Source organism: Phalangium opilio, unplaced genomic scaffold, assembly GCF_054372755.1.
Source record: "Phalangium opilio isolate 3A_F unplaced genomic scaffold, DU_Popi_V2 ptg000077l_1, whole genome shotgun sequence".
Classification (NCBI taxonomy): Eukaryota; Metazoa; Arthropoda; class Arachnida; order Opiliones; family Phalangiidae; genus Phalangium; species Phalangium opilio.
In genome coordinates, this window is record NW_028324185.1 from 11,770,049 (window position 1) to 11,840,622 (window position 70,574).

General features: G+C 38.9%; 5 protein-coding genes and 3 long non-coding RNA genes across 10 annotated transcripts; 6 read left to right on the forward strand and 2 right to left on the reverse strand.

The window, feature by feature from the left end:
* Positions 1-6,556: 6,556 nt before the first annotated feature.
* On the reverse strand, positions 6,557-20,083 carry LOC149658534 (uncharacterized). Its single transcript, XM_089844761.1, has 4 exons — positions 19,185-20,083; positions 18,581-19,107; positions 17,148-18,250; positions 6,557-6,808 (listed from the first exon to the last, which is right to left on the reverse strand). The coding sequence occupies exons 1-4, from the start codon at positions 20,081-20,083 to the stop codon at positions 6,557-6,559; spliced, it is 2,781 nt and encodes a 926-aa protein (XP_089700887.1).
* Positions 20,084-25,020: 4,937 nt separating this feature from the next.
* On the forward strand, positions 25,021-27,233 carry LOC149658535 (uncharacterized). The gene is made up of 3 exons (XR_016370004.1): positions 25,021-25,474; positions 26,769-26,835; positions 27,218-27,233. It is a non-coding gene; the product is annotated as an uncharacterized LOC149658535 (long non-coding RNA).
* Positions 27,234-29,292: 2,059 nt separating this feature from the next.
* Positions 29,293-38,758, forward strand: LOC149658536 (uncharacterized). Its single transcript, XM_089844763.1, has 6 exons — positions 29,293-29,509; positions 32,829-32,973; positions 34,216-34,328; positions 35,047-35,132; positions 38,159-38,225; positions 38,609-38,758. The coding sequence occupies exons 2-6, from the start codon at positions 32,970-32,972 to the stop codon at positions 38,756-38,758; spliced, it is 420 nt and encodes a 139-aa protein (XP_089700889.1). The 5' UTR covers positions 29,293-29,509; positions 32,829-32,969.
* Positions 38,759-40,895: 2,137 nt separating this feature from the next.
* LOC149658537 (uncharacterized) lies at positions 40,896-50,176 on the forward strand. 3 transcript variants are annotated; one of them, XM_089844597.1, is made up of 5 exons: positions 40,896-41,081; positions 44,222-44,366; positions 45,608-45,720; positions 48,116-49,641; positions 49,711-50,176. In XM_089844597.1, exons 4-5 carry the CDS (start codon positions 49,398-49,400, stop codon positions 49,779-49,781), a joined length of 315 nt encoding a protein of 104 aa, XP_089700723.1. In that variant the 5' UTR covers positions 40,896-41,081; positions 44,222-44,366; positions 45,608-45,720; positions 48,116-49,397; the 3' UTR covers positions 49,782-50,176. The 3 variants fall into 3 exon arrangements, with proteins under 3 accessions (XP_089700723.1, XP_089700722.1, XP_089700724.1); XM_089844596.1 differs by having other exon boundaries at positions 49,971-50,176; XM_089844598.1 differs by lacking the exons at positions 48,116-49,641; positions 49,711-50,176 and adding an exon at positions 46,439-47,462.
* Positions 50,177-56,585: 6,409 nt separating this feature from the next.
* LOC149658538 (uncharacterized) lies at positions 56,586-57,654 on the forward strand. The gene is made up of 3 exons (XR_016370080.1): positions 56,586-56,702; positions 56,771-57,258; positions 57,338-57,654. It is a non-coding gene; the product is annotated as an uncharacterized LOC149658538 (long non-coding RNA).
* Positions 57,655-57,724: 70 nt separating this feature from the next.
* Positions 57,725-58,967, reverse strand: LOC149658539 (uncharacterized). The gene is made up of 3 exons (XR_016370081.1): positions 58,892-58,967; positions 58,764-58,819; positions 57,725-58,615 (listed from the first exon to the last, which is right to left on the reverse strand). It is a non-coding gene; the product is annotated as an uncharacterized LOC149658539 (long non-coding RNA).
* A 786-nt stretch (positions 58,968-59,753) lies between these two features.
* On the forward strand, positions 59,754-62,687 carry LOC149658540 (uncharacterized). The gene is made up of 6 exons (XM_089844764.1): positions 59,754-59,804; positions 60,756-61,431; positions 61,484-61,491; positions 61,607-61,756; positions 61,976-62,503; positions 62,622-62,687. The coding sequence occupies exons 1-6, from the start codon at positions 59,754-59,756 to the stop codon at positions 62,685-62,687; spliced, it is 1,479 nt and encodes a 492-aa protein (XP_089700890.1).
* On the forward strand, positions 62,020-65,018 carry LOC149658541 (uncharacterized). The gene is made up of 7 exons (XM_089844817.1): positions 62,020-63,369; positions 63,441-63,649; positions 63,856-63,949; positions 64,033-64,196; positions 64,263-64,460; positions 64,527-64,688; positions 64,742-65,018. Exons 1-2 carry the CDS (start codon positions 63,143-63,145, stop codon positions 63,610-63,612), a joined length of 399 nt encoding a protein of 132 aa, XP_089700943.1. The 5' UTR covers positions 62,020-63,142; the 3' UTR covers positions 63,613-63,649; positions 63,856-63,949; positions 64,033-64,196; positions 64,263-64,460; positions 64,527-64,688; positions 64,742-65,018.
* Positions 65,019-70,574: the final 5,556 nt, after the last annotated feature.

Consider the following 70,574-nt stretch of genomic DNA (forward strand, 5'->3'; position numbering starts at 1 on the left):
CTACCTATGCGCCTATCTGCGAATAGATCCGTTGTACGGACCTCAGACTCTACCACAACTCGTATTACATGGTGGCTTAAACGCTATTCAAGCTTGCCTCGACTTACTCGAGTATATGAAAACAGTTGCTCGAACACCAGAGGACTGTAATACCTTAGAAGAATTGGAAAACCTAAGGGATCTAATACCTAGTCCCTTAAGAACTCAATATGTAGATCGCCTGGCGAAACGACAAGAAGAAATTGAACGGGGTATACACGAAGAAGCACTAATCACCGACTTCAACAACTCACAATATGACAAAGAGATAGCCGAGTTTTTAGACCGAACGGATCCAGGACCACCCGTAGAGGAGATACTATTGAACGATTCCTTACCTAGGGAGAACGGTTCTACAGAGGCGATTTCTGACGATGATATCGACGTACAATGGGGAGGAGGAGAAACGGACCAGCCCGCACCTATTGACAACGTACCCTCTTGCGAGATACTAGGACAAAGCAGGGTTGTTTGATTTAAATCAGTTTGATTGTTTACGGAAATTCTTAGGCGATGACTGCTATCAAAGTCACTTCGAAACTTCTAGTAATAAAAAGTCGCTATGTGAACGCCTTTTTCACTGTAAAGACTGTTAAAATATTATCGATTTTTCCCGAAGAACTGAGACGCATATGTGTGGGGAGATATATTGTCAGATCTGTAAGAAATACCAACCGAGCAATCACTTATGTTATATCCAGGTTATCAAAGATAAACCCCTGAAAGTGTCCTCTGTTAAGAAGCCTAGACCCAATCAGCCTAACCTTATGTATATTTTCTTTGACGTAGAATGTATACAAACGAAGGTGTGTCAGGAAAAGTCAGGTGGCTGAGCTATTCCCCCTTGTTTATAACTGTTATGTCGATTAAACTAAAATAAACGGAATGATCCGTGCTGTTACAGGGGGAACTCGGGTTTGAACCAAGGACCTCTCTCTCGGTCTGCAGTCGAATGCTCTACCACTGAGCTATTCCCCCTTGTTTATAACTGTTATGTCAATTTAACTAAAATAAACGGAATGATCCGTGCTGTTGCAGGGGGATTTCGGGTTTGAACCAAGGACCTCTCGATCTGAAGTCGAATGCGAGCTATCCCTCCTTGTTCCCAGCCGTAATGTCGATTTATCTAAAATAAACGGAATGATCCGTGTTGTACCAGGGGGAACTCGGGTTTGAACCAAGGACCTCCGGTTCTGCAGTCCAATGCTCTACCACTGAGCTATTCCCCCTTCTTCAAGGCCGTAATGTCGATTTAACTAAAATAAACGGAATGATCCGTGCTGTTCCAATCCTCCTTTCGAGGTAAAGAAACCAGAATCCAAAAACTTAAAGTAGACGGTTTTTGCGAAATCAACCAGGAAATATTCGAATACTGGGGGTGTTTCTATCATGGGTGCAAAATACACTTTCCTTTAAACAGAAACAAGGCTTTGCATGGAGACCCTGCTCAGACTTTGAACTCTAGATATTTTAGTAGCATTCATTTGTTAGCTAAATTAGAATCCCTCAATTATAAAGTAAATATCAAATGGGAGTGCGAATGGCAGAATGAAAAAGCAAATAAACCAGAAATAATAGAGTTTTTAAAATGTCATGACATTAAGCCTAAAATAGTAAAAAGATTGGACCCTCGCGAGGCATTCTTCGGAGGAAGATGTTGCGCTACAAAATTATACCATAAAACAACAGGATCAGAGCGTATTCATTACGTCGATTTCACGAGTTTATACCCTTTCATTAACAAAACCACCAAGATACCTATAGGACATCCCGAAATCATACTAGACAATTTTCCTGATGTATTTTCGTTTGATGGACTTCTTAAATGTGACGTCTTACCGGCGCCAAACCTAATTCATCCTGTCTTGCCTGCTCGTATTAATGGAAAATTAACATTTCCATTATGCTACACCTGTTGTAAAACCCAGTTTCAAGGTGATTGCGAACATACTCCTGAAAAAAGAGAATTACGAGGCACATGGGTAGTCGACGAGTTACGTCATGCAGTAGAGAATGGTTACACAATCACACGAATGTACGAGGCTTGGTCATACAAAGTCACACAGTACGATCCCAAAACAAAACAGGGAGGACTGTTTAAAGATTACGTTAATACCTTTTTAGAGTATAAAACCCAAGCTAGCGGCTTCCCGCCGGATTGTCAGACTCAAGAAGATAAGGAGAACTATGTCAAAAGTTTCAAAGACGAAGAGGGCGTCGAACTAGATATCACTAAAGTAGAGAAAAATGAAGGCCTGAGATGCCTTAGCAAACTTATGCTCAACTCTTTTTGGGGTAAATTCGGCCAAAAAACAAGACACACCTCTACCGAAATAATCAAAGATGCTTGCCGATTATACGGATTAATACTAAATCCGGATATAGAGGTTAAAAGTCTACTAACAATCAACGAAAACACAGTACTACTAAAATACGAACACATTCTCGAAAATGAGATCGTACACAAACACACAAACGTAGTTATCGCTTGTTTCACAACAGCTATGGCACGATTACATTTATTATTATTATTATTGTTGATGAGGCGGGGCTCACGCCCTAGCACCGATGCCAAAGGCATATTGTGCAACCTCAAAATCAGGCCTTGAATAGGCCCGTAGCCGCAGCGTAGCGAAGAATTCGCTCCACCGTAAAAGAGGAGACCGCGAGGGCTCCACAGTGTGTGAATCAAAATGTTCTAGTCTAAGCGAGGCGAAGAAGTCGCACTCGCAAAGTACGTGAGCGGATGTTTCTTCCTTCTCCTGGCACGACCTGCAGAGGGGGTCGTCAGCAAGACCCATCAGATGGAGGTGCCTATTTAGCCGACAGTGTCCGGTCAGAAGACCGGTGGCCAGCCTAATATCCCATCTGCTGAGCGAAATTAGGTCTCTAGCACGAGACCTGCAGGGACCATTGACTAACTGTTTTGTCTGTCTCTGGCCATCCATGTCATGCCAGAGCTGGTTTTGTATGACATTACGATTACATTTACTAAAACATCTTGAAAAGGTCGGTGACCTTTGTTTTTATTATGACACGGATAGTTTAGTGTACCTCTCACCAGATGGCACTCATTTGCTACCCACTGGCGATTATTTAGGGGAGCTCAAAAATGAATTAGAATCTTATGGACAGGATGCCTATATTTGTGAATGGGGGAGTGCTGGACCCAAGAACTATTCTATGGACATTCTCGACCCTAAAACGGGCAAAAAAACTAACATTATCAAAGTTAAAGGCTTTTATTTAAACGCCTCTACTGAAAATTATATAAATTTTGAAACTATGAAGAAACTACTGGGAGTAAACAATGAAGGTGAACCTCTACTGAACTCGGTTCAAGTGCCTATTGGCCCACAAATCAGACGTCTGCAAGATCACACTCTGATCACTATCGATCAGAGCAAAACATATCAGGTCGTAGTGGATAAAGTTAGAATAATATCTGACTATAAAACTACCCCCTACGGTTATATTAACTAGAATCTTTGACATTTTCCACATAAGTTACTTGTGTATATTTCGATAGCTGCTTTTAATTAGTATCTCAAGTATTATTTATAGTAATATTAACGTATTTCAACTATTAACATGTAACAATATTTTAAAGAATACGCATCATTTTTGGTAATATTTTTGCATTTAGTAAGTTTTTTTTAATTAGTATATGTTAGCACTTTAGTTTAAAAATTAGTATACTTATTGTATAAGTGTAATTTTTATTTTTTGATGATAATTATAGTAACGTTTTTTAGTAATATTTCCATATTTTTATCCTTAATCGTATATCAGTAATTAATCGTGTATGAAAAAATATATTTCTTCGTCAATCCTGTGAACATTTTAGTTTAATAACTAGCCTAATATTTGTACTAAAATCATATAATAACCATTGTAGTTTTTTACGAGTATTGTAGGTACATGTTTATGTCAATACATTTGCTTAATCATCGTGAAATGTAGTATTTCTATATTTTCTATGAAGGTACATGGGTATATATGTACTTAATAATCTCTCGTGTAGTAATATTGTTCTATTTTCTATGAAGGTATATGTCAATATTTTTTGTTGTTTTTTTAGTAGTGATTGCGCATTTTAACTGTATATCAATATTTTAGCGCGTATGAAAAAAGATATCGTTCAGTCAATCCTATGAGAATTTTTAATTTAATAACTAGTATTGTGTTTATTTACCATGTCTTCTATGTAATCCTTATGTTCTGAGATTTTTAGTAAATTTCGCATTTTAACTCAAGTAATTGTACTTATTTTCCAAATTCGTATTAAAACTAGTGTAATTTTATTTATGATGTTTTAGCAGTACTGATTCATTTTAGCTTCTAATCAACTACTGAACTGTGCAAAAACTCCCGTAATACCACGTTTATGGTATTAAAATGTACTATTGTTCTAACCCTGTATTTCGTTTACGAACTATAACACCCTACTGTAGTACCGCGTCGTAGCTAAATCTGTAAATGTATTTTGCAATGTAAACATATTTCAATTAAAACTAGTTCTTTAGTATGACATAAGCATACATGGAGGGACCTCGAAATCATACAAAGAATAACAGTACTAGAAGGGTATGTGTAGAAAGGGCCTACTGAACCTATATAAATCATGCCCTAAATGAACACAATACCCTAAAGATACACCAAATAATAACAATACAAAACATGAGCACCGTAGAACCGAGCCGTAGCTTAATTTTCACTAAACTACGTAAACCTTATCTCAATCAAAACTAGTTCTTTAGGATAACATAAGCATAAGCATACATGCAGAGACCTCAAAATCAAACAAAGAATAACATTACGGGAAGGTTGGGTGTAGCAAGGGCCTAATGAACCTATAGAATTACCCGTAAGTTATATCTTAAATAGACACAATATCCTAAAAATACACCGAAATAATATCACTATGGACACTGTGCGCCTTCAACACCAATAAATTACGTGACGTCATACCAATACACTATAAAATAAGTTCAAAATTCCCACCAACACCATCACGTGATACGTGACGTTATCAATTTCACCCCCCCCCATAGCAATGCGCCCCTCCCCTGCCTGCAGACTGCCACCGCCTAGGGGGAATAATGAACCCCCCTCCCATTCGCCACACCCACTGCCGTACACGCCAGTGAATATACGTCAGCGAACTGGCGTATATTTACTGGCGTATACGGCAGTATATACTCTCTGACGTAGGTTATGCTTTAATAACAGCGTTTTCTTTCAAAACATCCAAGCCCGCCATCTATAGCTCAGTTTTACAAGTATAGTTTGCCTGTTAACCCGGATCTGGAGTTACGTTAACCTACGGAAGTTCCGGTTTATAGTAATGGCTGTCAGACCGCCATCAGTGTCGTGATTAGTGTGAAGCTTGAAATCGCGATATAGTTTTTATTTAGTATGGCTTATGTTTCTTTGCTAATTAGGAAAAACGCTTAGGATCAATGTAACTAAATACAGTCGTCGCACGCCCAAATGAAACACACATCTGAACACGATTTATGTGATACTAAAAGCACTTAACCGTAAACGACTAAAACGTTTTGTAAAACTGAAAAATATTGACCAGCATCTTATACAAAAGGAAAACGTTAAAGTAATGAAAAAAAGGAAAACAAATTTCTAACTAGTAATAAATCGGTCCAACTATCCCCGCTAAAACCTTTAAATCGTTGGAAACTAAGTGCTGTATCAGGAATGCCTTAAAAATTTCCTAGCATGATGAAGGCTATTTTGATCCTTTGAATTCATAATAGTTTCCTTTTCAACTCAAGCGTTTAAAAATTGCACGAAATACCTATAGACCACCAGTTTTTTTAAATCGGACAAATAAAGTGGATTTCTATTATTATATCAACCCAACACTATGTATGGTACAACTTGTTTCCTTCCGCGCTCACTCTCTCAAACCTTTCCTCATTGGGTACCACTTCTGTTTGCTTGCCCCGCTTTTTAAAAATTTCTTTCGCACCAAAGTCAGTCCTTTGGTTTAGTTCGCTTATACCCTTTTCCCTTCAGTGCTGGGAAACAATGCTGATGCACAGCGATGTTATACGTCCAGTACTTCTAGGGTGCTGTGATATGATCCGTTTATGATACAGTATACCGGTTTCCGCCCTCTGATACCACTACTTACGGGCCGAAATAATCAACTCCAATTCGTTGAAACGGTGCGTACAGCAGTGGAATTGATTTGAGGACTCCCCTCGGTTTTTTAAGACTGCCTATTTGGCTTTGAGAGTCGGCGCTGGAAAATACATATTTAGATACTCGGGCCCAAAGAATCTTCTCATAAATTCCTCCCAAGTTCATTTTAAACCCAAATGGCCCGCTATAAGATCATCTTAGCTTGAAAACAGTATAAATTTGGGCCGAAGTAGCGAAATGCTTTTTCTCCACTTTTACGCGTTGACACTTAACGAGTTGCTCGTAAATCTCGATTATCCTTCTTTTGCTATTTCTGTCTTTTCATCAAACTAGTTACCTTGTTCAAATGTCTTTAGACAACCGGTACGCGACAATTTGGTCTCGCCGATTTGGTCTTGGGACAAATGGGTTCCGATACAAATTGGTCTAGGGACACAATGTTCTCAGGACAATTGGGTCTCGAGACAATTGGGTCTTGGGGGGAAAAGGGTATCGAGACAATTGGGTCTTGGAGCAAATGGGTCTCGGGACACTTTGGTTTTGGGGAAATGGGTCTCGGGACACTTTGTTCTCGAGACAAATTGGTCCCGAAACAATTGGGTCTCTGGGCACGAAAGTGTCAATTTAAAAAATATCATCACTTCAGTATTTTTTAACCAGCCAAATTTAACCAAACCATACCTTACTTAACCAAACCTAACCTAGCCCAACCCATTCAAAACAAACCTAAACTAACCAAACCTAACCTAACCCAACCAAATCTTGTTTGGAGGTAAGAAGATTATTCTAGGAGAGCGGTAGCTCTCTTAGATAAGACTTCATACTGCCTCTAATGTATAAGGAAGGTTATTTGATTGGCTCTAACTTTCTTTGTGTTCTGTAAACTGTTTTGAAAAATTTCCACAGAACTAAAATCCGGGTCCTGAATATGTGGTTAAAATTTCAAAGAGATTCATTTAATAGTTTATTTTATAAAAAATAAAGTTGCTAAGGGTGGTTTTCATTTACATAAAATTAATCAGCCTTTTTGGCAAAAAACTGGAAAATTCCCATAGAAATAACATGGGATTTTTTTAAAAATAAGGCCAAATTGTGGTACGTATACTACAAAAACTATACATTTCTTAGGATTGAAAATGCTTTTAAATGAACGTATGATCTTTATATTAGGCCCTTTTCTACTTTTTATTCACAAAAATTAAGCTTAAGTATGTTGTGTTTAAATTTTTCAAAAATACCTCGATTTGCGATTTTTTCAATGATACACTGTTTTATTACAAATTGACAACACATTCGAAACTCGCCTTTATTAGCGTTTAGTGGTTGAATATAAGATTTGGTGTGATTCTATTTCAAGTTTAATGGATGAAATGCTCTATTGAAGTTAAAATATTATGAATAGTTAGCGAGTCCATAAGCTCGTTTCAAATCTAATTTATTTAAGAAAAAGCTTTGCCCAAGTCTATGAATCTCTGAATTCTGTTAGTGCAAAAGTCTATGACTAATTAAGCTAGATTAACGATTACAGGTAATTAAGCTAGATTAGCGATTACACCTAATTTAGCTAGATTAGCGATAGCAGCTAATTAAGCTAGATTAGCGATAACAGCTAATTAAGCTAGTTTAGCGATTACAGCTAGTTAAGCGAGATTAGCGATTACAGCGAATTAGGCCAGATAAGCGATTACAGCTAATTAAGCCAGATTAGCGATTACAGCTAATTAAGCTAGATAAGCGATTACAGCTAATTAAGCTAGATAAGCGATTACAGCTAATTAAGCTAGCTTAGCTATTACAGCTAATTAAGGTAGATTACCGAACACTGGTAATTAAGGTAGATTACCGAACACTGGTAATTAAGGTAGATTACCGAACACTGGTAATTAAGCTATATTACCCATCGGTGCACAACTCTACACGTGTCGGTGCACAACTCTACACGTGTCGGTGCACAACTCTACACGTGTCGGTTCACAACTCTACACGTGTCGGTGCACAACTCTACACGTGTCGGTGCACAACTCTACACGTGTCGGTGCACAACTCTACACGTGTCGGTGCACAACTCTACACGTGTCGGTGCACAACTCTACACGTGTCGGTGCACAATTATATGACATGTGTCGGTGCACAATTATATGATATGAGTTGGTGCACAACTAAATGACATGAGTTGATGCATAACTATATGACATGAGTTGGTGCACAACTCTATGACATGAGGTTTTGCACAACTCTATGACATGCGTTGGTGCACAACTCTATGACATGCGTTGGTACACAACTCTATGAAATGCGTTGGTGCACAACTCTATGACATGCGTTGGTGCACAACTCTATGACATGTGTTTGTGCACAACTCTATGACATGTGTTGGTGCACAACTCTATGACATGTGTATGTACAACTTTGGCATGTGTTGGTGCACATGTCTTCGGTATTTCTTAAGTTAAAGGAATCTGTAAACACGTCTGCGGAATCTTTTTGGGCACAGGTCTAAAAAATATTTTTGTGCACAGGTCTAAAAATTGGTTTGCCCAAGCCTTAAAAACAAAACGATAAGAGTTTTTCCAGTTGTCTGAAGCGCGGATATTATTTTATTTCTATTGAATTATAAAGCCAATCCATATTTTACTACTCTTTAGAATTTAATTCAATCACCTGATTTTACTGCTAATGGATTAGTTTCCTATAAATTAATTGAAATAAAAAATTACTTATCTTAGATTTTTCAACAACAATTCCATTTTCCTTAAACATTTTATCATGCATTTATTATTTTGAGGGATATCGTGTAAATTTAATCAAATGACTCTTTCTTTTTTAATTTCCGAGAATTATCCTTTCAAAAGGTTTCAAACACATCAAGTTTTCATAATGTTGTCAACTAAATAGCAACTCAACCAACACTTCTAAAATCTTCCCCACAAGTACTGATATACACAGTTCAATAATTGTGACTGTGCTTAAAGAGGAAACGAACCCCTTTATCAAATATAAGAAAGGGGATAACAGCCCCCTTTTGTATTCGAAAAGACCGCATATAATACATTATTAATGAGAGTATTATTTGAAAATTAAAGTACGTTCTTCATTGAAAAGAAAAAAATTCATGATAAAATGTTTGAGAAAATCACTAGAAAATATTGTATGCAATTGTCTTAAGAGATAAGTCCTTAAGGTTCTTAAGAATATCATTAGAAATTAATGTATGTAATTGACTTCGGAAATTCCCTTCAATTCTTGCGGGTATTCCTTTTAGCTCCCTTGGATACTCCCTTCAACTCCCTCGGATATTCCCTTCAACTCTCTGGTATATTCCCTTCAACTCTCTGGTATATTCCCTTCAACTCCCTCAGTTATTCCCTTCAACTCCCTCGGTTATTCCCTTCAACTCCCTCGGTTATTCCCTTCAACTCCCTCGGTTATTCCCTTCAACGCCCTCGGTTATTCCCATCAACTCCCTCGGTTATTCCCTTCAACTCCCTCGGATATTCCCTTCAACTCCCTCGGTTATTCCCTTCAACTCCCTCGGATATTCCCTTCAACTCCCTCGGATATTCCCTTCAACTCCCTTGGATATTCCCTTCAACTCCCTCGGATATTCCCTTCAACTCCCTCGGATATTCCCTTCAACTCCCTCGGATATTCCCTTCAACTCCCTCGGTTATTCCCTTCAACTCCCTCGGTTATTCCCATCAACTCCCTCGGATATTCCCTTCAACTCCCTCGGTTATTCCCTTCAACTCCCTCGGATATTCCCTTCAACTCCCTCGGATATTCCCTTCAACTCCCTCGGATATTCCCTTCAACTCCCTCGGATATTCCCTTCAACTCCCTCGGATATTCCCTTCAACTCCCTCGGTTATTCCCTTCAACTCCCTCGGTTATTCCCTTCAACTCCCTCGGTTATTCCCTTCAACTCCCTCGGTTATTCCCTTCAACTCCCTCGGTTATTCCCTTCAACTCCCTCGGTTATTCCCTTCAACTCCCTCGGTTATTCCCTTCAATTCCCTCGGATATTCCCTTCAACTCCCTCGGTTATTCCCTTCAACTCCCTCGGATATTACCCCCAACTTCCTCGGATATTCCAGTCAACTAATTTACCCGCTCGGAATTTAACTTTAACCCGAGGATTTTGAATACCATATTCATTTAAATAACCACTCCAACTTCCAAAACTCCCAACAGGAGCAACGTACTACAGAATTAAGTGCAATTCTATTCAGTAAACTATCTAAACGAATTAACGATAAATTAAACTAGTGGTACTATGAAGTAAATGCCTTCCCAATTTTTTATTAACTACTTTCCATTAGTTGCCCTCTGAAGATACCCAGCAGTTTTTTGTTTATTTTATTTTTGCGATTTTTCTGATTTGCTAGTATAATCCGATTTTTTAATTATCGCCGATTTTATATTTTTTCTATTTATTTTGTACTCTTGGGAGAGACTTTAATTCTTAGTAGATCGCCCGACTGAAAAAGCTTACTACTTATTTTTCTATCTTTTATTTCTTTTAGTTTAGGTGGAATGACATTATTTCCGCTGATATTTTAAGTTTTTAACATTTTCTTTATTTTTGGATGACCCTTCCCTTTCGAGTCAGGAGAGAGAGTCTCAAGCCAAAGATTTTCTTTCGAAAACCAGTGGTTTTGAACAGTTTATTTTTTGTGATAGAAAAGGTGAGATAAGGGGTTTCTTTAACCTCCACCACTCTCTGGCTTCGGTTTTACAAATTTTTTCTTAGGGGTGGTCTTAGCAGAGAGGTCTTAGTGCATACAAATAAAAAAGAAGGGGGTAAATTTTGGCCTGAGCCACGGAAATTTTTGTTGAAACCCAGTGACGTAGGTATACCTGTTTTTTATTTCTTTTTTAACGATTTTGTCCAAGAGGGTACCAGTTTTGGGGTCTTATATATATATTTTTTTTAACAAAAGGGGGGGGGATTTTACGCTTTTATTTGAGTATTTTTATTTGTAATTTTAATTTTAATAGTGGGAATTTGATATAAATTTAATGGAAGTATTTACACTCCCCCGGGTAATACGTATGTATTACAATACAGATTCAAATTTTTTTTTTTTTACAATGATTACATGATATTGAACATTCAAAATTTTAAAGTTACAGAAATTTTTAATTATTTTTCTATTATTTTTTTTTAATCAAACCTATTTATTTCTAAGGCGTACAGCAGCTGAATGGGCCTTCTAATGATATTGTTTCCTACTTTAACCCAACAAGCTCTTATTTCCCCATCTCTTCCTAACATGACTTCCGTCACTACTCCTAATTTCCACATATGTTTGGGAATTTTTTCTTCATGCACAAGCATGACGTCGCCTATTTTGACTTTTTCTTTGTTTTTAGCTAGATAGATGTGGTGAGCGTTTCTGAGTTCCAAAAGATATTCCTGTCGCCATCTTTTCCATAGCCTTTCCATTAACGCGTTTCTGTGCTTTAATCTTCTAGCAAAGTCCGTTTGACTTGAGGGGAGCTGCGCTGTAGGTGGTAGTTGTGGTGGCAGGCAACTTATTCTTTTTCCAATAAGAAATTGTGAGGGCGACAGAGGCTCGGGCTCGTTTGCGTCATTATAAAGGTATTATTATTATTATTGTTGATGAGGAGGGTACGCGCCCTAGCACCGATGCCAAAGGCATATTGTGCATCCTCGTAATCAGGCCTTGAATAGGCCTGTAGCTGCAGCGTAGCGAAGAATTCGCTCCACCGTGAGAGAGGAGACCCTCGAGGGTTCCAGGGTGTGTGAATCAAAATATTCTAATCTAAGCGAGGCGAAGTAGTCGCACTCGCAAAGTACGTGGGCGGATGTTTCTTCCATCTCCTGACACGACCTACAGAGAGGGTCGTCGGCAAAACCCATCAGATGGAGGTGCCTATTAAGCCGGCAATGCCCGGTCAAAAGACCGGTGGCCAGCCTAATATCCCATCTGCCGAGCGAAATTAGGTCCCTAGCACGAGACCTGCAGGGACCATCGACAAACAACTTTGTCTGTCTCTGGCCCTCCATGCTGTGCCAGAGCTGATTTTGTATGACAGTCAACCTGTCATGCAGACACCGTTTGACGTGCCTGTAGGGGATGGGGACGGCCGGCTCCGGCCCCAAGAGCTTGGCCTCCGCACCCCTTTTCGCAAATCTATCGGCTTGCTCATTGCCATAATAACCGCTATGCCCTGGCACCCAGTACAGCAGAACCCTGTTGCAGGATGCCAGTCGCGCTAGCAGGTCGAGGCAGCTACGCACCAGTTGAGAAGAAATCTGACACTGGTTCAGAGCGTTCAGGGCAGCCTGACTGTCAGAATAAATTCTCACAGTCCGTCCGGTATACCCTTTGTTAATACAGTAATCTGCGCAATAACAGATCGCGGCAATTTCAGCCTGGAACACACTAGCGAAGGTGCCCAGGCAAGCAGAAAAGCCGACCCTTGTGGTTTGACAGTAATAGCCGGCGCCAGCGCCGGAATCAGTCTTGGAGCCATCGGTGAACCAAATGGTTTCACCCCCAGTGCCAAGAGGCAGCAGGTTAGTCCACTCTGCCCGACTGGGGAAGTGGATACTGAATGGCTTAGTGAAATCAAAACTGGTAACGGTTTTGTCAGAGCACATCGTAAGCGACGGCTCAAGTGCGGCGTACTCCCGAAAGAGCTTCGTATGGCTGTAATCCCAAAGTCTTGGAACCCAACAGCCACTAATGTTGAGCCTGTAGGCTCCCATGACAGCCTCCTCCTCAATGAAGAGATGAAGAGGAAGCATGTCAAGGAGCACCTCCAGGGAAGCAGTTGGGGTCGATCTCATGGCCCCCGTAACACCAATGCAGGCAAGCCTTTGAAGCTTGCGCAGGGCAGCCTGCACCGTCTTAAGCCGGACCCTTGTCCACCAGACAAGTGCCCCGTAAGATAGTATGGGTCTGATGATCCCAGTATAGAGCCAGTGTACAGCCTTGGGGTTGAGGCCCCAAGTCTGGCCGACAGAGCTCCTGGTCCTCCAGAAGAGCATCTTGGCCTTCTTAATACACCGATCAAGATGCGGCTTCCATGTGAGTCTACAATCAAAAGTCACCCCCAGGTATTTCACCTCGGAGGACTTTGTCAGGACCTGGCCAAAGAAAGAGATATCATTGAACAGATCCTTAGTATTCTTCCTCGTAAAAGGAACAAGGACAGTTTTATCAGGATTAACGGTGAGGTTAACCGCCTGACACCATTGCTCCACGCTAGAGAGAGCAGATCTCATAAGCGCGGTAACAGTATCCGGGAACTTCCCCGTAAAGACTATCGCTACATCGTCCGCATACCCGAAGCAGCAACAGCCCCCAGCACCCCCGAGCCTCCCCAGGAGCTCGTCCACCACCAGGCACCACAACAGGGGGGAGAGCACTCCACCCTGAGGGCAGCCCCTGCTGGTAGTCACCCCTAGAGAGTCCCCAAGGAGGGACGCCGACACCTCGCGGTCGGTAAGCATGGACTTGATCCAGCGGCCAAGAGTGGCGCTGATGCCAAATCTCTCAACAGCTTCAGTAATAACCGAGCTAGAGACTTTGTCAAAGGCCCCCTCGATATCGAGGAAGACAGCCAGTGAAATTTCCTGAAACTCGAATGCCCTATCCAGGCAATTCGTAAGGCCGTGAAGGGCCGTCTCAGTGGATTTGCCTTTTTGGTAGGCAAATTGTGAAGAAGAGAGAGGAGTTATCGAAAGTACCTCGTCTCTGATGTACCTGTCCACCAACTTCTCCAGAATTTTGAGGAAGAAGGAGGTCAGGCATATGGGTCTAAATGCTTTCGCCTCGAGATAGGAAGCCTTCCCGGGCTTGGGAATAAAGATGACCCTAGAGCGTTTCCAGTCACGAGGTATGTGACCGAGAGCAATGCAAAGTCTGTAGATCTTGCATAGCGGAGAGGCGATGTGGTCTAAGCCCTCCTGCAAAAGCAGAGGGAAGACCCCATCGGGTCCCGGAGACTTGTAGGGCTCAAAACAGTTGACAGCCCACCGAAGCTTGGGAATCGTGACAACCTGTCTGGCTACAAGCCAGTCTTCCCTCTTAGCCCTGTGCAGGACAGGGTAGAGAGAGTCAGGGTTTGTTGGATTAATAAAAGTAGAATCAGGAAAATGGACCTCCAGCATATGCTTGAGAGTCTCAGCCCCAGATTTAGTGTACACACCCTCCCGTAGCTTAATAGCATTAAGTCGATGTGTGCTGTCGTGCGCTAGAATCTTCATGACCCTAGCCGTGGCAGGGACATTGGAGATTTGCTCACAGAAGGTCCGCCAGGAGTCCTTCTTAGCAGCTCTAATGGCCCTGTTGTAGGCGTTAAGGGACTGCCTGTATCCAGCCCAGTCACCCGTGCGCTTGGCTTTGTTAAAGAGCCTGCGCGTGTATTTACGAAGCCGGCTGAGATCCGCGTTCCACCAAGGGACAAGCCTCGAGCGGTTGACGGTCTTAAGTGGGCAGTTCCGGTGGAACGACTCCATGATGGAGCACTGTAAATCACCAGCAGCCCGATCAAGATCCTTAGGTGAAGTAAGTTTAAGAGTGTGACCCCCTCCGTAGCGTAGGATTAGGTCTTCCCTATAGCCGGCCCAATTAGTCCGTTTTGGGTTGCGTATCTCCGTCCCCGCCGGGACAGAAGTAATCGCGACAGTAAAGCAGATGTGCCTATGATCCGACAGAGACGGTTCATTTGACACATGCCAGTTAGACACGGAAGACACGAGGTTTTCTGTGGCTAGCGTGAGGTCAATGACCTCCCTTCTATTAGAAGTAACAAAAGTAGGTTCATTGTTTTGATTAAGAATATAGAGTTTACAACCAACTAAATATTCTAGTAAATCATCACCCCTCTTGTTGCAGTCAGAGCTGCCCCACGTGATGTGATGAGCATTGGCATCGCAGCCAATGATTAGTTTGTCCCCTCTCTTTTCACATTGATTGACCAAATTGATCACCTCAATTGTCGGGAGAGAGTCCGCGTCGTGGGCAAAGTATGCGGAGGCAGCCGTGATAGTCAACTTGGCATGCCCAGTGGCCAGGACTAGATTCACGGCCGCCGTGTCCTGGGATGTGTACAGCGGTAGAGAGATACAACAAAGATCCCTCCGAACCAAAATACACGCCCTAGGTCTAGCAGCAGTTTGGTCATAGAATAATGACCCCGCCGCGTCAAGACCGAGGATTTTGCCATGGCAAATCCACGGTTCTTGTATGAGGGCCAGATCAAGACCCTCTATAGCAAACCTCCTGCAGAGTACCGCAGAGGCCGCCTTACTATGGTGCAAGTTGATTTGAATTGCACGTAGCGTCCCCATGGTCCCTAAGAGAGGGGTTCAGAAGGGACCTAGCTACACCTCATCGGTCCCGAGAGGGCTAATGGCACCTCCCCCCCCGACAGGCGAGCTCCCAGTCCCAAGATCCTCCCCCTCACCAGGACCACTAGAACGCTCATCGGCTGAACCCCGAAGGGTCCCATCCGATTCTTCCAGTAGGGTGGACTCATCCATGGAAGAACAGACTTCCGAATGAGCCACCCCCCCTCCCCCTCTGTGCCTAGAGCGACACCAGAGAGCTCCTCCGCGAGATCCCCCATCTCGCTAGTCCCACCCCCCGCCGCAGACTCGGCTACAGTGGTTTTAGTGGTTTCCGTGTTCTGAAGGAGTTTGAAGGAACCCTTGTCCACTCCAGTATAGCCCACGAAACCATCATTCTTAATGGCTTCCAATGAGGAGCCATCAATTAGCAGTACCCAGTACCGTACGGCCCTGTCCACGTACGTCCGGATACATTTCCAGCGTTCAGTGGCAAAACCTGCATTAAGGACCTTTAGGCGCCGAAACAGCACCGCCGGCTCCTTGGTGATCTGGTCCTTGGTGCGGAACATTACCTTAAACGGCTTGGGGAGTTCGCTAGCTCTCATTACTGAGAGCACCGCATCCCCCACCACCGAGTAGGCTAAGTTGTCCTTCAACCATTGCCCAGTGAACGAATCCTCACAGGAGTATACTAGGGCCCCGGTCGTCAGGCTAAAGTTCGCAAGGCGCGGTAGAGGGCTCCCCGAAGGTATCCCATCCAGCGCCCTTAGAATCGCCTTCTGAATTGGGCCCACGTCTTCCTCCGTGATGACCGCCGTCGGATAGCCTTTTTTGACAATGGCCATCTTTTCTGAGCTGGCGGCGTCACTATAGGACTTAGCCTTTTTCGACGCCGCCTGCGAGGTACTTGGTGAGGGAGTCGAATCCTCCGCTCTGGGCCTCTTCATTGGGTTGTCACGAGCCATCGCACCCCCAGCGGCGGTGGAGGCCGTTTCAGACCCCGATTTGACCTTTTGCCGAGCAATCCGTCGTTTGAGACGACGACGCAAGGTACTTTTCGAGGGCTTGCCAGACACACGCAACGATAAATCGTCACGAGTTTCGCTGGATACAAGCCCTTGTGAAGTGGTATCAGTGTGGGTTCTGCCTTGAGCAGACCCCTGCACCGTAGGTTTGGTAGTGTTAGAGTTGTTTTGATTTAGTTTATCCATGGGAATCCCACGAGTAAGGGGGCAAGTAAAAGGTCACCACCCGGTAGTCCCCCACCCGGGTGGAAGGCTAGATACAACGGGGTGTCGCCCGGTGCCCCGAGGGGATCGTTAGCGATACCGAAGTTTTACTTCCCCAGTACCATGCAGCCCTCGGCACGATGCCTCAACACCTTGGCTTGGGAAGGGCGCGTATCCGCTTAGCCCACACAACGTAGTGGTAAACCAGCTCTCACCACCGAGGAGGTGTGATACTCCGCATCGATGAGGACCCAAGCTAGCGTGTGTGAAGTTAAAAACGCGAGCGGGAAGCCAAAGCAAGGGGGGGAAAAAGATACACCCCATCTAGCTTGCGTCCCCAACTTCGAGAGCCCATTATAAAGGTATGTCACGGGCCTCGAGTTTATTACGCCTTCGGTTTCAAGAAGTACGGTTTCCGTCTCTTGGTACGTAAGGGCTGCCTTTCCCAGTACTTTTCTCAGTATAAGCTTCGTCGTTTTTACCATTCTTTCGTAAAATCCACCAGCCCAAGGGGCTTTTTCCACTATTGACTTCCACTGAATTCTTTTGTTCGCAAAAAATTGCTTAAGTTGATCGTCATTAATTTTGTCCCACATGATATCTAAATCTGATTTTGCGCGTTTAAAGGTCTTGGCATTATCAGAATAGATAATGGATGGTACACCTCGTCTAGAAATAGCTCTTCTCAATGCCATCAGGAATTCGTAGGTACTTAGGGATGGAACTAATTCCAGGTGTAACGCTCTTGTTGTAGCGCAGGTGTACAGGCAGATATATGCCTTCTCTGTGGTATTTCCCATTTTTACTAGAAGTGGGCCCGCGAAGTCTACTCCAACAACAGCGAAAGGTTCCGATTGCGTAATTCGGTCTTTTGGTAGTAGTCCAGTAGGGGCAGTGGCTGGCTTAGCCGCGTACCTTTTGCATTTGGTGCAATTTCTGACAATAGTTCTGGCTAATTGACGTCCGGCAATCACCCAGTATTTTTCTCTTGCTTGTGAAGCGGTAGCTTGTATACCAGAGTGAAGAAATTCCTCGTGAGATCTTTGCATTAATTTTCGTGAAAGCTCTTGGTTTTTATTTAAAATAACTGGATGCTTTGATTCAAAACTGAAGTCCGACTCTTCTAGGCGGCCGCCAACGCACAAAAGGCCATCTTGATTTAGCATTGGTTTAAGTGTTAGAATGGGAGATGTTTTCGGAATGTCTCGTTTTTCTTTTAGCTCGTTAATTTCGTTACAATAGTCTTCTTTTTGGACGTCTTTAATCAATTTATTTTCGGCGTTGAGTAATTCTTCGGTTGAAATTGGGCCCGTCATCATTTCTTTATTTTTAGCTTTCTTAGCCATGCGGTATAGGTAGGCTATTATTCTCAGCGCTTTGTTGAGATTGCTGTATTTATTTAAGTCTACGACTCGTTGAATTCCAACAGGTTCTTCAATTTTCACAGCTAGAACCACTTTCCTTCTTTCCTCATCTACTTCTTGGTAATTTACTTCTGGGAATGGTACAGTGGGCCATTCAGATTTTTATTTTGAAAGCCAAGACGGTCCCTCGAACCACACCTTGTTTTCCGTCAATTCCCGTGGAGTGGACCCTCTAGTAGGTAGGTCAGCGGGGTTTTGTTTTCCCGGACAGTAGTTCCAACTTTCTGGTCTAATTAATTTTTGAATGTCCACAATGCGATTTTGCACAAATGGTTTCCATATTTTTGTGGATCCTTTAATCCAGGCCTTTGCGATGGTGGAATCCGTCCACATATTTATTTTTATTTCTTCTTTAAAGATAGTTTTTACGTTGTTTACTAGTTTGACGCCTAGCAAACATCCCATAAGTTCCAATCGCGCTATCGATAACTCCTTTTCCGCCTTCTTTGTTAATGGAACGACCGTCGTTTTCGCCGTGACGAAGGACACGCTAATTTTCCCGTCTTTGTGTACGGTTCTCAAGTATAGTACAGCCGCGTAAGCTTTTTTGCTAGCGTCGGTAAAGCAATGTATTTCTTTTTCCAAGCTTTCTTCTTTGCTAACTTCGTAGTAGCATCTGGGAATTTTTATTTCTTCGAGTTCATGTATTTCTTTTAGCCATTGTTGAAATTCAATGCCCAAGTCTTCTGGTAAGAGTTCGTCCAATGATATCTTTTTCTTCCATAGTTCTTGAAAAACGAACTTGGATACTATGCTTAACACGTATCGCTTGGTATTTTGATTAGCTTTGATTGCTATTAGAATTTCTTTTAATTCTATAGAGAGTTGGTCCGATTTCGGATCCCAGATTAGGCCTAATATTTTTTGTGTTTTAGGTTCTAAACTGTCCTCGAATTTAACGGTGGAATTAGCGTCTTCCTTTTCTCTTTTCCAAATTTTTCTTAGGTGTTAGTATTCCATTTTCTTAGTGTCATGTTTGCATCTTTAAGAATTTCTGATGACTGCTTAACTAGGTTCCAAGCGCCTTGTACGTCATCTTTACCACTAGTTAGGTCGTCTACATAAAGATCCTGGCTCAGAGCTTCACACGTGTCGGGATATTTTTCGACATAGTTTTGTACGTGAGTCTTTATAGTCGCAGCCAAAAGAAAAGGACTGGAAGTGATTCCAAAGGAAACCCGAGTCATTCGTAGAACCCTGAACTTTTTTTCATTTACTTTTCCGCTCTCCTCTTCTATTGTCCATAGGAAACGAACGGAATCGCGATCTTCTTTAGCTAAACCGACCTGGAGAAAGGCCTTTTCTATATCTCCAGTGACGGCAATTCTATAGCTACGAAACTTGAGAATTAAGAGTAGTAAATCCGGATTCAGATTAGGGCCGCTATGCAAGCAATCGTTTAGAGAGGGAGCTCCTTGTATATGGGAGGAACCGTCCATCACTACTCTAAACTTGGTGGTCGTGCTATCTGGCCTGGTTACACCCTGGTGCGGGAGGTAACACGTTCCCTCTGGTTTATCTTCGGGTTTATCTACTTCTTCGACAATTCCCAAGTTAAGCTGGTTTTCCACGACCTCTTTGTTTCTTTCGTAAAACTGGGGGTCTCGGTTGAACTTTTTGACGAGGTACTCCATTCTTTTGGTCGCCACGCCTAGATTATCCGGCAGGCTGCTTTTACTAGTGATCCAGGGGAAATTAACCTGGTATCGCTGATCTTCAAACTTTATTTCCTTCTGGAAATTTTCGAAGATCTCCGTCCCGGTGGGATCAATTTCTTCATTTTCTTTCACACCCATTATATCCAACGACCAAAATGATTCCATTCTTTTTGATATTTCTTTTTCGGTTATGCTGACATTCATAACTCGGACAGCGTAGCTTCCCACTGCTAGATTTCCCATGTTCGCGGGACCTCCAATAGCCCAACCAAGCGTGGTTTCCACGGCAACCAAAGATTTTTAAAATCTCTCAATTTTGCCGGTTACAAACTCCCAATAGGTGTCTCCTCCAATTAGAATACCTAGTGCCGCGAGTGGCAGATTCTTGATTCTCATTTGTTCTTTGATATTTTCGCATCTGGATAACTGGAAGTCTTCACAGATGTATGGTACTTCCAAGGCAAGAATTTCCACAGCGTCGCCGGTTTTGTAAGCATTTTCCAAGGTTAGCTTAACGATATTTCTCGTGGCCGTAGTGGGCTCTTGATTGCCAAAGTTGTTAATTTCCACGGTAGATTCGCCAACTACCGGCAGGTTTAATTTTTTAGCGATATCTTCAGTGACAAAGCTGGCTTGACTACCTTGATCCATCAAACACCTGACCACGGTTTCCGTTTGGGTTTGAGGGTTTTTTGTTAGCGCTTGCGCTGTTTGGAGCAAGACCATTTTTCCTTTTTCGCATGTTACCGAGTTTACCGTAACTTCTGTTTTATCTGCTTCTCTTTTTTCATTTTTCTTGATAGTTTTCTTGTTAACTTCATTTCTTTCGCAGAGGGCGGCATTGTGTTTTCCCGCGCAAATTCGGCAGCTATTATAGTGTGAGGGACATTCGCTCGTTTGGTGCCCGAATCGCGTGCATATATCGGTTATCATCCTTTTCTTTTGGTCCAGCGTGAAATTAGCGCAGTTGGTAGTAGGATGGCACGTGGATTTGCAGAAAATACAAAAAACGTTACGTGTTCTAACTGAGGTATTTAACACGGCCGCGGAGGAATTTCGAAATTGGTTTTTGTTTTCAAAACGACGGTTTTGGACATTTTGGCGATTTTGGTCAATGCGACGATTGAACTCATGACGTGGGGGTTTAAATTTAAATCTTTCTTCCGTATTATTTTCACTTTTTTGATAACCACTTTGATTATGCATATCGCCAAATTGGTCACACGTTTCCCTACTCTGTACTTCCCCTTTTAAGAAATCAATTAAAGCGTGTAGGTCCCATTCAGCGGAGCTGCCGCGCTTTTTAGTGTATTCTAATCTTATATCTCGGGGTAAACACCCAATTAATTTTGGGCATAAAAATGCTCCATTTTCCATTGTATCATAGCCTAGAGCTCCTAAACATCTAACATTAATTTCGCATGCATTGTAAAATTCTCGTTAAGCACGTAAATCGTTTGAACTACGTACAGGATTTAAATTATTTAATTTTTGCATATGGATATTCGAGATTACGTCTTCCTTGCCATATCTATTACGTAATAATACTACAGCCGAATCATAGTTCTTTTCCGAAGAGTTTAACCCTTTAATCGTTTGTAGGGCTTCGCCTACTAGATAAGACTTCAATAGCAAAATTTTTGTACCTTTGAGAGACCTGCCTTGCTATCCACGGTGGTTGAGAACTGGCTCCAGAACCCGGTCCATTCGGTGAAATCACCGGAGAATTTGTTGATGATGAGCGGCGGCAGCCTGGAGTCGTTGGCCACTTGCTGAAGTAGATTAGCGGCGAATTCTTGATTTTAGGCCGTTGAGCTGGCTGACGAGGCTTCGTGTCCATTGTTGACATCCAAAGTGATTCCCGCCCGTTTTAATTTTCTTTTTTACTTGCGTTTTGATGAGTTGAATCGCGGTTTTGTATTCTTCCACCTTATCATTTTCCTTTTTTAAGTCATGTTTTTCCGGATCTAGACACTCCGCGATTTTGTCGTTTAAGGAATTTAAACTGTTTTCTTTTAAGTCCAATATCGCACATTGGTCCTCGATGTCATCCGCGTCTAATAGTTAGGCGGCATAGCAATAAAATCATGCGTTTTATGATTGAAGTATTAAACTTTCAGGGTAGCTTATACACATGGCGAAGGGTTATTTTTTTAAAGGAGGCGTTTTAAATTGTTGTTAAGACGGCGGCCATCTTGAAAAAATGGCGATGAATGTGCGTATAGTTTAAATTGGCTATATCTCTGAAAGTTATCGTTAGATATTCTTCATTTTTAAAGCAAACGAAAGTATTTAATGTAATCTAACTTAATATACCCATATCAACTTAATCAAATTTATATATTTAATTTTTTTAAATTTTACACCGATATTTAAATTATTACAATGACCGTTTAAGATATAAAACGTACTTATGAGGCATTAGAAAGCTCGGTTTCTTCGGTTTCGAATGATAATTTAAATTATGAAAATTAGCAAATCAAAATTTAATATAGTGTATTATTTTCCCTTATTCTATTCTCAGGCCCACTTCGAAATCGTTGAGAGACAAAATTATGATAATGAAATTGGATCAAAAATTGTTTCAGTTAATTAAGCTTTAATTCGATAGTAATTAATTAATGGAAAGTGTGTTTTACAAAATGAATTTTAATTTCCATCACATTTTCCATCACACTCGCAAGAGGCTGTACATGATAAGTCAGAAGCTCTGCACTTACATCTGAGAGTGCCACATCCTTTTTTACAGCCACAGTGAATTAATTCATGGCAGATTTTTGATGCTTCTGGTAATGATGTCCAATAAGGTTCGTATGAGCTATCAAGTAATCGCCATCCCCAATCTTCCGGACGTGGCAGATCCATTATTGGGTTGAGCGTCTGTCCCCAGCAAATAGCACCCTGGTAAATTGCTCTCTTGACGTGCTGTTCCAAAGCCGCTTTCGTAGGTGGGATATTTTCTAGTGAATTGCAGTGCCTTGAAAATATTACCCTTCTGGCTTCGTTAATGTTGGTGCATGTACTCGTTCTGTCATACATTAGGATAACAAACCTTTCTATTATTGACATTTGCAAGTCTGTGATATTGGTATTCGTTGGTGATATGTTTATTAGCGCTTCCGTTAATTCTGGAAATGAACGCCAGATTTTCCACGCAGTTTTCTTTCCATGATTTGCAAATGATGAGACTGTGTCGCATCCAGTCAACGCGTGAAACAGTGGCAAAGCCAACGACTTTTGCGGTCCTATAGATATCGATATTTCGTGGACAGGAAGGTATCGAAATCCCTTTCCAGTTCCAAATGCAATCCATAGCTCGTCTAGCTTTAGCTTTGTGAATGCCATAATTGAGAGAACTACAACATCAGTATCAACTGTTCGGATTTGAATATTGAGATGACCCTTTTCACAAGCATCAGCTGCATGAATCAAAACACGTGTATCTGCCTCTTCGTGGTTGCAAGGCTCTAGTGAGAGTTTATCTTCTCTAAAAGGAACAGAGAAGATGTCTGAACCATTGGTAACCACAAATTCTTTATCATCCATTTTAAATGCTTCTAAAGCAGAATTAGACAAATATTTAAAAAGTTCTGATTTGTTTTCATCGACCCGAAGAAATGTTTGCCAGTTTCGTGGTATTGGGGAAGAATCTGCAACTCGTGCTCTTACTCCAGAGCCACGTTTTCCTCTAGTTGAAGCTTTTAGACTTTTAGGTAAATATATGTCAAATACAATATCCAAACGACAAGCATTCTGAACTTGCTCTTTCAGGTATGGTATAAAAACAGAATTAGCATACTCTTTAAATGTTTTTGCAGCGCCTGGTTGAAGCATCTGAACAATCACTGGCCCGTCTAATATTGAGCATGTGCTTAATGGACGACCTGCTCCAGAAGTATAGTAGTCCTCCATGCATAATAAAAGATCCGACTTTGTTCCATGCCGCAAGCTCCCGTTTTCCGATATTGACGGTGGATATGATTGGTTTTCGTGGGCGAAGAACTCTTCAATATCTCCTTGTCGAGATTGGCAAGCAACGTATAATCGCGAGAATAGTCCTAAATCACTTTTGATCGATGCTAGTTTTGACTTGACTTTTCCCTGACCTTTAGCAATAGGGGTCGAAAACAGAGTGAGCTTGTTTCGAGGCAAAACATCGTCAGTAGGTTTGACTCTATCAACAAGTCGATCTTTAATAAAAGATTTAAATTGTTCTTGTCCTATTCGTTCAGCATTGCGAATGGTTTCCGCTACTGAATCCGGTGCAATTACTTTAGTATCTAGTACAAGCAAATCTTTACTGTCTTCTTCAAATGGGTTTCCGAATTCTTCAAAGGCGTCAGTTAGAGATCTTACGTCCGTTTCAAATGAATCTTGAATGCTGAAAGTTTGTTCATGATGTTTAAAGTTTTGAAATGTGCTCGACGCTTCTTGAGAATCTTCAAACTCGTTTATCAAGCGAGAGATTTCGGGACCAGCTATCATCCATCTGCGTAGTGCTGATGGGTTTTCGGTTAAGCCGACAGCGCCACCGTCTCCTTTTATACATGCATTCATCTGTTCGTGAGCATGGTCAATTGAAATGGTAGAAAATGAGCGTTTTGATTTCTTTACTGTAAACTTTCCATTCTTGAAAGCCAATGCCACATCTGGATGGTTTATTGAAAGATCTGACATATCTCTAAGTCTCTCAGTAGCATTACGAAGTATAGGTAGTGTCATACCAGAAGTAAGATAAGGGACTAGAAGTTAATTGCTAAAGTAGCATTGGTAATAGCACTAATGAACAAATTTGAGGATTTTATGCCGCTTTCATAGCGCCTACATTAGAGAGAAAAGAAATACACCTAAAAATAAATTCATTCAAAATTTACAACGGCCATACGAGTTTCCAAACCGGGCTTTCACGAATGAGGGGTGATCTTATTGGTTCGCTTAGAAATGCGCAGAGGCAGAATTTTAGTGTCAGAATGTTTTCATCCAATGAAAAAATGTCACCTTTGAGTTTGTACTTCTGTTCACTAGATGGCGCTTGCTTCATTTTCAATTTGCCCCTTAACGGGCGTATATATATGGCCAGCTTGTTTATTTTATTTTTAGGTCTATTGGGTCGAGTTTCAACAAAATTTCCTACCCCCTTCCCCTCAACCTTAAGCCGCGGAACACGAACACGGACACGGACACGGACGCGGACGCGGGTGCTTGAATCTAGTTCGGCCGTCTTCCGCCGCGCGAGCGTCTCACGTTTTGGAGAGGGAAAATTCCGAAACCGCTACCAGAGGGCCAACTTGGTGTGTTATCAAGAATATTCACTTTCGCCGAGTGAACCATTTGGTCACCTCGATACTTCTAGTCCCTTATCTTACTTCTGGTCATACTTATGGAACATATCTTATGGTATTACTATTACCACGTGACAGTTTAAACTTTTCACTTACTCTACTACAACAAGTTTTGTGGTACTTTGTTCATATCGCGGGCTTTGCCGATAAAAAGTGAATTCTTTCAAACAAGTTTAACATTGCTGGAAAAAACAATTGGCGTCAGGAATGCTGAGATTAAGGAAGCTCGTTTGTTTTTCTGTAAATATTTCCTTGAAAATAACGAGTTAAGGAATGGAATTGATGAAAAAGTGTGAGTATAACTTAAAGTATATATGATTAACTATGAAATGTGCTGGCCATTTTTGCTATTACTATTTAAATGGAACAGCTAGTAGATTAGTAATACAAAATATTTAATTTATTTGCAAGATTGTTAACTTATTAAAAGTTCCTTAGTCCCAATCACATCATGCTGACGTCAGGATGCTCTCATATGGCTATATAGAATTCTTTTTCACCACTAATGTGGCAAATCTAGTTTCCCTTTAGCCTTTATTGTAAATGACCCAAAACATAAGATAAATTTATTCTTTATAAAGACAGGGTTCGTACGGAGCCTGGGAAAGTTTAAAATGTTTTCCTAAAAAGTCAGGGATTTCATTCGGTATATCAAACCATGCTTCGAGCAATATGAGGCAGGTGTGATGAAGTGGGCTCTGGTAAACACATACTTAAAATGGTCAGGGATAAGCTGGAAAAATCAGGGATTTTCAATGTCAAAATTTCGTACGAACCCTGAAAGAGAATTCTACAGAACTCTCAACTCCTTGTAATCAATAATGCGCGTTAGGCTTTAAGCAAATGTCCCCTCCTTTGGCGCCCGTAACCCAGGACCATTAAGCACAGATGTCCTGGAAAAATTATAAGGTAAAACCCAGGTTCTTCTAATGGCATCGCCTGTCGTCGCCCCTAGCGGCAGAGGCCCGAAACTATTCCACTCATAAGCCTTATATTATGGCTATGCTTTGAGTTGAAAAAGTTTCAATATGAAACAAACAAGGGGAAGGTTTCAATTTTTTTATTTAAACACATAGGGGGGTTTTTGACTTTTGGGGGGGGGGTTTAAGGTAAATTTTGTATATTGCATAGGTTTTCGAATGTTTTATAGCTAACAAGCTCAAAGAAGTATCATATAAGCTTAATAAGAGTGTTCTCCATTGTAGTCCATCTCTGTTTATTGTTAAATAGTCTTAACCGTAACACGTTAACTAATCTTCTACATGCCAAAGGCAGGAACCAATCAAAACTCGTTAATGTCGAGGGCGGAGCTAAAACTATCCTTTCCTAACCATAGCGAGCCAGTTAACTCCACCCCTTGACTATGGTAGCATCTAGTCGCATTTGTTTAAACTAAACCACAGCCAAAATTTGCTTTAACACGTCTTAAACTTAATAAATTTTATACATAATTAACGGATGCATTTTTCAAGTTTTCTTGTGTGATTTTAATAGTTTAAATCAATTACGAAAATGGTTGTCTGGCCATTTCGTCAAATTCCCCTTAAAAGCCTGGTTAATGCTAATTACAAATTTGAATTTTATAGTTTCTCATTGGATAAAATATTCAGTTTAACAGCGAAGCTCGATGAATCAGATTGCAATGCAACTGCTGTAAGTTAATTACAGAATGCTAAAGGGAGGGTGTTCAACAGTAAGTTTATAAGATATGTTCCCAAAGTATTACACTTCCTATACAAAACAAGTTCGTAATGCTACAGAGACACTCACAGCTGGAGCTAATTCGAGAGAATTGATTAACTACACTCGGTGGTTAATTTATTTATTATTTTGTCTGTGCTAAGCATTTGACAGCCCGTCACTAGGCGTCGCTTTACCCTGAATCTATCACCTACGTCATTTCATGACAAGCTCCAGTTTGTAGCCAGTTACAAACTTATGGAATGAACATAACTTATGAACTTATGTTGTTAATAATTGGTACCCTAGAAGGAGCAATTTAGGAAATACTGTTGTATTTCTAATTATTTTGCAGACACGCGAGTTCCTTCTGTGCATCTTAAATAAAAAAAAGTCGTACGTTTTTGGAACAATTTTTGGAACAATTTTTAAATGTTACTTATCGAGACGCCAACTTCAAAGTCTTAAAAACGTGGCTGCTAAAAGGTTTAACGGAAGCCTTTGATGACAAGTTGCCACTCCTCGCTATTCAAGTTTTTAATGAAGTCATTAAGGTATTTATAACATACAGAATAACATTCTCAAATTAAAAAAATAAATAAATAGCCCAAATGGCATTTATAAGGGTTTCAGGAGGGGTTTTTACCCAGATTAACTTGAAACTAATTTAGTAAACGCGAAATTGGATTTTCTTCAATTTTTGGATTACTTGAATTTATTTCGCTTTTAAAATTTCCCGAAATGTGTCAAATTACTCATTAACTTTAGATATATTTTTCACTTTTAAACACTTAGAAATAAGTTTAGAATTCAATTCATTATTTGAACAACTTATAAGGCCATCTTTCAATATAAGTTTTTTTTAAAATACTATTTGTAAAAATCTATCAGCTGACATTTCGTAAGTTTTATGATACCCTAATTTAAATGTTCGCAAGTTGATATTGCTTCTTTTTTTAGAGAATTCACGCATTGGAGAACACTAACGAGGAAAGGGATTTTGCATTTCCCTAGCATAACTTGTATTACTATGGGTTTTTTTAGGCAGAATAATTAGTATGTGATTTTCAGAATATTAAAAAATAAAAACCATAAATCCATCAAAACTACTTAGTAATTTATTTATACTTATTTCTTTTCAAAATAAACTTCAAAACAAAGTGGCGTAGTGAAATAAAATGATTTTTTTTGATATTTATATATATATTTATTTATATATGTGTATGCATTGCTTTGTTTGGTTAACCACCTTTTATAGGCCTCTGTGGTTGTCAGTAACTTTGGATACGAGATAATTATTAAATACGTATAGTTTACTCACACATCTTTGAAAACAGTTGTAAATTTTTCTAACAGCCCAAACTTGCCTTCGTAAGGATACCAATATCTCTTAAAATACTACTAATTAAATCAGTATAAACACAACAAAACCGCCTCGTAATAACCCTTACCAAAATTTAGGTCACAAATAGTTCCTCAAACGTTACCTAATTGTTGCCCATTTTATGCTATACTTTTTCGAAGGTCATGTTCGCTAAACTGCTGCGTAACACGTACCGAACCGTTAGCTAACATTTTTTCGCCATGTTGACTGAGAGTTACCGAACTTTTTAAATGAGAGTTACCTACACGTTCCCTATTAGGTAAGATTTGTTTAAAACTTGTTTTCAAGATGTTACCCACTAGTTATCTTTCGGGTAACTAGGCCTACCTCGTCTGCGTAATTAGCCTTAGAACACGGTGCAATGCATTAGTTTGCATGTTAGGTGAAAGGGTTCGGCAATTTTTTATTAAATAAGATACGGAAATATGTTTAATTTTGATTTTGTCTTTCGGTTCCCTCAAAAAGTAGACGAGTCAGCTAGCTCAAAAGTTTACTGATAGTTTTTAAAATAAATTAAGTAAACAAATTGTGACCACAGAGTTCTCGGTTTTTTGACCAATGAAAAGTAGTAAACAACTTGTGTCCTCATAGTTTGCTGTTTTCGGCCCATGAAAATTACAAAACATATTGTGACTTAATAGTTTCCTCATTTCGACCTTCGGTATGAAGGTCAACAAGTTGTTGCCTAAAAGTGGCTCTCTTTTACCCATAGTAACATTTGGTTTCCTGTTTGTTATCTCATAGTTACCCGAAAAATGGGTAAAAATTTGTGTTGACTTCAGTTACCTAAAAGTTTCTACAAAAATCCACGGTTACCTAATTGTTACCTATTTGTTACCAGAAAGTTACCTAAATTCCTTAAACTTTTTTGTAAGGGCGCTTTGCTTTAATCTATGACCTACCTCAATCACTTCATGACAAGCTCCAGTTCCTAAGTTAGCAGACTTTACAAACTTATGGAACATATCTTATGAATTAACTTATGGTGATACTAACTCTCTAAGGTTAATTCTTTGCAACAGAAAACTGAAGATGGAGTCAAAAAACTCGTAACCCCAATGAAACGCAAAGCACCACCGACTTCTGATAAAAATACACCAGCCAGCGCTGTCAAAGCACCGCGTTTACAACCAAAAGGTTAATTCTAATGCTCCGCCTTCTCCCGCCATTGTTTTGTTTCCCGGTGTAAGTGCTACGGCCGTTCAAAGTTCGCCACGGAAACTTCTACTTAAATCCTCTCCACGAAAATACGCCAATTCGACGGTAAATTATTTTATTTTTCTTTTATCTCTGGTAGTTGGTTAAGATTCACTTAATTTCCTTTTGGTTTCCTTCGAAATGATAACTATAGAAACGTATTGCGCAAAATCAATGTGTGATTGCTAAACCTCGCACCATTTAATGCGAAATTCAAGAAGATCAACCTTCATTGAACATGCCCAGGTCAATATGAAAATATCGTCCGAACCCTGAATTCTAGAAAGTTAATTTTTTATTTTTATTGTGTCTCGATGGTTCCATAAGTGTTGTTTCTGACCTTGCATAATAACAAAAATAAATTAATTCCAGAGGAACCTCATTTCAACTGCAATTAAGATTAAAGCGAGTCTTGGCTATGGTTTAGTTTGAACAAAGGCCACTAGATGGTCCCATAATCGGGGGGGGGTGGAGTTGATTTACCCGCGAAACTTTGCAAACGCTTTTTTAGCTCCGCCCTGATGAGGGTTCTGATTGGTTCCCGCCTTTTGCAAGGTAAAATAGGGACTTGGCAGTACTACGTCACGCTACCTTCCACTAGGGCTTAAAACATACCAGAAGGAGAGCAGGGTTCATACAAACCTGGAAAACCGGGAAATATCAGGGAAATTGATTTTCCAGATTTTGTATGAACCCTGGAGAGGCTTATATAGCTTTCATTCTGTAGAAGAAAAATGCATACCATAATGGCGTTGGGGGCGGAGTTAAGCCCGAATTGCCAAGTCCCTATTTGTAGGTAGAAGAGTATCCAGATTGTTTGGGATGCCACAGGAGCCAAGAGAAATTGAAATGGCTAGACTTAGACAAACACTTTTTTATTTATTTATTTTTTAGCCATATCGTAGTATACGATAGGCTCTTAGTTTGACCCGAGCCGTCCGTAGTAGTAGTAGTAGTGGCCGGGGTTGTCGCTTCGTTATCGTCAGATTTTAGCTTAAAAGGAACTTTATATTACCACAACCCACCCATAGGGGTTACAGGGCTCGGTTTGAGATTTAATTTTAATTAAAATTTTTTCAGGTCAGACCCGGGAATCGAACCCGGGTCGCTGGCGTAGTAAACATCCACTCTACCAACGAACCATAGAGACTTTATAGAAACTCCGAGTTTTTTTATTATTTATTCTTATCTCTAAAATGTCGGGGTGATGTGGGGTGGGGTACCTCTTAATCTGTGGGGTCGGAAACTTTTGAATTTTTATCTGTGGAGTCGGATACTTATGAATTTTTATGTTTGGGGTTTTTATATTTATTTTCTTTCTATGTATGTGCTAATTAAATAGATAACGATTTTCCCCGTTCTTCGTTCTCGTTCGGTAGCTATCGTCATCTATGTTATGTTTGACTGGAACGTTTTGGCGGTTAATTCAAAAATGGGTTTAGATAGAGCTAACATAGTGTTAAATGAGCGTTATGCGTTTGATCATTTTAGCATTGCTAAAGGTAATTCGAGGGGATAATCACTAAAATGCGTAATCACTAGAACCAGGGGTCCTATTCTGAGACGTTCGTTAGCGCTACCGAAAATTTCCTAACGATCGGGCTAACGAAAAGCCCGTAACGAATATTTTCTGCCACCCGAAAAAGGAGCAATTCTAAACACATTTTTTATCGCTTTCGTTACCTCGTCCTTCGGTGATAGAAGCAACGCGGTTTTCGGTATAGGATGATAGAAGCTTTTTTTTCCTCCTACACAAGTACCAATCATATTAAAGAAACTTTGTAGTAGACGACGTTTCCTCTTTATCTACGCAGTAGCGGCAGTACGCAGTGATCTACGAGACTACGCTGCAGCGCCGCGGCTGCATTCGTAAGAGAACGTAAGAAAAGAGCTGCGTTTAATAACAATCAACATTTTTAGATTTTGAAATTGAGCTATTTTGCTAAATCTTTCGATACGAAACATTTAATTAACAAAAATGAAAATTAGGAAATGTGGAATTAATCGATACACTATTTTTATTAGTCTTAATTTTATCATCAGAGACTGGAAATCTTATATTCTCCGGGGCTAAAATATCAACAATAGCCTTGCTGAAAAACCTAATGGCCGTTAAAATCTAAATGACATTAAAATGGTTAAACAGTATTTGTTAGACTAAATAAGAGAAATCTTTACCTTAACCTTAATATTTGGAGGAATGGCCAAAACGTTTTGCCCCGTAAGTATCTCGCCAAGAATATCACAAATATGAAAACTATCTCTTTCCTAATTCTAAATAACCTTCGAAACCTATAATCATTTAGTTCAAAAGCTTGAAGCCTATCTCTAAATATTCTTTGACGTCTTAAATCACGTCGAGGCAATTATTGCTAACCTTAAAACTTCACGTCGCAAAATATCCGCCATTTTAAAATTGTCTTTTCCAAGAAAACATCTTCGGTACAAGCCCTAACGAAAGGAAATCCCTATCGTTATCGTACCGATCATTTCACGCGATTCCTACCGAACAAAATCTCTACCGAACGCCTCAGAATCGCTTTTTTGCCCTCTAACGAAATTTTCGGCCGCTAACGACAAATTTCGTTCGGTAGACGTCCTACCGAACGTCTCAGAATAGGACCCCAGAAGTGGTATGAGACTAGAAGTGAAGGGCTCTAGCATTGGTAATAGATCCTGGCACTAGTGAACAAATTTGAGGATTTTATGCCGCTTCCCACGCGCTAAAACTAGAGAGAGAAAAATTGGTCGAGTTCCAAAAACATTTCTTACCCCCTTCCCCTCAACCTAAAGCCGCCGAACACGGACCCGGCTCCTTGAATCTAGTTCGGCCGTCTTCCACCGCGAGCGTCTCACGTTTTGGAGGGAAAAATTCTGAAACCGCCACTATAGGGCCAACCGTTTGTGTTTTATCAAGTCTTTTCACTAATGCCGAGTGAAGAATTTGGTTAGCTCAATACTTCTAGTATCATACCACTTCTGCTAGAACTAAACTTTCTCTTTCAAAGGTTTCTGGGCATAAGTAGTTGTTAGAAATTTATAAGATGCGATAAGTGTGCATCGGCATAAGTCTATGTTGTAAACTCATCGAGGGGATTATCACTAAAAACTATCTGTTCTTCGATTCGCCGGAATATTAGAATTACAGCATAAGTAAATTTATACGGTTATAATTTAATCACTGTTTAGAGTAGGGAATCGAGGGGCTATTCACTCTGATTTTATGCACGGTAAATCATTTAAGCATTGAAAAAGATAGCGCTATTCACTCATTAGGGTAACGTATAGAGGGGTTATCCACTCATTAGGGTAGGGTATAGAGGGGCTATTCACTCGTACGATATGGCTACTATTACGAGCCCTTGGGCCGTCTTGTTATTTTCAGGTCTAACTCGCGCAACCGAAATTTGCAAACGAAAATAATTTGACTGAGGACTTGGTGATATCATTTGTGGATTTGCTCTCATTAAGCGAAGAGGATGGCGGTGCTTTTGCGGCCCAGAAATCTATTTTCGTACTTTACAAAATGGGTATAAAGGATTTTAATTCTTAATATGCTGAATAAATAATATTCAGCCCAAGACCTTTCAGGATATTTTAATATAGGAAATGTTTGGTATTGTAAAGAAGTCAGCGAATTGTTTGAATCTTTTGGAAAAAGGCAAACGATTTCCCCAATCTCAACAATCATTGATGTAAAACATGTCAAACAGGAATGATTTTGTGATTGTAAAGGGGTTCCTCACATCCGGCTAATCTCTCTCGCGATTGGTTGTGGGCTCCGGCGTTTTCCCAGTCCCTCCCCACTCCCGAGAGTCCGAGACCCCGCTGCGGTTCCTATAACCGGCGTTGGTAGCAATATCATAGGCCCAATTGTCAGGGTTCATACAAACCTGGAAAAATCAGGGAAATAAATAGTTGACAAAAACCTCAGGGAAATTTCCAATTTTTGGAAAAATTCAGGGAAATCAGGGAAATTTGCGTCAAACAGGAGCCGAATAATAAATGTTCCATAGGATTAACATTACACTCATTTTTGGAGGCTCATAACTCTGGTTATATAAGAGATACGGGAATGTCCTTTGATTATGTAATAGTCCTATTTCCCCCCCCCCTCCTTCGTTAACATTTGCTCCATGGGATACTTCATATACTGGAAAATTCAGGGAAATTTGTTTTCCAAAAGTTGTATGAACCCTGGAGTAATTAAGCAAATTGTCCGTGAACATTTCCTCCATAGGATTAACATTACACTATACTTTGGAGGCTCATAACTCCGGTTCTACTAGAGATACGGGGATGTCCTTTGACTGTGTAATAGTCCAATTTGCCCCCTCCCCTCCTTCGTTAACATTTGCTCCATAGGATACTCCATATACGGGAAAAACCTGGAAATTTCAGGGAAGTATATGGGGAAAAACCTGGAAATCTCAGGGAAATTTGTTTTCCAAAGGTTGTATGAACCCTGAATTGTATCACCTGCCGGATAAGGTTGAATAACACCAAAATAGGAAAATGCCTTAAGGGCTTTCGTTTTTCTTAGCCCCTGGGGTTGTGACGTCAATAACGACTTTAAAAAATATGCAATGGTCCGCCGTCTAGTTTACTGACCCTTAAGAGTCCCAGATTTGACTATCTCTTAGTATGAGGCTTTCAGGTTGCAATTTTTTCTTCTGCTATTTTAGACAGACTCTTAATATCCGATTATTTTCAAATTGTTTGCAAACTATATCTTAAGACAATTTGTGATATGATCGAATGTTTCATTTCAGCACAAAACCCGTTTTTACTGGAAGATTTGACTGAAACGTATAAAATTCTTCTACCAATCTGCGCCTACTTCAATGCCAATGTTAAAAAGGAGGATTCCTTGGTGAAAGTGCCTGTTAGTTTTGACATCTTTCTATATATAGTTCCTAACTTCCTAAGTCAATGTTTACTGTTTTCTCTGTAATCGAGAATATTGTATGTAACATAAGTTTATAAGATATGTTCCATCCATAAGTCTCTTAATGCTAGAGACTTTCGGCTCGAGCTAGTTCGAGAACGACAAGCGAGAATTGCAGACTACACTCGGTTAATTTTGCAGTCCATCTTACCACTACCAGCGAAATATACAAGGCCCATGCACGCTCACTTCGAAGGGGGAGTCACTCACCCATATATATTTGACTCGTGCGGTTGATAGATGGCGCTTCTTAATCTCTTTAATACACTTACTAATTAGGCTCAATTCACATGAAATCCCGCCGCACGCTCCTTCGCTCGAGGTTCGAAACTTAGAGCAGACAGATGGTCATGTGAGGTTTACGTAATTTTTCTAGACTTAAACGCGCCTCTAGAGGAAAATCGTGGCGATTTAGAAGGTCCAGAAAAAAAAATTGGGGCCCGCATGGGCCTTGTGTATCTCGTTGGTAGTGATCTTACTATTATTTAGTCTGTATTACTAAGCCTTTGATAGTGCCTCACCAGGCGTCGCTTAACCCTGAATCTATAACCTACCTCGCTCACTTTATGACAAGCTCCAGTTTGTAACCAGTGACAAACTTATGGAATGAACATATCTTATAAACTTATGATATAATCCTATTCATTTCTTACAGGTCCTAGAACTTCTATTTCTGTTAAGCAAATCGAAGGGGGACTCCGTGACAGTTAAAAAAACTATTATGAATTTACTACCCCTATTGTAAGTATATGTGAAGATTGGGTCTTAGGGATTCTTGGGGGTTCTGATACCAAGAAATGATATCTAGTTTATTAGGGAGAAGGTATAAGATGCCTAAGTATTCGCGCGTCATAGTCCCAGTTCCACTTTCAAAATACCAAGGGGGGGCTATACGTAAAAGGAGGCCGGGCTATTTCGCCAACCTCTCCTCAGTCGGAAAATACGTAATATTCGTCATCGCGTCGCACTAATAAAATAGATATCACTTCTTGCTGATACTAATTATGCCTAAAAGTTGAAAATGTGAAAATGAAATAATCATTAAAAAATTTAATTTTGGCATCAGTCGCTAAATATATAATTAAAGCAAGTCGCGGTTGAGGTTTAGTTTAAAGAAATGCCACTAGGTGGCTCTCACTCTTTTATAGTCGAGGATTGGAGGTCAGTTAGCTCGCGCGGGTAGCGTAGCGGTCCTATAATTCCTATAAAATTCTATATTTTTGAACCTGTCGTCTATTATTCTGTAATTTTATGAAAGGTCCTATAATTTTTACTTAATTATAGTAAAATTTTAAAATCCTATAAGGAATTTAAATTTAGATAAAAAATTTTGTAGGAAAAATAATACGTTTGATGAAATTGGAGCTTGTCATGAAGTGAGTGACGTAGGTCATAGATTTAGGGTAGAGCGCCACCTGGCGAGGCGCTGTCAAAGGCTTAGTACAGACTCAATAATAATAAGATAGGCTGCAAAATTAAGCACCGAGTGTAGTTAATCAATTCTCGAACTAGCTCGAGCTGTAAGTCTCTCAGTAGCATTACGAAGTATAGGTAGTGTCATACCAGAAGTAAGATAAGGGACTAGAAGTAAATTGCTAAAGTAGCATTGGTAATAGCACTAATGAACAAATTTGAGGATTTTATGCCGCTTTCATAGCGCCTACATTAGAGAGAAAAGAAATACACCTAAAAATAAATTCATTCAAAATTTACAACGGCCATACAGGTTTCCAAACCGGGCTTTCACGAATGAGGGGTGATCTTATTGGTTCGCTTAGAAATGCGCAGAGGCAGAATTTTAGTGTCAGAAGGTTTTCATCCAATGAAAAAATGTCACCTTTGAGTTTGTACTTCTGTTCACTAGATGGCGCTTGCTTCATTTTCAATTTGCCCCTTAACGGGCGTATATATATGGCCAGCTTGTTTATTTTATTTTTAGGTATATTGGGTCGAGTTTCAACAAAATTTCCTACCCCCTTCCCCACAACCTTAAGCCGCGGAACACGAACACGGACACGGACACGGACGCGGACGCGGGTGCTTGAATCTAGTTCGGCCGTCTTCCGCCGCGCGAGCGTCTCACGTTTTGGAGAGGGAAAATTCCGCAACCGCTACCAGAGGGCCAACTTGGTGTGTTATCAAGAATATTCACTTTCGCCGAGTGAACCATTTGGTCACCTCGATACTTCTAGTCCCTTATCTTACTTCTGGTCATACTTATGGAACATATCTTATGGTATTACTATTACCACGTGACAGTTTAAACTTTTCACTTACTCTACTACAACAAGTTTTGTGGTATTTTGTTCATATCGCGGGCTTTGCCGATAAAAAGTGAATTCTTTCAAACAAGTTTAACTTTGCTGGAAAAAACAATTGGCGTCAAGAATGCTGAGATTAAGGAAGCTCGTTTGTTTTTCTGTAAATATTTCCTTGAAAATAACGAGTTAAGGAATGGAATTGATGAAAAAGTGTGAGTATAACTTAAAGTATATATGATTAACTATGAAATGTGCTGGCCATTTTTGCTATTACTATTTAAATGGAACAGCTAGTAGATTAGTAATACAAAATATTTAATTTATTTGCAAGATTGTTAACTTATTAAAAGTTCCTTAGTCCCAATCACATCATGCTGACGTCAGGATGCTCTCATATGGCTATATAGAATTCTTTTTCACCACTAATGTGGCAAATCTAGTTTCCCTTTAGCCTTTATTGTAAATGACCCAAAACATAAGATAAATTTATTCTTTATAAAGACAGGATTCGTACGGAGCCTGGGAAAGTTTAAAATGTTTTCCTAAAAAGTCAGGGATTTCATTCGGTATATCAAACCATGCTTCGAGCAATATGAGGCAGGTGTGATGAAGTGGGCTCTGGTAAACACATACTTAAAATGGTCAGGGATAAGCTGGAAAAATCAGGGATTTTCAATGTCAAAATTTCGTACGAACCCTGAAAGAGAATTCTACAGAACTCTCAACTACTTGTAATCAATAATGCGCGTTAGGCTTTAAGCAAATGTCCCCTCCTTTGGCGCCCGTAACCCAGGACCATTAAGCACAGATGTCCTGGAAAAATTATAAGGTAAAACCCAGGTTCTTCTAATGGCATCGCCTGTCGTCGCCCCTAGCGGCAGAGCCCCGAAACTATTCCACTCATAAGCCTTATATTATGGCTATGCTTTGAGTCGAAAAAGTTTCAATATGAAACAAACAAGGGGAAGGTTTCAATTTTTTTATTTAAACACATAGGGGGGTTTTTGACTTTTGGGGGGGGGGTTTAAGGTAAATTTTGTATATTGCATAGGTTTTCGAATGTTTTATAGCTAACAAGCTCAAAGAAGTATCATATAAGCTTAATAAGAGTGTTCTCCATTGTAGTCCATCTCTGTTTATTGTTAAATAGTCTTAACCGTAACACGTTAACTAATCTTCTACATGCCAAAGGCAGGAACCAATCAAAACTCGTTAATGTCGAGGGCGGAGCTAAAACTATCCTTTCCTAACCATAGCGAGCCAGTTAACTCCACCCCTTGACTATGGTAGCATCTAGTCGCATTTGTTTAAACTAAACCACAGCCAAAATTTGCTTTAACACGTCTTAAACTTAATAAATTTTATACATAATTAACGGATGCATTTTTCAAGTTTTCTTGTGTGATTTTAATAGTTTAAATCAATTACGAAAATGGTTGTCTGGCCATTTCGTCAAATTCCCCTTAAAAGCCTGGTTAATGCTAATTACAAATTTGAATTTTATAGTTTCTCATTGGATAAAATATTCAGTTTAACAGCGAAGCTCGATGAATCAGATTGCAATGCAACTGCTGTAAGTTTAATTACAGAATGCTAAAGGGAGGGTGTTCAACAGTAAGTTTATAAGATATGTTCCCAAAGTATTACACTTCCTATACAAAACAAGTTCGTAATGCTACAGAGACACTCACAGCTGGAGCTAATTCGAGAGAATTGATTAACTACACTCGGTGGTTAATTTATTTATTATTTTGTCTGTGCTAAGCATTTGACAGCCCGTCACTAGGCGTCGCTTTACCCTGAATCTATCACCTACGTCATTTCATGACAAGCTCCAGTTTGTAGCCAGTTACAAACTTATGGAATGAACATAACTTATGAACTTATGTTGTTAATAATTGGTACCCTAGAAGGAGCAATTTAGGAAATACTGTTGTATTTCTAATTATTTTGCAGACACGCGAGTTCCTTCTGTGCATCTTAAATAAAAAAAAGTCGTACGTTTTTGGAACAATTTTTGGAACAATTTTTAAATGTTACTTATCGAGACGCCAACTTCAAAGTCTTAAAAACGTGGCTGCTAAAAGGTTTAACGGAAGCCTTTGATGACAAGTTGCCACTCCTCGCTATTCAAGTTTTTAATGAAGTCATTAAGGTATTTATAACATACAGAATAACATTCTCAAATTAAAAAAATAAATAAATAGCCCAAATGGCATTTATAAGGGTTTCAGGAGGGGTTTTTACCCAGATTAACTTGAAACTAATTTAGTAAACGCGAAATTGGATTTTCTTCAATTTTTGGATTACTTGAATTTATTTCGCTTTTAAAATTTCCCGAAATGTGTCAAATTACTCATTAACTTTAGATATATTTTTCACTTTTAAACACTTAGAAATAAGTTTAGAATTCAATTCATTATTTGAACAACTTATAAGGCCATCTTTCAATATAAGTTTTTTTTAAAATACTATTTGTAAAAATCTATCAGCTGACATTTCGTAAGTTTTATGATACCCTAATTTAAATGTTCGCAAGTTGATATTGCTTCTTTTTTTAGAGAATTCACGCATTGGAGAACACTAACGAGGAAAGGGATTTTGCATTTCCCTAGCATAACTTGTATTACTATGGGTTTTTTTAGGCAGAATAATTAGTATGTGATTTTCAGAATATTAAAAAATAAAAACCATAAATCCATCAAAACTACTTAGTAATTTATTTATACTTATTTCTTTTCAAAATAAACTTCAAAACAAAGTGGCGTAGTGAAATAAAATGATTTTTTTTGATATTTATATATATATTTATTTATATATGTGTATGCATTGCTTTGTTTGGTTAACCACCTTTTATAGGCCTCTGTGGTTGTCAGTAACTTTGGATACGAGATAATTATTAAATACGTATAGTTTACTCACACATCTTTGAAAACAGTTGTAAATTTTTCTAACAGCCCAAACTTGCCTTCGTAAGGATACCAATATCTCTTAAAATACTACTAATTAAATCAGTATAAACACAACAAAACCGCCTCGTAATAACCCTTACCAAAATTTAGGTCACAAATAGTTCCTCAAACGTTACCTAATTGTTGCCCATTTTATGCTATACTTTTTCGAAGGTCATGTTCGCTAAACTGCTGCGTAACACGTACCGAACCGTTAGCTAACATTTTTTCGCCATGTTGACTGAGAGTTACCGAACTTTTTAAATGAGAGTTACCTACACGTTCCCTATTAGGTAAGATTTGTTTAAAACTTGTTTTCAAGATGTTACCCACTAGTTATCTTTCGGGTAACTAGGCCTACCTCGTCTGCGTAATTAGCCTTAGAACACGGTGCAATGCATTAGTTTGCATGTTAGGTGAAAGGGTTCGGCAATTTTTTTATTAAATAAGATACGGAAATATGTTTAATTTTGATTTTGTCTTTCGGTTCCCTCAAAAAGTAGACGAGTCAGCTAGCTCAAAAGTTTACTGATAGTTTTTAAAATAAATTAAGTAAACAAATTGTGACCACAGAGTTCTCGGTTTTTTGACCAATGAAAAGTAGTAAACAACTTGTGTCCTCATAGTTTGCTGTTTTCGGCCCATGAAAATTACAAAACATATTGTGACTTAATAGTTTCCTCATTTCGACCTTCGGTATGAAGGTCAACAAGTTGTTGCCTAAAAGTGGCTCTCTTTTACCCATAGTAACATTTGGTTTCCTGTTTGTTATCTCATAGTTACCCGAAAAATGGGTAAAAATTTGTGTTGACTTCAGTTACCTAAAAGTTTCTACAAAAATCCACGGTTACCTAATTGTTACCTATTTGTTACCAGAAAGTTACCTAAATTCCTTAAACTTTTTTGTAAGGGCGCTTTGCTTTAATCTATGACCTACCTCAATCACTTCATGACAAGCTCCAGTTCCTAAGTTAGCAGACTTTACAAACTTATGGAACATATCTTATGAATTAACTTATGGTGATACTAACTCTCTAAGGTTAATTCTTTGCAACAGAAAACTGAAGATGGAGTCAAAAAACTCGTAACCCCAATGAAACGCAAAGCACCACCGACTTCTGATAAAAATACACCAGCCAGCGCTGTCAAAACACCGCGTTTACAACCAAAAGGTTAATTCTAATGCTCCGCCTTCTCCCGCCATTGTTTTGTTTCCCGGTGTAAGTGCTACGGCCGTTCAAAGTTCGCCACGGAAACTTCTACTTAAATCCTCTCCACGAAAATAAGCCAATTCGACGGTAAATTATTTTATTTTTCTTTTATCTCTGGTAGTTGGTTAAGATTCACTTAATTTCCTTTTGGTTTCCTTCGAAATGATAACTATAGAAACGTATTGCGCAAAATCAATGTGTGATTGCTAAACCTCGCACCATTTAATGCGAAATTCAAGAAGATCAACCTTCATTGAACATGCCCAGGTCAATATGAAAATATCGTCCGAACCCTGAATTCTAGAAAGTTAATTTTTTATTTTTATTGTGTCTCGATGGTTCCATAAGTGTTGTTTCTGACCTTGCATAATAACAAAAATAAATTAATTCCAGAGGAACCTCATTTCAACTGCAATTAAGATTAAAGCGAGTCTTGGCTATGGTTTAGTTTGAACAAAGGCCACTAGATGGTCCCATAATCGGGGGGGGGGTGGAGTTGATTTACCCGCGAAACTTTGCAAACGCTTTTTTAGCTCCGCCCTGATGAGGGTTCTGATTGGTTCCCGCCTTTTGCAAGGTAAAATAGGGACTTGGCAGTACTACGTCACGCTACCTTCCACTAGGGCTTAAAACATACCAGAAGGAGAGCAGGGTTCATACAAACCTGGAAAACCGGGAAATATCAGGGAAATTGATTTTCCAGATTTTGTATGAACCCTGGAGAGGCTTATATAGCTTTCATTCTGTAGAAGAAAAATGCATACCATAATGGCGTTGGGGGCGGAGTTAAGCCCGAATTGCCAAGTCCCTATTTGTAGGTAGAAGAGTATCCAGATTGTTTGGGATGCCACAGGAGCCAAGAGAAATTGAAATGGCTAGACTTAGACAAACACTTTTTTATTTATTTATTTTTTAGCCATATCGTAGTATACGATAGGCTCTTAGTTTGACCCGAGCCGTCCGTAGTAGTAGTAGTAGTGGCCGGGGTTGTCGCTTCGTTATCGTCAGATTTTAGCTTAAAAGGAACTTTATATTACCACAACCCACCCATAGGGGTTACAGGGCTCGGTTTGAGATTTAATTTTAATTAAAATTTTTTCAGGTCAGACCCGGGAATCGAACCCGGGTCGCTGGCGTAGTAAACATCCACTCTACCAACGAACCATAGAGACTTTATAGAAACTCCGAGTTTTTTTATTATTTATTCTTATCTCTAAAATGTCGGGGTGATGTGGGGTGGGGTACCTCTTAATCTGTGGGGTCGGAAACTTTTGAATTTTTATCTGTGGAGTCGGATACTTATGAATTTTTATGTTTGGGGTTTTTATATTTATTTTCTTTCTATGTATGTGCTAATTAAATAGATAACGATTTTCCCCGTTCTTCGTTCTCGTTCGGTAGCTATCGTCATCTATGTTATGTTTGACTGGAACGTTTTGGCGGTTAATTCAAAAATGGGTTTAGATAGAGCTAACATAGTGTTAAATGAGCGTTATGCGTTTGATCATTTTAGCATTGCTAAAGGTAATTCGAGGGGATAATCACTAAAATGCGTAATCACTAGAACCAGGGGTCCTATTCTGAGACGTTCGTTAGCGCTACCGAAAATTTCCTAACGATCGGGCTAACGAAAAGCCCGTAACGAATATTTTCTGCCACCCGAAAAAGGAGCAATTCTAAACACATTTTTTATCGCTTTCGTTACCTCGTCCTTCGGTGATAGAAGCAACGCGGTTTTCGGTATAGGATGATAGAAGGTTTTTTTTCCTCCTACACAAGTACCAATCATATTAAAGAAACTTTGTAGTAGACGACGTTTCCTCTTTATCTACGCAGTAGCGGCAGTACGCAGTGATCTACGAGACTACGCTGCAGCGCCGCGGCTGCATTCGTAAGAGAACGTAAGAAAAGAGCTGCGTTTAATAACAATCAACATTTTTAGATTTTGAAATTGAGCTATTTTGCTAAATCTTTCGATACGAAACATTTAATTAACAAAAATGAAAATTAGGAAATGTGGAATTAATCGATACACTATTTTTATTAGTCTTAATTTTATCATCAGAGACTGGAAATCTTATATTCTCCGGGGCTAAAATATCAACAATAGCCTTGCTGAAAAACCTAATGGCCGTTAAAATCTAAATGACATTAAAATGGTTAAACAGTATTTGTTAGACTAAATAAGAGAAATCTTTACCTTAACCTTAATATTTGGAGGAATGGCCAAAACGTTTTGCCCCGTAAGTATCTCGCCAAGAATATCACAAATATGAAAACTATCTCTTTCCTAATTCTAAATAACCTTCGAAACCTATAATCATTTAGTTCAAAAGCTTGAAGCCTATCTCTAAATATTCTTTGACGTCTTAAATCACGTCGAGGCAATTATTGCTAACCTTAAAACTTCACGTCGCAAAATATCCGCCATTTTAAAATTGTCTTTTCCAAGAAAACATCTTCGGTACAAGCCCTAACGAAAGGAAATCCCTATCGTTATCGTACCGATCATTTCACGCGATTCCTACCGAACAAAATCTCTACCGAACGCCTCAGAATCGCTTTTTTGCCCTCTAACGAAATTTTCGGCCGCTAACGACAAATTTCGTTCGGTAGACGTCCTACCGAACGTCTCAGAATAGGACCCCAGAAGTGGTATGAGACTAGAAGTGAAGGGCTCTAGCATTGGTAATAGATCCTGGCACTAGTGAACAAATTTGAGGATTTTATGCCGCTTCCCACGCGCTAAAACTAGAGAGAGAAAAATTGGTCGAGTTCCAAAAACATTTCTTACCCCCTTCCCCTCAACCTAAAGCCGCCGAACACGGACCCGGCTCCTTGAATCTAGTTCGGCCGTCTTCCACCGCGAGCGTCTCACGTTTTGGAGGGAAAAATTCTGAAACCGCCACTATAGGGCCAACCGTTTGTGTTTTATCAAGTCTTTTCACTAATGCCGAGTGAAGAATTTGGTTAGCTCAATACTTCTAGTATCATACCACTTCTGCTAGAACTAAACTTTCTCTTTCAAAGGTTTCTGGGCATAAGTAGTTGTTAGAAATTTATAAGATGCGATAAGTGTGCATCGGCATAAGTCTATGTTGTAAACTCATCGAGGGGATTATCACTAAAAACTATCTGTTCTTCGATTCGCCGGAATATTAGAATTACAGCATAAGTAAATTTATACGGTTATAATTTAATCACTGTTTAGAGTAGGGAATCGAGGGGCTATTCACTCTGATTTTATGCACGGTAAATCATTTAAGCATTGAAAAAGATAGCGCTATTCACTCATTAGGGTAACGTATAGAGGGGTTATCCACTCATTAGGGTAGGGTATAGAGGGGCTATTCACTCGTACGATATGGCTACTATTACGAGCCCTTGGGCCGTCTTGTTATTTTCAGGTCTAACTCGCGCAACCGAAATTTGCAAACGAAAATAATTTGACTGAGGACTTGGTGTTATCATTTGTGGATTTGCTCTCATTAAGCGAAGAGGATGGCGGTGCTTTTGCGGCCCAGAAATCTATTTCCGTACTTTACAAAATGGGTATAAAGGATTTTAATTCTTAATATGCTGAATAAATAATATTCAGCCCAAGACCTGTCAGGATATTTTAATATAGGAAATGTTTGGTATTGTAAAGAAGTCAGCGAATTGTTTGAATCTTTTGGAAAAAGGCAAACGATTTCCCCAATCTCAACAATCATTGATGTAAAACATGTCAAACAGGAATGATTTTGTGATTGTAAAGGGGTTCCTCACATCCGGCTAATCTCTCTCGCGATTGGTTGTGAGCTCCGGCGTTTTCCCAGTCCCTCCCCACTCCCGAGAGTCCGAGACCCCGCTGCGGTTCCTATAACCGGCGTTGGTAGCAATATCATAGGCCCAATTGTCAGGGTTCATACAAACCTGGAAAAATCAGGGAAATAAATAGTTGACAAAAACCTCAAGGAAATTTCCAATTTTTGGAAAAATTCAGGGAAATCAGGGAAATTTGCGTCAAACAGGGGCCGAATAATAAATGTTCCATAGGATTAACATTACACTCATTTTTGGAGGCTCATAACTCTGGTTATATAAGAGATACGGGAATGTCCTTTGATTATGTAATAGTCCTATTTCCCCCCCCCTCCTTCGTTAACATTTGCTCCATGGGATACTTCATATACTGGAAAATTCAGGGAAATTTGTTTTCCAAAAGTTGTATGAACCCTGGAGTAATTAAGCAAATTGTCCGTGAACATTTCCTCCATAGGATTAACATTACACTATACTTTGGAGGCTCATAACTCCGGTTCTACTAGAGATACGGGGATGTCCTTTGACTGTGTAATAGTCCAATTTGCCCCCTCCCCTCCTTCGTTAACATTTGCTCCATAGGATACTCCATATACGGGAAAAACCTGGAAATTTCAGGAAAGTATATGGGGAAAAACCTGGAAATCTCAGGGAAATTTGTTTTCCAAAGGTTGTATGAACCCTGAATTGTATCACCTGCCGGATAAGGTTGAATAACACCAAAATAGGAAAATGCCTTAAGGGCTTTCGTTTTTCTTAGCCCCTGGGGTTGTGACGTCAATAACGACTTTAAAAAATATGCAATGGTCCGCCGTCTAGTTTACTGACCCTTAAGAGTCCCAGATTTGACTATCTCTTAGTATGAGGCTTTCAGGTTGCAATTTTTTCTTCTGCTATTTTAGACAGACTCTTAATATCCGATTATTTTCAAATTGTTTGCAAACTATCTCTTAAGACAATTTGTGATATGATCGAATGTTTCATTTCAGCACAAAACCCGTTTTTACTGGAAGATTTGACTGAAACGTATAAAATTCTTCTACCAATCTGCGCCTACTTCAATGCCAATGTTAAAAAGGAGGATTCCTTGGTGAAAGTGCCTGTTAGTTTTGACATCTTTCTATATATAGTTCCTAACTTCCTAAGTCAATGTTTACTGTTTTCTCTGTAATCGAGAATATTGTATGTAACATAAGTTTATAAGATATGTTCCATCCATAAGTCTCTTAATGCTAGAGACTTTCGGCTCGAGCTAGTTCGAGAACGACAAGCGAGAATTGCAGACTACACTCGGTTAATTTTGCAGTCCATCTTACCACTACCAACGAAATATACAAGGCCCATGCACGCTCACTTCGAAGGGGGAGTCACTCACCCATATATATTTGACTCGTGCGGTTGATAGATGGCGCTTCTTAATCTCTTTAATACACTTACTAATTAGGCTCAATTCACATGAAATCCCGCCGCACGCTCCTTCGCTCGAGGTTCGAAACTTAGAGCAGACAGATGGTCATGTGAGGTTTACGTAATTTTTCTAGACTTAAACGCGCCTCTAGAGGAAAATCGTGGCGATTTAGAAGGTCCAGAAAAAAAAATTGGGGCCCGCATGGGCCTTGTGTATCTCGTTGGTAGTGATCTTACTATTATTTAGTCTGTATTACTAAGCCTTTGATAGTGCCTCACCAGGCGTCGCTTAACCCTGAATCTATAACCTACCTCGCTCACTTTATGACAAGCTCCAGTTTGTAACCAGTGACAAACTTATGGAATGAACATATCTTATAAACTTATGATATAATCCTATTCATTTCTTACAGGTCCTAGAACTTCTATTTCTGTTAAGCAAATCGAAGGGGGACTCCGTGACAGTTAAAACAACTATTATGAATTTACTACCCCTATTGTAAGTATATGTGAAGATTGGGTCTTAGGGATTCTTGGGGGTTCTGATACCAAGAAGTGATATCTAGTTTATTAGGGAGAAGGTATAAGATGCCTAAGTATTCGCGCGTCATAGTCCCAGTCCCACTTTCAAAATACCAAGGGGGGGCTACTATACGTAAAAGGAGGCCGGGCTATTTCGCCAACCTCTCCTCAGTCGGAAAATACGTAATATTCGTCATCGCGTCGCGCTAATAAAATAGATATCAATTCTTGCTGATACTAAATATGCCTAAAAGTTGAAAATGTGAAAATGAAATTATCATTAAAAAATTTAATTTTGGCATCAGCCGCTAAATATATAATTAAAGCAAGTCGCGGTTGAGGTTTAGTTTAAAGAAATGCCACTAGGTGGCTCTCACTCTTTTATAGTCGAGGATTGGAGGTCAGTTAGCTCGCGCGGGTAGCGTAGCGGTCCTATAATTCCTATAAAATTCTATATTTTTGAACCTGTCGTCTATTATTCTGTAATTTTATCAAAGGTCCTATAATTTTTACTTAATTATAGTAAAATTTTAAAATCCTATAAGGAATTTAAATTTAGATAAAAAATTTTGTAGGAAAAATAATACGTTTGATGAAATTGGAGCTTGTCATGAAGTGAGTGACGTAGGTCATAGATTTAGGGTAGAGCGCCGCCTGGCGAGGCGCTGTCAAAGGCTTAGTACAGACTCAATAATAATAAGATAGGCTGCAAAATTAAGCACCGAGTGTAGTTAATCAATTCTCGAACTAGCTCGAGCTGTAAGTCTCTCAGTAGCATTACGAAGTATAGGTAGTGTCATACCAGAAGTAAGATAAGGGACTAGAAGTAAATTGCTAAAGTAGCATTGGTAATAGCACTAATGAACAAATTTGAGGATTTTATGCCGCTTTCATAGCGCCTACATTAGAGAGAAAAGAAATTCACCTAAAAATAAATTCATTCAAAATTTACAACGGCCATACGAGTTTCCAAACCGGGCTTTCACGAATGAGGGGTGATCTTATTGGTTCGCTTAGAAATGCGCAGAGGCAGAATTTTAGTGTCAGAATGTTTTCATCCAATGAAAAAATGTCACCTTTGAGTTTGTACTTCTGTTCACTAGATGGCGCTTGCTTCATTTTCAATTTGCCCCTTAACGGGCGTATATATATGGCCAGCTTGTTTATTTTATTTTTAGGTCTATTGGGTCGAGTTTCAACAAAATTTCCTACCCCCTTCCCCTCAACCTTAAGCCGCGGAACACGAACACGGACACGGACACGGACGCGGGTGCTTGAATCTAGTTCGGCCGTCTTCCGCCGCGCGAGCGTCTCACGTTTTGGAGAGGGAAAATTCCGAAACCGCTACCAGAGGGCCAACTTGGTGTGTTATCAAGAATATTCACTTTCGCCGAGTGAACAATTTGGTCACCTCGATACTTCTAGTCCCTTATCTTACTTCTGGTCATACTTATGGAACATATCTTATGGTATTACTATTACCACGTGACAGTTTAAACTTTTCACTTACTCTACTACAACAAGTTTTGTGGTATTTTGTTCATATCGCGGGCTTTGCCGATAAAAAGTGAATTCTTTCAAACAAGTTTAACATTGCTGGAAAAAACAATTGGCGTCAGGAATGCTGAGATTAAGGAAGCTCGTTTGTTTTTCTGTAAATATTTCCTTGAAAATAACGAGTTAAGGAATGGAATTGATGAAAAAGTGTGAGTATAACTTAAAGTATATATGATTAACTATGAAATGTGCTGGCCATTTTTGCTATTACTATTTAAATGGAACAGCTAGTAGACTAGTAATACAAAATATTTAATTTATTTGCAAGATTGTTAACTTATTAAAAGTTCCTTAGTCCCAATCACATCATGCTGACGTCAGGATGCTCTCATATGGCTATATAGAATTCTTTTTCACCACTAATGTGGCAAATCTAGTTTCCCTTTAGCCTTTATTGTAAATGACCCAAAACATAAGATAAATTTATTCTTTATTTTGTATTAATTCTTAGCAACAAGAGGTATAAAAGGAGTGTAAAGTTTCGGGTTATATTCATTCTCTCGTGGTCTTTAAACGGATTCGAAATATGTTAGTATAGGAGAATTTCTTTGTAAGGCTGGAACGGGCCCCTTATTTTTTTATTTCTTAAAAAGTGGTGGTATACCGATCAATAAACTGTCCGATATTCAATTGCCCCCTGAAGTAACGTGGATAACCCTATTCTAAGGAGATGTGTTTTAGAAGTGAATTTTCTACGGGCTAACAACGAATACGTAATAAAAGAATTAGCGTACTATATAGTTGAAACAGGCGAAAACGGCACGTTTGTTTTCAAGCCGCCATTCCCATATGGCTAACTCAGCTTGAAGGACCGCCGATTAAATGGTTGGGTTTCGCGGAATATTTGCGCTCTCAGTTGGATTGACGGGGAATACGAATTCAAGGACTTTATCAGCATTATAAGAGGGCTATTGGAGAAAGCTGATATCTTTTGGAAGAAAGGCTTAGAGAAGTCGATCTTTCTTTCGAAATCTATCGATGACACCGTGGGAAATGCCGAGACTCTCGGTTGTCCTAAATTAAGTGGTTCTTCAAAAGAGCCCCCACCATCGAACTGTATTTACCATAGAAATACACACTATTGTTGCCTTTCAAAAGCTTTCAGATTAAATTTATGGTTGAAAAAATTTAATTGTGTGCATTGAACTTTAAAATAAAAATTTTATTCGAACTTGTGTGTTTTATAAAGTGGATAGAAATAGTATAAATAGCGTTTTGGATTTATGGGAAGTATCATTCTAACTTAACCCACCGAAAAGTATCATCATTATAAAAGTGAATACGGAAATAGCTATGGAATCAAGAAAGCCTACCATCTGTAGAATCGTTTATACAGTGACGTTAGGGTTAATAGCCCCTAATTTCCTTTTAACGTTTAAAATATTTGAAACGATAATTCGGAAATACCATCAAACATGGCACAACGGAATTTTTCTCGATGAACCAGCCGGACAGATAAGGGTTGATCTTCCTTACCACGCGAATTTAGAAAAAAATCAAGGAAACTGGACTGAAAAAGAGTCAGGAATACATTACAGTAAATTTCCCAAACTACTATATGTTATTTCTGCCTCTATTTTGTATTCATTTTTTTTTCTTTCTTAAGGTGCAGAAAATCCCCTTGCCGGTGGACGGGGAGATGGAAATGGACCAGATCCTCAACTTCTTGGGGTTTGAAGTTGCCCTTCCATTACCAGTGGTCGCCCCACCAATATCGGAGAGTTCTCTTCAACCTGATATTTCAACATCTGATCTACCATTCTCCCAACCTATCCCATACGCCCCGACTGTCTCTACCATCCCCCTCAACACATAAAATCCAGGGTGTGGGGACTTTAAACGAGCCGTCGTTTGTACCCGAATTAGGTTCCGTCAGCCAGAGGAAAAGACCTCAGTCTGCAGGGTTGGATGGACCTAAAAAGAAAAGGAGGACGAAGCCCATCATCGAGACGGACGCATTACAAAGACAAATCAACCTCGATGAGATTATGGCTCAGATATTGGCTGATCCTGACGAGGATTAAATGTTTTTATAATAATAATAAATGAAATAAAAAGATAAGAAAAATATATTCACCCTTCCTTTTTCATTTCTCGACTAAGCATACATTTTAACTTCAGAAATAAGATGTAACAAAATCTCGAGAGTTCCAAGTGGTTCAGGGAATATGTCCACCCCTTATATTTGTTAATCAAGCATACATTTTAACTACAACGATAGATGGGATGAAACCTCGAGAGTCTCAAAGCGGTTCGAGGAGAAGTTGGTATATAAACCCCGAAATATTCTTAAATATATTACTCCGAGTTGCACCCTCCTTAAACGTAGTACTATTTCTTTAAATTAATGTCTCTACCCAACCTGATGATTCGTCGTCAGAGGATTATCCTATGGTGGTATATCCGGAAGAGCGACCATGCAATCGGCGTTTGAATTAGAGCTGCCTTTCTTATAATCGATCTGGTAGTCCTACGCTGATAATGCTAGTGACCACCTCTGCAATCTTGCGGCTGCCATTTGTGGCGTCGGTTTATTCTCCGCTAATAAACTGACCAATGGTTGATGATCGGTGCTTAACTTGAATTTGCGGCCCAACAAGTAATCCCGGAATTTCGTCACACCATATATAAGAGATAAGGCTTCTTTTTCTAGTTGAGAATAGTTTTTCTCGGCGTTAGAAATCGTTCGGGAAGCGAAGGCAATCGGACGTTCATCGCCGTGTGCGTAGTGAGATATGACCGCTCATATGCCAGAGTGGGTGACGCATCGCATGTAAGTCGTATCTCTTGGTTGGGATCGAAGTGTACCAGTAGGTTCGATTTGGTTAGAAATTCCTTGGCTTTGGCAAATGTCGTCCTTTCCTCTTCGTTCCATCTCCAATCCACGTCTTTTCATAGTAGCTCGAATAATGGTGCTAGTTGTGTCGCATAATTCGGAACGAACTTGGCGTAGTAGTTGATTAAACTCAAAAATGACCTTAGTTCTTCCACATTTTAGGGTTCGGGAGCGTCGGATATCGCCGTAAATTTTTTTGACATTGGATGCAGCCCTTCCTTGTCCAAGTGGTGACCCAGGAAATCAAGGGATGTTTTAGCGAATTGACATTTTTCACGTCTAAGCTTGAGTCCTGCGTCTTTTACCACTGGGAGTAGTGAGTCCAATTTCCGTAGATGGTCCCTTTCGTCTAAGCCGCCTATCGCTATATCATCCTGCATGGGTGTCACATTGTCTTGATTCCTTAGCAACGCTTCCATGTGCTTTTGGAATATGGCCGATGCTGACGATATACCGTATGGTAAGTAGTTGTACTTGAAATGTCCTTTTTGACTGTTGATGACAACTAAATCTTTGGATTCGTCGTCCAACTCCAGTTGACTGTATGCATCCCTCATGTCTAACCTCGAGAAGATTTTGCATCCCTACAGCTTGGTGAATATGTCCTCGGCTTTTGGTAGCGGATATTTTTCCGTCAGGATTTGCTGATTGGCGGTGACTTTAAAGTCGCCGCATAACCTTACTTTGCCATTAGGTTTTAAAATCGGGACGATGCGAGCGGCTGATTGTGCAAATGGTATTGGAGAGATTATTTTCGCTTCTTCCAGTCTTGTTAGTTCTTGGTCGACTTTGGTTGTATGCGTACGGTACAGATCGCGCTTTGAAGAACTTCGGTTCCATGCCCGGTTTACGATACAGATGAACTTTGACGTCTTTCAAGTGTCCATATGTGCTGGTGTCGAAGACTTCTGCATGTTTGTCTAGTATCGCTTTTAAAGTTTCTTCCGTGCTGGATATGTTCGCTACTACGTCCACTGTGTTTGGGAATCCATTTCCTAATATGGGTAAGTGCCGATGACATCCAGTTTCAGCCGCAAAGCGTGGGTCCTTTTCCTTCGTACACTACTATCGGTAGGATATCTTCGTGAATTTGGTACGACGCGTTGACGCTCGTGACGCCTATGACTTCGATGGAGTGTCCAGAGAACGATTTGAGACCTGTGTTGAATTGCTGTAATGATTCTTTGTCTATTATTCCATCGGCGTTCTCGCTGGAGATGAGTGAATACGCAGAGCCAGTATCTACTTCCATGATGATGCTTTTCTGGTTGATCACGCATTCTATCTTGTAAGGTGCAACTGTCCTTGTGTCATTCAACGCAGGCATGTGGTAGATTCCTTCCTCGTTTTGATCCAATGGTACTTCTTCGGAGAAGATATGGTGAATTTCGAACGTGTCGTATTCGTTATCCTGAGTCTCTATGTGGTTTGTTTGCGACCAAGTTTTGCGCTGGCTGTTTTTGCAGGCTTTTGATAAATGTCCCTTCTTACGGCATGCGTGACAGGTGGATTCTTTGTATTGGCAGTTGGTTGCAGCATGTCCTTGTCCATTGCATCTGTAGCAACTGTTGGAATGACTGTTGTCCGCTCTCTTGAAATGACCTTGACCTTTATGTTTTGATGGCTTCATCTCTTGGTTCAGTGTAGATGGCTGTCTTGATTTATGACGTCGTGTCTTCCTGGAGAGTACGGATATCGCATTTATCCTCTCAGCTCCATCTGCGTACTACTGGCTCCTCATGGTACTAAAATTTTGTGTCGCTTGTTCCATTGTCTGTGCGATGGCAACAGCTTCAGTTAGTGTTAGCTTTTCTTCTGCTAACAGCCTTTTCTGCAGTGAATCGTCCTTGCATCCGCACACCAATCGATCTCTAAGCATGTCGTCTAATGAGTTGCCGTACATACAAAATTCGCTCATTCTTCTGAGTTCGGAGATGTATTTTGCTATCGTTTCTCCTTGTTGTCAGTCTCTCGAGTTGAATTTATATCGCTCGACGATTTCTGATGGTATTGGATTAAAATAGTCGTTTAACGCTTTGACTAATTCGGCGTAGGTCTTGTCGGTTGGTTTGGCAGGTCCCAAGATATAGCGCAACGTCGCGTACGTTGAGGCTCCTATGACGGTGAGCAACATCGCCCGTTTCTTGTTTTCCTCGGTTACATCATGAGCAATGAAATACTGCCCCAGCCATTCTGCGTATAGGGTCCAAGACTCGGATTTTTCTTCGAAGGTTCCGAATTGTGCGGTAAGAGACATGTTGTGTTTGTCCTCTTCTGCTCCGTCAGCTGGTACTCCTTTTTGCGGCGGTGATTGTGGTCGAGGATCTTCGTTGTGCAAGGGGTTATCGGGATCTCGCCTCCGTCGCCATTATGTTGTGTTCATTATTACACGAATTGCTAATACATGACACTACACGATTAAAAGTCAAGTTATACGTTTAATGATATATTTACAATGATTACATAAGAGATTAGCGAGAGGTGTAAATTATAATCCTGCTGACGATCGATTACTCGACAGGCGTTTATATACTAGTCCTTATCATGTTTACAGTAACAGATAAGGTAGGCCAAGTAGGTCAGTTAGTTTTTTAACACATCGAAACATAACAATCACAATTCACAAAACACAACGGTAAAGTCTATATCTGTCGACGATGTCTCCATAGATTCTCGGGACTATTCGCGAAAACCGTTCACGCCGAGCATGTTAAACATTGCTCGATTCATAAACCTCAGCGAATTAAAATGCCACATAAAAAACCAATTCTATCCCTTGATAAGTTTGAATGGATGCAAAAGGTAAATACTATATTTTATGATTTTAAATTCTTTCGGTATTTCTTACCCATTATCATCAAATATATAGTGTCCATTTATAATATACGCTGATTTCGAGAGTATATTAAATCGTTATCAGACTTGTGCAAATAACGAGACTCTTTTCTCAACCACCAAACTCTCGGAACACATCGCCTGTGGATTCAGCTACGTCGTGATTGGAATGAACGGTACATCACCAAATTCTTATCTTTAATCAAATAATTTCTAACGATAATCTCAAGGAGAGCCCAGGGCACCCGTAACGTATAGGGGGACTGATGCCGTAGAAATTTTCCTTGAAAGTTTGCTGATGGAAGCTGAAACTATCGGCGAATCTCTACAAGAAAACATCCCCATGGATCTAACACCCTCTGAATTGGCGGCGAGTAAGAGCGCGACTCATTGCTACACTGTAAAAAAAAGGTATTTTGAAGGTACGAAAAAACACCTCACTCAATTTTCTAGCACCTCTTTCGGTGTCGCGAAAGGATTCATATCAGGGATGTCTTCCAAAATTCCAAACGCGGTAGTTTTCAAACACAAAGTATTTTTTAAACCTTTCATAGGTTTTTTCCCTGTTTTTACCTCTCCGAGTGACGTATGTCACGGAGAGGTTCTGTAACGATCGTGTGTGTCTGTTTGTGGGGGTGTTTGTGTGTGTGTGTTGTTACATCCACGTGACCGCGTTCGCAGTTTCCAAATCGGAGCAAACGTGTTCGCCATTTCCGAACTGCTTTCACAGTCACGGAAATGGCTCCTCTACTTGAGTTCTCACACCACCATCTTCTGGTCTTTGTCCATCCCACACGGACACCAGTCTGTACTCACTGGTTTCTTATCACCACCATCTTTTTGTCTTCGTCCATCCCACATGGACACCAGTCTGTATTTACTGGCTTCTAATCACCACCATCTTCTGGTCTTCGTCCATTCCACATGGACACCAGTCTGTATATACTAGCTTCTAATCACCACCATCTTCTGGTCTTCGTCCATTCCACTTGGACACCAGTCTGTACATACTGGCTTCTAATCAACAACATCTTCTGGTCTTCGTCCATTCCACTTGGACACCAGTCTGTACATACTGCCTTCTAATCACCAACATCTTCTGGTCTTTGTCCATCCCACTTGGACACCACTCTGTACATACTGGCTTCTAAACACCACCATCTACTGGTCTTCCGTCTATTCCACATAGACACCAATCTGTCTCATTGGCTTCTAACTCCATCGTCATCGTTCGGTTTAAGACATTCGCGGCGATCAGCTAGGGTTACGAGAAACGTCTAGCCTCCCTAGGGTGGGTTGTCCATCAAAAGGTTTTCGCAATTGCGGTTGTTCTTGCTTTAAAGTGTAGTTCGACACCCTTATATACTACCTATTTGAGTAAGGAAAAGCAACCGGCGTATGCTTCATTTCAAACGCCAATATTAGTCAAGTCTCTCAAGTATGTTTAATTGTTCTTTATCAAAACGATGTAACGCTCAATAAGGCAAACAACTGACGAAGAAAATATTTAATATTAATTATATTTATTTTAATATTTAAGATGATCTTGTTTCTCAACTCAAAATTAATACGGAAAGAGTTAAAAAGCAGCTTATGTTTTTGTCTGTGTGTGTCCGTCCATTGTTACACTAGTGCGTCGCGTTAGCAGTTAGCCTTGTGTTGATGTGTTAAGAAATCATACAAAACCTTAATATTCCCTTTTTCCATAATATAAAGTGAAAATGTGGAAGTATTTTTCGTAATTATGATGCATTTAGTACTTTTGTAGCTTTAAAGCTCTGTTTCATTTTGATATTCCAAAGATTTTTTTTAATATTGTTATTTGAAATGGCTGTTTAAATATTACTTAAGCTATACTACATCTGTATATAGAATAATCCTTGGTTTAGTGACTTCCTGAAGAAAACTAAAACCTAGAGTCCGGCGGGTATAACAAGTCTTATCCGCAATAGGCTTAGTGAAACAAAGAGTAAATAATTGGGGCCTGAGGTGAAATAAACTTTTGGCTCTGATTTTCGTGTCTGAAATGAAGAGACATTAACGGTTCAGAGTGAACCGAAAGTTAAACACACTCTTAAATAATCAGGTTAAGATTTTATAATAGAAGAAAAGATCATGATGGCAATTAGATTAGTAAAAGGGCTAATGGTAAACGGGTAGTAGCTACAGACTTATTATTCTCTTTATGGTGCGCATTGACTATTAGTGCGTCTAGCTACAATTTAGCTTTGGTGTTATTTAACGTAAACATTCATGTTGGCAAACTAGGAGTATTGTTGAGGTGAGACGAGACGATAGTGTTTACACTGCAAACCAGTTGTGAATGTAGCTATCAGAATATACGGTAAACAGCTGAAGCGTAGACTTCATTTCCTGTTCTTTTCCCCATTGACTGATCTCCATGTGTCCAGGATTTATCAATATTGGATGTAAAATGTCGTCTGCTTTACTGTACATTCGCTATGTTTGGAATACTGCTTCAATATTTCGTAAATGTTTACTTCAAAAAAGTGAAATAATTCCATATCTAGGTAAATAAGTTTGTAGTAGTAGATCTCTTGACTCGGAGAGGTAATATTTTGGTTTTCCCAACTTGTTTTTTATTTTCTTGGTTGTAAGAAATCCCATTTTGGGTACTTAAGTCATAAAAAGCATATGCGGGGGGAAGTTAAATTTAAACGGGTTAATGGGGGTCAGGGCAGGTGGGTAGGAAATAGGCTTCACAACTGCCGCCGTATTCTGCAGGCTTAGCCTTCCGCGCCCACTTGGATTCTCGTCGTTCATTGGTCCATAGAGAACTGTATTCTGGCTTTTGACTGGCGGCTTAGGTTTGGAGGCAAAATTGGATTCTGGGCTGAGATTGGATGTTCATGCAAGCAAGAAAAGATAGTGGTTCAGTTCAGTTAGCTTTTCAATTGACACTGAACGTACGGTGTAATGTCAGCATTTTGTGTCGGTTATCGTCAAAGGTCAGTGCAATAACCTCTATGTTTAGGTTCTTTACGCCATCTATTTCGTGAACCTTCAAATAGCAGACTATTTTCCCCAATTCCCACATGTTTAGGGTTAGTGTACTGTATCTCGGTAACATGACTCTGGAATGGAAGTTTATTCAAGTATTATTTAATGTGTAACGATAGTGTGGTTTATGGTAGACGAAGTATAATTTTACATTTTAATAATATAACTTCACAATCTTTACTAAAATATAGCATTGTAACAGGGGTTAATTCTTGTCGTCAAAAACCTTGTGGCAGAATTTTTTATCATGGAAAGGGGCGTGTGTAGCTGAACCATGCAAGACTATCTAAGATATATTGTGCGCAGTACACTGGTCAGGCTTTGGAGAGCCTATTTGTCTTTATGAAAGAGAGATTCCAATGCACAGAAATTGAAGACGTAACTGTTCTGATATACCATTCCAGTAGAATGTATCATGTCACCAAGTAATAAGCTGAGAAAAACGAGCGTAAAAACGCTGCTGTAGGTTGAAGAAGCCTAAAACAATAGATTTTCGGTTATCATTCCCGGGTTTAATCTTGGCATTTCTAATTTCTGTTAGTCCTGGATGAGTACTAATTGTTGGTATCGAGTACCTCGATCGAATATCAATACAAGTACTTGTACCAATATTAAGTGATACATATCGTGAAGATTACCAATTACAGGAATGACATTCGACATATAAATGCTCGAACGAAAGGACACCATTAAGACTTCACCCTGTTTCGATAGTGTCGCACACTATGGTATAATCTTGAATGAAACGTATCTTATAAATTGCGTTCAACTTATTTTGGCTTTTCAACTAACGATTTAACGGACGTTGTAGCTTTTCCAGTTTCACATATAAAGACGACACACATCTATATTAGGCAAACTTACACTCTACTATCACTTAAATCTAATATTTGCCTAAATGGTCAATTAGGCAAACGAAACAGGAAGCTTCTTGTAATATGTCGGCTTCAATCAGTTTTATTCATACTTTCTACCAAAAAATCTAATTTAAAATTATAATAAATTTATACAGAACGATATTTCAGAACATATAGCTTTATTTTGACCAGTTTATGAAGAAACGTTGTCGCTACTCTCATGAAAAGAGAGCAAATAATTGCTTATTTATAACATTTTGCATCCAAATGTGCCTTCAAACATTGTCTCTTATCTTTTACACAAGCAGGCTGATGTTACTTCATTTGAGGTGACAAGTAGCAGCAAATCTTGTATATAGATAATTTACACAAATGGAGCATTAATGAAACTTACACCAGAAGGCCGGGCTGCATGGAGGACAAAAAGAGACGGGTTTCTGTCCTCCTGGTGTAAATGGCATGATTCCTCCAGATGTGCAAATCCTGTATATTAAGATCAAACTTTTGTGAAGCCTTAAAACATTATTAAATTTTTGTAATATTTTCTAAATAAAGTGGTAAATACATGGTATTTGATGTTAATTATAACAATTTTAAGTTTGTATTGTAGGTTGAAGCGTGGACGTCATCAATATTGACTGTAGTAGCCCATTCGTGTGACACTGTCAATTATACCACTGTTTTATCCCAAATCTTTAGCACAACAAAAACTCATTCACATTTATATTGTTAGACACTTCAGTAACCATATTCACCAGTTGCACGTACTGCAACATTTACTTTTAAACCCATCTATCATAATTTATTTCTTTGATTATACCATACGTACAGTTAATGGTATCCCATAGGGGTAGGATTGCCTATGGGGCTGTGATACTTTGAATGTTTATGCTGAATGACGTTTTTGTCTCATTACCCTTGAGTGAACCCATTTCAGCATATCAGTAAGATGTTATTTTATACTATAATTAATATTCTATATTGCATTAATTATATAATTATTATGAGAATTGAATGGCTTTAATAATGGTCAGTTGGCTCATTCGATGCTCATGTTATTTACTAACGACGCAGAACGATAAATGAAGTCACATCAATGATTAAACTTACATAACACCTAAGCCTTGGTTGAAATAATTTTCGATCACGAGCTGAAACGTCTTACACTATAAATGAACGTTTACTTTTATTCAACTATATTGTCACAGATAATTGCAATTGATAAAATAAAAGCATACCCGTCCAATGCGACGATTTAAGTAAATCGCTCTTCTTCAAATAGGCATCCGTACTTAGCAAAATATTAACCGTACCCAAGTCGCCTCTAACAATGATGAAGTGTAGTCTGCTACGTTCAGCATCAGAAACTAAAGCAAAAGCACCGGTGAGTTAACCGGTTGATGACGCTGAACGATTTACCCATCGAAAAACCGTATTTCAAATTTGGTGGACATCCGCAATTCAATTTCGTCTTGAAAGTCGAAACCTAAGCCGCCAATAAGAAGCCAGAATCCAGTTCCTTTACGGACCAATGAGCGACGAGAATCCAAGTGGGCGCGGAAGGCTAGGCCTGCAGAATACGGCGGCAGTTTGACTCCCCCCGTTGGAGTCAAACAGAGTAAGGAAAATAAATTTCAGTCACTTTAGTCTAGTTTAGGGATCATTTTGGTATTGGGCGCCATTGCTGACTTTTGCTGTTCGTGATTTGGGGCGGCTTGTGTTCGCGCTCTTTTAATTACTAACGGAAATCGGAATTTAAGTCCGCGTCAGTTAATCACGGTCGGTTGTATAAATAGTAAAAGAGATTGTACATAGACACACGGTCATCGATTGCGTGCTTTTTACCGCGACACTTTGTTAATTCTAATTAACAAAGGTTAAAAACTTAAGACTGAACAAAGAAGAAATTTGGAAGAGCACAGTAGAATTTCAAGGTAAGATTCTGTTTTAAACCATTTAATTACATAATTTATTTTAATATTACAAAAGTTAAGCTTACACAATAATATTAGTGACCAGCGGTATAGTTTAAAATAGTATTCATTAACACTGGTAACAATACTATTGTGATGAAGCTCCCTCCGCAAAGGCTTAAGCAACATGAGGCCGAAAAACACGAGCGGCATTTTTGCTCTTAGCTACTCCTCCCTGGTACGGGCCGTATTTACTGGATCCCCGTGTCGTATACGGTACAGCACGGGGGCTCCAGCAAAGCATTGAGGCGTTAGGCCCAAAGCAACGTGTTCAGAGTTTTTTTTAAACCAAAAGAGGGCGCCAGTATCAAGACGCTTGGTCCCAAACAACGGGATCGCCATTTTTTTTTGGGTTTTTTAATTAACAAAAGTGTTTTTACTTCATACATAGGGAAATTTACCTTTTGATTGTATTGTAACAAAACTTATGCAATCAACAATCCCTAAAGGGATAAAGTCATAATCAAGGGTTAATGTGACTTGCGACACTCATTAACAAGGAAATGGTAATTATTTTTAAAATATTTTTTTTACTTTCATTTTTGACATTTGTTATTAAGAAATTGTCTTAAACGGTTACAGTTCCTTCTACTCTAAAGTTTATTTTTTAATGTTTTTTTAAGTAAGGGTGAATTTCGAAATATAATTTTGTAGCTTTAATTTTTTAAACGAGGGTGAAATGAAAATTTTAGAGTTAGCATAAACTTGATTTAGGCCTAATTGATGTGATTAGTTTTGTTTTGAGATAAATTTATTATTTTGAGGTTAAGCTAAGAATCAGTAAAGGAATTTTCTCTGAACCCTTGACTTAAATAATTTCCGGTTGATCACAGATTCTTTTCTAGTTGCGTTTAGTGACATGTATCAAAGCATAATTATATGGAGCCTCGTTTCTTTGATAAGTGTCTCTTAACGCAGCCAAGGTTTATCAGATGTTTATTTTGGCTTTTGTTCCGAACTAAGAATGTATCAGTGTTCAATATGCGGGACAAAAAGACCATCTTTCAACAAACTACTAGCGCATTATCGCAACCTACACAAACATGATCCGAATTAGAAAATAAAATGCAATTTGGGAAACTGCGGTATATCTTACACAAATTACAACTCTTATAAAAGTCACGTTCAGCGTAATCACAAAAATTATTTGAGAGAGTATGAAAATTCTGAAGTTGGTAACGTAGTAGTACCTTTCAATCCTGGAGAAGAACAGGTCGAAGAGTTAGATAATGGTGCAAATCAAATGGAAGCGCCAAATTCTGATGATTATTTAGTAAACTCGAGGAAGAATTTTGCGTTGACGCTTTTAAAAATTAGAGAAAAGTATTTACTCCCACGATCCATAGCCAGTAATATTGCAAATGATATTGGTGACATAGTTGAGAACGTTGAAGACCTTTGTAGAAATGCTAATGCAAACCAAATACCTGCCACCGAGGCTCTGACTGATATCACGAGAAGTGAACATAAATTAAATTTGTTTTGCGCGCAAGAACTAGATTTGCTTCTACCCACAGAGTATACTTTGGGGGAACATGAACGAAATGGTAAAACATTTAAAGACACGTTTCAGTATGTCAATATCTTGGAATTACTGAAGAAGATTATGTGTTTCGATGATGTATGGGAGGAATTTCAAAGATACACTGAAATTAATAATGAGCGTGAAAATGACAAACTAACTGATTATAACGACGGAGAATTTTTCAAAAATCATCATTTGTTTAAAAATAATAGGTCAATGCTGCGAATACATTTATATACGGATGAGCTGGAATTAGCTAACCCACTAGGCTCCAAACGCGGTAAACACAAAATAAGTGTTTTTTATTTTTTCATTGGCAATTTATCGCCCAGATTTAGAAGTAAATTGAGCAATATTTACTTAGCTGTTATAGTCAGAGATACCCTGGTTAAAATTACGGTTATGAACCCATCATTCACCCTCTCATTCAAAATTTAATAACTTTTCAAACGGAGGGTATATATATCAAGATAAGAAATGTGGTCATTAAGGGCGCTTTAGCCACAATATCTGGCGATAATCTATCGTCCCATCTCTTGGCTGGTTTTAATAAAGGTTTTTCTGGCATGAGAATATGTCGACAGTGCATGGCTTGCAAGAAAACGGTCTGTGAAAAGTTTTTGGAAAGGGACTTTACATTACAAACTGAGCGAGGCCATTTATAACACCTTCAAGCTATTTTAGAAAACCCAACTAATACGAAAATATCCGGCGTGGTTAAAAAATCGCCATTTTTTGACATCCCTGGATTTAAACTGACTGAAAGCTTCCCCCCTATTATTATGCACGACCTGTATGAAGGAGTAATACCTCTTGTTTTGAAGATATTTTTAGCTGGCCTTATCACTGGTGATATCTTTTCGTTCGATGGCATGAACGAAATTTTAACTGAATTCCAATATGCTTGCCTTGATACTGCCAATAAACATGGTATATTTTCAAAGGGCATGATATTAAAAGATGCGAATTTAACAGGGTCTGCGGCCCAGAAATCTTGCTTCTTTTATCTTTTTCCCTTTATATTTGGGGCGCACGTTCCTCAAGATAATATTTATTGGAAAATATACTTAACTCTAAGAGAAATAGTAGATATTTTTGTAGCTCCGGTTATTGAGAAATATTGGCTTCCACATGCCAGCGATTTAATAGAGCAATTTTACCAGAAACTAAAGGAATTGGCCCCTACAAAGTTTACTCCTAAAGTCCATTATCTAATTCACTACCCTCGGCTAACCTTGAAGTATGGTCCACTAAGAAGACTATCTTGCATTAGATTTGAAGCAAAGCATCAAGATATTAAGCTAATGGCCAGTAGAGGTCGAAATTTTACTAACATCGCCAAAACATTAGCAGTGCGCCACCAATATTCCCAATGTTATGACTTTAAAGGAAAAAAATGGTCTGAAAGACGATGATCACGAAAAATATGCAAAACCTTTGTTGTTTTCTACTCTCCCATATGATCTAAAGGAAACAATTAGAGATTGCTCCTATTTAAATGTCGAAAAAGAGAACCTGATAGTCTTTTTAGTCTAATGAAATCAAAATTAAATCAGTATCATATAAAATGAAAACCTTTGTAACTGTCGATTTAGTTCATGGTGAAAACATACCAGTTTTCCTAAAAATTGCACGCATTTTAAAAATTCATGGTCTTTGGATAATATGTGGCAAAATTTATACGGCTGTGGAGTTTTCACCACATCTTAATGCTCTCGAAGTCAAAGATTCAAAACTATGGAAGATCATTAAGCCTGGTGGTGAAATTGACTTTTCAGCAATGAACTCTTATTACGTGAAATCTAAACTGTACATCTGTTTAAGATATCATGTTTGTCATTAATTTTAAAGTCACATTGTAAAAACCACACTTATTTTTTAATACTAACCGTGTTTGAAATTTATCACTTTCATGAGTATAGGAAACCCGAAGTTATTGCGTTACTTGCGACGATCGAACTAAAGAAATAATCCTACAACAACCTTTCACCATGGAAAATCTGTCTACCAAGATTAGAAAATCCTTCAAAACTGATTTCAAAGCAATTAAACTCCTCTCACCAAAGTGGAAGAAATTTGTTGACATAGAAAGTGATGACGAAGAGAGTCCACCCGATGGTTCGGAACTAAATATTCATGGGAAGATTGCTGTTCGACAACCTAACAATGAAGTTGTAGAAAGGGCTGAAAATGGAATAGTCGTTCCTTCAACTTCATCGTGAGTATTAAAACCTTAGTAGTATTATTGTTGCTATAAACTATAACTTCGGATTTATTAAATGTTTACAGCGGCAGTTCTGAATCAAGTATGATGATTGAAAATGATGATGGAGGGGAGCCATCGCAGATCGAAATAAAACTTCCCTTATCATATAAAATCCCAACATTGCCACATAACATCATGGAGCTCATTAAGGAAAAAATGGTTTGGTTTTTCACATCCGTTACTCAGCGAAAATAATTCAAGTATTATATGAAGATATTACCAGATATACTATGTAAGTGCAAATTAAATTTAGTTTTTTATATCGTATTGTGAATATTACTAACATTCAAAGGACAAGTATTATTTAAAATCTAAAAGTTTAACCCCAAGATGAAAGATGTCTATTATTTTGCACGCCTAAAAATAGGGGTTATTACGAAATATCATGGATCTGAATTTTATTATTTTTAAGTAACAAAACTATTTGTGACATTTAAGGTATCCTACTCACGATGAATATGTCAGAGTCGTCACTGCTTTAGTGAAAGAGAACTGATTTTTAGTCTGTAGAAGCAAAGAAGGACCTGAATATGTGAGTTTTATTATATAAAATACTGTTAACATTCAAATGTTATTATCAAGTGCAATTAATTATGTAAATTCTAAATTATCTAGGCTACCTGGCTCGCAAGCTTAAAATCAAAGTTCAAAAGGGAAAGAAGACCTTTAACCCACTTACAATGCGTCCAAGCTGCTACAGAGAAGCATTCAAGTAATAAAAGAGTAAACAAGGAGAAACCCTTTGAGAAGAAAAAAATTCAACGAATCGAGGCTGAGTTGTGAATAATTTAATTTTTATAAAATTAAATGAGCAATTTTTAAACTTGATTATTTAATTCTTACAGGATGAATTTCTAGAAGATGAAACAAGCATTAATGCCCATCTTCAATGTATAGTGGAAGAGTGTAAAAAAACGAGGCCTATTGAGGCAATAATTGATGAAAAAATGAAGCGCACGTTTCATTTTCGGCAAAAATTGATGGTGGAGAAAAATGTTCCAGAAATTTTGGAAATATTTCCAAACTTGAAAAATGCCAACGAGGTCAGTGTTGGTGACGTTCTTTATTCAATTATGCATCGTCAATTATATGTGTTTTCCCCCATGTAGCTTATTAAGGAATTCCAACGAGTTATCAGGATCGAAATGAATCCGGAAAAGAAGTTAATTGCATTCATACAGCCGCTTGTCAAAAAAATTCACGGTTATTTAAGAAATTATACAAACAGATGGAGGCCCAAAAGGATTTTCTGAATGATGAGAAGTTTACTGGTAATGTTAATTTCAAAATTTTGAACACTGTAAAATCCAGGGTATAGCAATAGTTTTTTTAGAAATGGAGATCAATGCCAGTTTGCTGCTTTGCCAATTATTTTCAAAGAGAATCCAGAATTGCTGTCAACCGTGAATCCCGCGACCCACGAGAACGCCGTGTTGCAAGTTGAAGGTGACGAAAATTCGGGTAAACCTTGTAAACTAGTTTTGGAAACTGTAAAATTCAATGTTCCGACGATTACAAGGGGTTTCGTTTTAATGTTCGTTTCTTATTATGTTTTTGGGATCGCGTATCCATTTGGATTACAGAAAACCTTAGAATTTATTCAAAAATGGTTTTTGTTATCGAGCCATGTTTGAAAAAAATTTCAATTCCCATTAAAAACGCTATGAATAAATTGTTGTAAAAATAAGGCACCAAAATATTGGAAAATGATGTAAAAAAATTAAGTATTAAATATGAAATTCCTAACCCATAAACCTTTTGTTATACTACTTCGAATAATACCTATAGTGGGTTGTAAAAAGACCTTTAATTGGTTTCTTTCATTCCAAGAAAGAATTCAAATAATACCTTTCTTCTAAAAAGTAGGTTTTAAAAAGACCTTTAAGGGGTTTTTTAATCCCAAAAATGGATTGAAATAATACCTTTCTGCTAAGAATTAGGTTGTGGAAAGACCGTTAAGGGGTTTTTTTAATCCCAAAAATGGATTCAAATAATACCTATCTTCGAAAAAGTAGGTTGTAAGAAGACCGTTAAAGGGTTTTTTGATCCCAAAAAAGGCTTCAAATAATACCTATCTTCGAAAAAGAGGGTTGTAAAAAGACCGTTAAAGGGTTTTTTCAATCCCAAAAATGGATTGAAATAATACCTTTCGTCGAAAAAGTAGGTTGTAAAAAGACCGTTAAAGGGTTTTTTGATCTCAAAAAGGCTTCAAATAATATCTTTGATGGTACTTTTGCGTACCTTGAGATATCAAAAAATACCTAGTTTGTAAGGTATTTTACAGTACCTTCAATTGGAGGTATTTTTTCGTACACTTATATGGGTTGCCTGGGGATGCAACGAAAAATACCATGTAAGGTATCGAATAGTCCCTTTTTTTAACAGTGTAAGTGTAAATTGCAGGTCTGAATTAGAATTATCCTTTAAAAGACTAGACCAAGTAGACCCCTCTATCGTCTTTGACCAACTAGCCGAACTACTTTATGACGATGAAATTGAACATTTTTTTCAAGGACCCGTAAAAATAATATTCCATATAGTGAAAATTCCCGAAGGATACGGCCGATCTAGTCGTCGTCATCTTAAACCCTTCAATATTTTCTCTAAAGATAATCGTGGATTACGAGTACCGATAATCTATGCCTGGCCCGAAGTCTTTGTGTAGCTATTTCTCATCGTGACTACATGAACAACAAAAACAACAAAGAGTTAAAAGCTCATTACGAATCCATATCCAGAATAGGTCCCCACAACAAAATTCCATAACAGCCGCTTTAGACCTATGTCGCAAGGCAGGAGTCACCCTAGACGAATGCGGTACCCCCGACTCATTTCAGAAATTTAAAATTTATTTATCGGCTTACTCTATCTTTGTCTATAAATTTTAAAATAGGGTACCCATTTTAATTTTAGGAGAGAATGAACCCAGCGATACTAGACCCCGTCTCTTTCTTCTTAATGAGAGTAATCACTACAATGTAATTACGAATTTAAAACCCTTATTTAGTCATGATCACTTTTGCGAGAAATGTCTTACCCCTTACTGGCATATTCAGTCCCACAAATGCAACGACTTTTGTTTTAAATGTATGCGTCCGACAGTTTGTCATGGTCGCGAAAAAACATGCGGGTCATGTTTGCGAAAATTCTGGGGCGATGACTGTTATACCAGTCACTTGATTGCAGAAAACAACAAAAAAACCTCTTTGTGAACGCCTTTGCCATTGTAAGAGTTGCTTTAAAATAATTGATAATGGAAAACGTACTACTAGGCACACATGCGGGGAAATATATTGTCAGGTCTGTGGAAAGCATCAACCTAGTGATCACTTGTGCTACATTCAAGTGATTAAGGATAAAAACCCCGCTCTTATCCCTTCGAAAAAACCTCGTCGTAATATACCTGAACACATGTACGTTTTCTTAGATGTAGAATGTATACAGACGAAAGTATGTCAAAGGAAGCTGGGGGCTTACGAACATCAACCTATTTTATGCGTCAGTATCTCAGTCTGTGAGGACTGTATAGACGAAAAATCCCTAGATTTTAATTGTCTTAAATGCAACCAATTTGGGCCCTGAAAACAACGATTCACAACCGGTAAACCCATAGCTCTATTCATGGATTATTTGGTCAGTTTATTTGACGTGAAGAAAGTTATCGTGCTATCCCATTTTGGCAGCAACTATGACAATCAATTACTGATTAGAGAAATAATCAATCGTGACGAGAAATTTGTCCCCGAAACTCAGAAAATTAACGGCACACGAATTTTAGAAATGAAACTTTCTAATCTACTGTTCCTAGACTCCTACAATTTTATTCCTGTGGCCTTATCTAAATTCCCCGGCACTTTTGGTCTCCCTAATGCCGCCAAGGGGTACTTTCCTCATTTACTTTTCAACGTAGTTGATCTCGAGTTCGATATTGAAAGACAGGAGGAGACTAACTACGTCTTGGAAAACACTCTACCACCTACAGAAGCCTATGGTTGTCAGTACTTCACCAGGAAAAACTTGGACACCATTATAAAATGGCACAATGCCGAAGGCAGTAAAGAGAAAGGGTTTAACTTCTTAAACGAGCTGAATCATTATTGCGAGAACGACACTCTACTTCTCTTTATAGGGTGTATAACCTTTCGGTCTCTTCTCCTCAAAGTCACCAATGTAAATCCTTTTAATTGCGGCTCAGTTACTCTCTCTGGCGTTTGTTCTTACGTTTTCAGGAAAAATTATCTTAAATCGAATACCATTAGTATCATTCCCTCAAACGACTACAGACTTGGTGAGAACCAATCTTTAGGCGTCTTTGAATGGCTTGAATGGACTTCGCATGACAGAAATATCCCCATTCAATCCTCTTTTAGGGGTAAGGAAGTTAAAATACAGACCATGAAGGTAGATGGCTATTCCCCGATCAACAAAGAAGTGTTTGAATACATGGGCTGCTATTATCATGGATGTAAAATACACTTTTCCATCAATAGAAACCAGATCTTACATGGGGACCCTACTGAAACGTTAAACACAAGATACACAAAAACTGAGAAGAAAATTAGTAGAGTCACGAGAATATAAAGTAAACGTCAAATGGGAATGTGAGTGGCAACCAGACAAAACAAATAACCCCGAAATTATTGACTTTTTAAAAACGGAGTGATATTCGCATTAAAACGTCCAAAAGGTTAAACCCTCGCGACACTTTCTTCGGCGGATGTTGCTGCGCTAACAAGCTCTACCATAAAACAACGGTTACAGAAAAAATGCACTACGTTGAATTCACTAGCCTACACCCCTTCGTCAACAAAACGGTAAAAATTCCTATTGGTCATCCCAAAACTATTCTAGATAATTTCCCAGACATCTTCTCTTTTGATGGACTCCTTAAGTGTGATGTACTCCCAGCCCAAAATCTAGTACATCCGGTATTGCCAGCTCGAATAAATGGGAAGTTAACATTCCCCCTGTGTTACACTTGTTGTAAGACACAATTTCAAGGGGACTGCACCCACACACCTGATCAAAGAGAACTGAGGGGCACGTAGGTAACCGATTAGTTGCGGTACGCCGTAGAACGAGGATACAAAATCACTCAGATGTATGAATCTTGGTCGTACCAGGTAACACAATACGATCCCAATACTAAACAAGGCGGGCTTTTTAAAGACTACGTAAACGCTTTCCTTGAGTATAAAACGATAGCTAGCGGTTTTCCTGCTGATTGCGTCACCCAAGAGGATAAAGAAAACTATGTCAAAAATTACAAAGAAGTTGAAGGGATCTATTTAGACATAGATAAAATAGAAAATAATGAAGGCTTAAGATGCCTGAGTAAACTCATGCTTAACTTTAACCATTTTTAAGCTAAAATTCTTAACTATAATTAATTTAACATGGCGTGGTTTTTTGCAGGAACATGGAAAATTGAAGGACATGAACTATAAACAGAGCTTAATTATTCAAAAATATAAGCCCTTTGAATCTAGTGCTACTACTACTGCCAAATCCAAAGCCAAAAAGACGAATGTACCTCTAAAGGAAAATACTCCTAGTGCCTTTTTTTAATATGAAGAAAAACTACAAGTCTGTTTTTAATTTAATATGAAGAAAAACTACAAAAAAAGTTAATTTTGAAGTCTGTTTTTACAATGTCGTTATAATTTTAGTTTTTTTTATAAAGAAATTTCGGCATTATTTTAAAATTCGAAGTGTGTGTGTAACTTTTTTTTATTTTCAATATGTATGATCGAACAGTTTTGTTTTCTTATTAGAAGTCATTTTTGTACTTATATAAGATTTAATAAAGTCGCATCTTCGGGGTTTTTTAAGAAAGTAGATATTGATTGAACTAAAATGGCACCGATTAATTTTGCAATTTACGCATTGCAATTGCAACTTGAGACGAGTTTAAATTAATAATGATAAGACTTAAACGTTTTTTTGCAGAAGCCACAAGTCCAGAACTGATCAAATATTTTTGAAAATCTATTGGACATCTTTGGGCGCTGATCAATAAGATAGAGGGCGCAAAGCCGTTGATCACGCATTCAATATTGAACGGCTTTACACTCGATGATAAACAAGGCAAAGAGGCTATACACGAAATAGTATGTACTTTCGTGGTAGGGTAGCCGTTACCATGGTAACCGTGGAACAACAGAGTACGGCTTTTTTTGTTTTATTTTTTTGCGTCTCTCCGAAGTACTCAATAGTCATAACTTATCTATAACTATAGAAGTCAAAGTCCAGCCTAAACGGCTTTACCTAGAAGGCTGAACTTTTGCATGGACGTTACTGTTAAGTAGTAGACACGCACTTAAAAATATTTTTAAATTCCCCCGCTATCTTGAAAAATGGCGGCCATAAATGTAAATAAAAAGCTCTTTGAATATCGCTAATATTCAGTTTAGGGGTTATGGCTTTTGACCTTCGATTTTCTATCTATAAATGTTCCGAATTTTCCGTCATTTTTGGCAGAAACCTAATAAAATGTACCAACGGGCATCGCCTGGTGCCTTTGCTACCAGTACAGTAGTCCTAAGAATTTCTGAAGTAGACAAGCAGCTTTTCTCTATTTTTTGTTCTTTAAAAATCCTTATTTGTCAGTCATGCCCATTTGGAAATAGTTGCCTCCATAAAGTTCATATTTTGGCGGGGAAAAAGGAGAGATCAAGGGCTTTCTTCCCTCCCGCGAAAAGAGTTTATAGATCTCTCTGTTGCGGCATTTGCGTTAAATATGCTTGTGGCCATATACCTTTTCAATTTATGTTTATTTACTTTATACGGAAACCTCATTATCCGCGAAGTAAAAGTTCCCGGAAAAGATCACAATTTTTAATTTATATAGTATGTTAGCATACTGGAAATATTGAATATTGTAATTACTTTCGCAAATAATAGTTAATTTGACAAAATGAAATTGATAATGATATAAAAACAACATTTAAGAAATAAGAAAGCCACTTAGATTAATAAATACTGTGACAATAAGACCAAGGCCCAAGTTGGCAGCCCCTGAAGGTAGGCTAATCCTATACGCAATGACTCATCCCGGTAAAAATAATAGCGACCCAGGCTTAGGATAAGTGATTCACGGAATCGCGGTTAATTTATACAAACAAAACTATCCTTAAGTAAGAGTTAAATTCATAACC

What these genes read in the sequence shown, in the direction of transcription:
- LOC149658536 (XM_089844763.1), top strand. An exon ending in ATGAATTTACTACCCCTATT is followed by an intron (nt 35,133 to 38,158) that starts GTAAGTATATGT and finishes TGAATTTTATAG; the next exon opens with TTTCTCATTGGATAAAATAT. An exon ending in CAGATTGCAATGCAACTGCT is followed by an intron (nt 38,226 to 38,608) that starts GTAAGTTTAATT and finishes ATTATTTTGCAG; the next exon opens with ACACGCGAGTTCCTTCTGTG.
- LOC149658540 (XM_089844764.1), top strand. Translation starts at nt 59,754, where the DNA reads ATGAGGCCGAAAAACACGAGCGGCATTTTTGCTCTTAGCTACTCCTCC. An exon ending in GCATGGCTTGCAAGAAAACG is followed by an intron (nt 61,757 to 61,975) that starts GTCTGTGAAAAG and finishes CTTGTTTTGAAG; the next exon opens with ATATTTTTAGCTGGCCTTAT. An exon ending in ACATCGCCAAAACATTAGCA is followed by an intron (nt 62,504 to 62,621) that starts GTGCGCCACCAA and finishes TATGATCTAAAG; the next exon opens with GAAACAATTAGAGATTGCTC.
- LOC149658541 (XM_089844817.1), top strand. Translation starts at nt 63,143, where the DNA reads ATGGAAAATCTGTCTACCAAGATTAGAAAATCCTTCAAAACTGATTTC. An exon ending in GTCGTTCCTTCAACTTCATC is followed by an intron (nt 63,370 to 63,440) that starts GTGAGTATTAAA and finishes AAATGTTTACAG; the next exon opens with CGGCAGTTCTGAATCAAGTA.
- LOC149658537 (XM_089844596.1), top strand. Translation starts at nt 49,398, where the DNA reads ATGGAATCAAGAAAGCCTACCATCTGTAGAATCGTTTATACAGTGACG. An exon ending in AGAGTCAGGAATACATTACA is followed by an intron (nt 49,642 to 49,970) that starts GTAAATTTCCCA and finishes TACCCGAATTAG; the next exon opens with GTTCCGTCAGCCAGAGGAAA.
- LOC149658534 (XM_089844761.1), bottom strand. Translation starts at nt 20,083, where the DNA reads ATGGGAAATCTAGCAGTGGGAAGCTACGCTGTCCGAGTTATGAATGTC. An exon ending in GCTTGGAACCTAGTTAAGCA is followed by an intron (nt 19,108 to 19,184) that starts GTCATCAGAAAT and finishes AATTTGGAAAAG; the next exon opens with AGAAAAGGAAGACGCTAATT. An exon ending in TACTTCTTGAAACCGAAGGC is followed by an intron (nt 6,809 to 17,147) that starts GTAATAAACTCG and finishes TTTCGTGCCCAG; the next exon opens with AGACCCAATTGTTTCGGGAC.